This window comes from Micromys minutus (assembly GCF_963924665.1).
Source record: "Micromys minutus genome assembly, chromosome: 23".
In the NCBI taxonomy this organism is placed as follows: Eukaryota; Metazoa; Chordata; class Mammalia; order Rodentia; family Muridae; genus Micromys; species Micromys minutus.
In genome coordinates this window covers 3,065,898-3,137,986 of record NC_137958.1, presented here as the reverse complement: position 1 = coordinate 3,137,986, position 72,089 = coordinate 3,065,898, and positions in this window count along the sequence as shown.

Here is a 72,089-nt window from a genome sequence, read left to right as displayed (position 1 = left end):
AATTTCTTGTTATACAGATCTTTCATTTGTTTAGTTAGGGTCACCCCAAGATATCTTATATTCTTTGTGACTATTGTGAAGGGTGTCAATTCTCTAATTTTTTTCTCAGCCTTTATATCCTTTGAGTAGAGGAAGGCTACTGATTTGTTTGAGTTAATTTTATATCCAGCCACTTTCCTAAAGTTGTTTATCAGCTGTAAGAGTACTCTGGTAGAATTTTTGGATTGCTTAAGAATATCATATTATCTGCAAATAGTAATATTTTGACTTCTTACTTTCAAATTTGTATCCCTTTGACCTCCTTTTGTTGTCTAATCACACTGGCAAGAACTTCCAGTACTATATGGGGAAAGTGGGCAGCCTTGTCTAGTCCCTGATTTAGTGGGATTGCTTCAAGTTTCTCACCATCTAGTTTGATGTTGGCTACTAGTTTGCTATATATTGCTTTTACTATGTTTAGTTATATGTATCAAATTTCTTACCCTTCCAAGACTTTTCTCATGAAGGGGTGTTGAATTTTGTCAAATGCTTTCTCAGCATCAGAAGAGATAATTACATGGTTGTTTTTTTTTTTGTTTGTTTGTTTTTTTGTTTTTTTTTTTTTTGTTTGTTTATATGGTGGATAATGTTGATGGATTTCTGTATATTGAACTATCCCTGCATTTTTAGGATGAAACCTACTTAATCATGATGAATGATTGTTTTGATGTGGTCTTGGATTTTGTTGGCAAAAATTTTATTGAATATTTTTGCATTGATATTCATGTGGTAAAATTTTCTGTAGAACTCTTTCTTTGTCGGGTCGTTATGTTTTAGGAATTAGCATAATTGTGGCTTGGAAGAACAAATTGTGTAGTGTTCCTTCTGTTTCTATTTTGTGGAATAGTTTGAAGCATATTGGTATCAGGTCTTTTTCCAGTCTCCATCTGCAACCATGGTTAGGCCTGTTCCACTGTCATAGGGACCCAAAATCTGCAAGCAGAGACATGATCTCCCAGGAGCACTCTCATCCCTAAGCTACAGAATCATAGGCCCACAGAAGGAACAAGCTCCAGTCAGAGACAGCAAGACCAACTACCGTAACAAATAACAAGATGGTAAGAGGTAAGTGTAAGAACCTAAGCAACAAAAACCAAGACAACTGGGCATCATCAAAACCCAGTTCTCCCACCATAGCAAGTAATGGATATCCTAACACAATGGAAAAACAATATTTGTATTTAAAATCATACCTCATGATGATGACAGAGGACTTTTGTATTTCTCTCTAAGAGAAATACAAAAGAACACTGGTAAAGAGGTAGAAGTCCTTAAAGAAGAAACACAAAAACAGATGAAGGAATTGAAAAAAATAATCCCAGATCTAAAATGGCAATAGAAACAATAAAGAAGTCCCAAAGGGAGAAAATCCCAGAGATATAAAATCTAGGAAAGAGATTAGGAGTCATATACACACATATCACCAACAGAATGCAAGAGATAAAAAAGAGAATCTCAAGTGCCAAAGATACCATAAAAAACATTGACACAATATTCAAAGAAAATGAAAAAAGCAAAATGTTCCTAACCCAAAACAGTCAGAATATCCAGTACACAATGAGAAGACCAAACCTCAGGATAATAGGTGTAGAAGAGAGCGAAGATTCCCAACATAAGGGCCCAGTAAATCTTTTTCAACAAAATAATAGAAGAAAACTTTCCTAACCTAAAGAAAGATATGCCCAGGAAAATACAAGAAGTCTAAAGAACTCCAAATAGATTGGACCAGAAAAGAAATTATTCCCAACATGTAATAGACAAAACACAAAATGCACAAAACAAAGAATATTAAAAGCAGTAAGGGAATATGGTCAAGTAACATAGGAAGACCTATTAAAATTATACCATACTTCTCAACAGAGACTATAAAAACTATAAGATCCTGGACAGATGTCATGTAGACCCTAAGAGAACACAAATGTCAGCCCAGGTTAATATATCCAGAAAAACTCTCAGTTAGCATAGATAAAGTAGCCAAGATATTACAGTACAAAAAGAAATTTACACAATATCTTTCTACATATCCAGACCTACAAAGGATAATAGATGGAAAACTCCAATAAAGGAGGGAAACTATACCCTAAGAAAAGCAAGAAAATAATCTTTTTGTAACATTACCAAAAGAAGACAGCAACACAAACATAATTCTACCTCTAATAACAAACATAACAGAAAACAATAATCACTATCCCTTAATATCTCTTAACATCAATGGATTCAATTCCTTAATAAAAAGACATAGACTAACAGACTGGATACATAATCAAAATCCAGTATTTTGCTGCATACAGGAAACTCATCTTAGGGACAATGACAGACACTGCCTCAGAATAGAAGGCTGGAAAATTTTTTTTCAAGTAAATGGTCCCAAGAATCAAGCTGCAGTTGCCATTCTAATATTGAATAACATTGACTTTCAACCAAAAGTTATCAAAAACATAAGAAAGGACACTGTTTACTCATCAGAGGAAAAGTCTATAAAAATGAATTCTCAATCCTGAATATCTATGCTCCAAATGCAAGTGCACCTCCATTCATAAAAGAAACTTTACTAAAGCTCAAAGCATATATTGCACCATACACAATAATAGTGGGAGATTTTATCACCCCATTCTCATTAATGAACAGATATTGGAAACAGCAACTGAATAGAGACACAATAAAACTAACAGAGGTTATGAACTGAATGGACTTAACAGACATCTATAGAAAATTTCATCCTAAAACAAAGGAATACATCTTCTTCTCAGCACCTTATGGTACCTTCTCCAAAATTGACCATATAGCCGGTCACAAAACAGGCCTCAACAGACACAAGAAGATTGAAAAAAATCCCATGCATCCTATTAGATCACCATGGTCTAAGGTTTGTCTTTAATAACAACAAAAACAATAAAAAGTGCACATGCACATGGAAGCTGAACAATGCTGTACACAATAATAATTTTGTCAAAGATAAAATAAAGAAGGAAATTAAAGACTATTTAGAATTTAATGAAAAAGAAGGCACAACATCCCAAATTTATGGGATACAATGAAAGCAGTGCTAAGAGGAAAACTCATAGCTGAGTGCCTCCAAAAAGAAACTGGAGAGAGCATACACTAACAGCTTGACAGCACACTTGAAAGCTCTAGAACAAAAATAAAGAAATATACCCAAGAGGAGTATATGACAGGAAATAATCAAACTTAGAACAGAAATCAACAAAGTAGAAACAACAACACCAAAAACAAAACAAAACAAAACAAAAACAAAAAAAAAAAAAAACAACTATACAAAGAATCAACAAAACCAGGAGCTGGTTCTTTGAGAAAATCAACAAGAGAGATAAACACTTAGCCAGACTAACTAGAGGGCACAGAGAGAGTATCCAAATTGGCAAAATCATAAATGAAAGGGGAGACATAACAAGAGAAACCTAGGAAATTAAAAAAAATCAGATCCTACTACTTTTATGTTTTTATGTCTACTAATAATTTTTTGTCATTGTGTGAAGAATGTGTGTAGCGCTGCATTTTCATACCTACCATGTTGGTTTGTCTGTCTGTTGCTACTTCCTCAGCTTCCTTCCCTATCTCAGTCCCCACCCCCAACCCCACTGCCATCCCCTCCTCTCTCTTTCTCATTCCTGTCTCCTCAAGGACCTCTTTCTATCCCTCTGCCACGTGTATTTTAAGAGGGTTTTTTTTGGAGGCATTTTTTTCCCACTATGAACTTAGTCCCTTAAGATTTCTCCTGCAGGGTCTCTTGTCCAGTTCCCTCTATACACACAGATATGTATCGAATAATATCTGAGTTCTATACTTTAAAAATGGGGCAATTACTTTTAAGTATATCTTACTTCACTTTATATGAATGATTTTCAGCTTCAGTTATTATCTTGGAAAATGTCCTGGTTTCAGTTTTTCACGGTTAAATTAAATCAAAGTGTTTGTATCACTACATAACTTTTGTCCATTTGTCTATTGGTGTGTATCTGCGCTGTCTCTATCTTCTGTATATTAGTAAGCATCTCTATTACACATCGACTGAGGCTCTCTGAAATACCTCTGAGTGATGCGTATGTTCCTCCCAATTTTCTTTTTTGAGAAGCCTCTATACTGACTTCCACGGTGGCCATACCATTTAGTATTCTCAACACAATTGCTGAAAAGTAATTAGAAAAAAATACCTCTCACAATAATTTAAAAACAAATAAAGTCAAAAACTCTGTAAGAATTGACTAAAGAGGTAAAGTTTTAAGAAACTGAATAGATTTTACAAAACAGAATAAGTCTATGTTTATGGATTGGCAGAATGGATATTGTGACTATTAGCAAATATACTGTCCAGACTGAACACAACTCTCATTAAAATTTCAGTGATACTCATTTGAGAACAAGAAACAATTCTACAGATCCCAGAGAGGCACCAAGGTCCTAATACCTAAAGCAGTCCTGAGGAGAAAGACCAAAAGACCTGATCTTAAATCATTCTCTGGATCCACAGTAACAAAACAACATGGTACCAGCCTCCAAATAGACATATCAAACAAGCAACAGAACAGCCAGATATAAACCTTTGAAGATATGACTATCTAGTTTGACAAATATGTCAAAAACACCTTATAGAAAACATAAAGCAAGGTGCAATGAAAACCAGATATTCATATGTAGAAAAGTGGAACTGGGCCAATTTTCCAAACGATCCTTCAAAAGGTCAATTAAAAATTATCAGAGACCTTTATACAATATCTAAATGAGAAAAATTTCTAGCAGGATCTGGTAGAACACTTTAAGATACATGTTTATACAAGCATTTTCTGAAAAGAAGTCAAACTGTACAAGAAATAACAACAAAATTAGGTAAGCATTTACATGAAAATAAGAAAATTACATGTACTTCAGAGATGTCTGTGAATTGAGAACCTCTTCCTGGCTAAACATCAGACAAGGAGGTCGTATCAAGGAGGTCGTATCTAGAATGTATAAAGAACTGTAAAAATTAAAAAAACAAACTTTGCAATTCTGGCAGCTTCACAGATGGTGCTGATGTAATTTGGGTGGTTCACTTGAGCTACAGTACCTGAGTGTGAACCAATCAGTGATCTCAGTGACTTCATAGGTGATACCTCATCTGCACTACTCCAGGATGATGAATTATGACTGTAAATCCACGGCTAAAATTAACCTAAGATACACGGCGTCAACTCAGCATACAGTCCTTAGAAACAATGGTTTCATACAAGATGCAAATGCATGACAAATTATACAGAGCCTGCAAGGAGATAAATCTTTGTTAAGTGGAAGAATAAAGGAAATAAAATAATTTAGCATCAATCCAAAACAAATAAAAATGCAAAATTCAGCAGTACTGGTTGTAAGGTTTGTGATGGTGCCAATAAAAATAAAACTTAACTTCCTTTGACTTTCAAAAATACTCATTTTGGGGGAACTGCCACTATATTACTACACATTGGTCAGCTCATGAATATTTTGGAATATTATTCAGGCAATAGTTTTGCTAAAATAAGGGCTAGCCAAGACACTCTTCTGTGAGTTCTTTAAAATACTTCTTAAAATAAGTGAAATAAATATTTTAACATTTAATATATAATACATATAATATATATAAATGTTATAATATATAATATACTATATTATAAAATTTGTTGGAGTATCTGTATTGTGTAGTAACTAAAGCCAACTCTCCCTTGCAATTATTTATCGGGGCTTCCACTTGCCATCATGTAAAGAAAGGATTCCTTTCTCATAAACACCATAAAATGGCAGATGGGTAATCCCTATATTTTCTTAATCCCTAATGATTTCAGTATTGTATGGATCTGTTTTGTTTTATTTTATTTTATTTCTTTTATTTTTGGTTTGTGGTTGTTGCTTGGAAGAAAATACTCTTCAACAACACTAAAATGTACCCTAATTCTTTGTTTGAAAAGGCCATAGATATTTCTTCAGGGTAGGTTATACAAATATCATCTCTCTGATTCATGATCAAGGTTTACCTTGTTAAATGGACCTAACACCAACCTGCCTGTAAGTTAATCTCTTCAGACCCGTAGATTGGTGCAGCTCCCATAGCTCTTCAGAAAAGTCTCTTCAAGTATTAAATGGCGGTTAACACAGAAACTCACAAGTAGTGAGGAGAGTAGCTGTCAATGGGGTGCTCAGTTACAAATGGGACATCTAGATCACAATCCACTGGGGCTCAGGGAACATCATCAAGAGGGCTCAGAGATACTGGTCTGGGAGGACCAGAGTGAACAGCATCTTCTAGAATTGCAGCACCACTGCACTGCCAACGGCAAAGCAATGTGGTTGCCAGCAACTGACCTGTGAGGGATAAAACAAGTGCATATCTAACAAGAAAGGGAAGGCTCACTTTTCTCACCTCAACTGAGGAGCTAATTACAAGTGATGGCTTCCGGGAGAGGGAGAGTCAGTTTTCTTTCCACGAGTGACTCCTGATCAGAGTCTGGCCTCTGTGCTTTATGAAGAAGGGGGACATGAAGTTTAGAGGCTGTAGAATTGAGAGATGATCAGAGAGGATTCAGGGAAGAACAGAAGGAATTAATTGAGGATGAAATGTATTTTATTGCATGCACACATGAAATTATTGAAGAACTACCCGAAAGGAAATCCAGACAGAATGAAAGGAAGGAAACTCACAAACACCTGGGTTTCATTGGGTTAGGGTAGATTTGATGCTATAAATTCAAAATTAGAAAACCATTTTATCCTTCAAAGAAACAGTCATGTTCTTTCAAGTTTCCTTTGAGAAAATCAAAACTGATCTTTGCCTTATTCTCAGTCAAACGTTATTTTCAGAAACATTAGGATACTAGGCAAGAAGTAAAGGGGAAGGCCAGCAGACATTTGTTCCGGAATAAGGGCTGGAGGTTTCTAACATGTCACAAGAGATACTGGGACTGAAAGACTGGTGTGGTAAGAGAAAGCTAGACTGAAATAGATAATGTTCAACCATTACAACTGCACCATGTCCCCAAGCAGAACTCATGATTTGGCATGGCTTTATGATACACAGCTTAAAGACTTTAGGTTTTAACTTTCCCATCCATAAAATAGATGCTGTTCCTTCTTCACAGAGATAGTCTGTCCATAGTCCTGCGTGGGCATCTAACCATGCCCTGAACAGCAGCATCATGTCATTTTTTGAGGCACGCAGAGGTATTTGAGAGGTAACAGTTACAGGGTACTAGAAGAGCCATGCCATTCTGTTACCAATTGCCAGACCCTTCCATGATCAAAGCTGTTGGGGCATCATGGGAAGACAGTTCATACCAGCAGAGAAGGTATTTTTTATCAGTGATCTTGTTACCTAAAGAGCAAATGAAAGTTCACTTTATGGTGCACTATATGGTTTGAGATTTCACTCTCAAATCTACAATCACACCAATAAATTAATGAAACTGAGTATCCAGTTTTTCCTTGATGGATGGCTATGCATGTGGCTAACAAAAAAAAAAAATGATGTTTAAGTTCAGCAAGAACTGAATATCATTCCTTTGGAATATTTTCTCCTTACATTTATCATTTCAAGTGACTTAGATCTTCAGAACGTCCATAGCAATAAAACAAACACTGACACGCCCATCCTCTGACCTCACCAGCTGCGAAGATTTTGTTCACACTTGCAATCTTATTTCTGCACCATTTGGAGTTGAGTTTTACTGGTAAATGTCAATTTTCCTGTTGGTACAATTTATGCATTCACCTTTAAAAAATATTTATTTATTTATTTAAGTTATATGAGAACACTGTAGCTGTTTCAGACACACCAGAAGAGGGCATCAGATCCCATTACAGATGGTTGTGAACCAAGCGGTTGCTGGGAATTGAACTCAGGCCCTTTGAAAGAGAGGCAGTCAGTGCGCTAACCACGGAACCATCTCCTCAACTCACACACTTCCCTTTGATGAGTGGCACACAGTGGCTGTAACAAACTGTTCAGTACATATTTTAGAGTAAGTGTTGCTCAAGTGCGACAGAAGTCACTATGGCAGTGCCAGGGTGGGAAGGACGGCAACACAGACAATGTGGGTGGTCCCTCAGAGGCCATGCACACAACTGTCATGTTCACATCACTGTCAGTATCACACAGACAATAAAAAGATGGAGGGTGAAATTACCCTCCCTTCCCAGGCAGTAGTGTATAATGAAATCCAAGCCACATGCAACTCAATGAAACCTGCTTTCATCCAGTGTAACATAGTGGGGTCTTGGCAACAGGACCGTGAAGGTGCACTGCATTTTAAGAGAACTGTTCTCATGGTGTAGCGGGTGCCTGGTAATACTTTCTCTCTAGTTCGTAAAATTCACCAAGTAATTTCTTCTGATTCTTGGTATACATGTGGTATGGTTAAATAATATACAGTTATCTTACTGGTTGGAGTGATCTAATATTAGCACTTTTATATGTTCAACCTAGAAACCACCATGCTTACTATAAGGTACCATCATCATCTACTGCTGCTGTCACTCAAAAAACTATCTCTGTATGCAAAGATGTGTAAACCCGTAGAGATAAGAAAGAACATACTCAGAAGACAACACTGAAATCCTGAAGAGAACATTATAACTACTAATCTGTATACTCTCAATATTTCTATACTAATTATCTTTGATGTTCTACTACTTTGTGAATAGACAAACTGTGGATATGTATTTCACAGCATATTAAAATGATATAAAACCCAGGAAAGACATATGTCCTATTGCAGAAGCTTATGTTATAACAAGATTCCCCAGTATCGTTCTTTACCGAAGTAAGAGATTTTACAGGAAAAAGAAGCAAATCTTGCTTCTGCAGCTCTACTGATTTTAATGAAATAAAACAAATGTTTCAACATCTCCACAGCATGAGCAATGCCAATTCTCCTCATAAACAATCGGCCTACATTACAAAATGATCAGCAGTGCCAGGGTAGGGCAGCAAGAGGATCTCCCAGAGTCCAGAGCAATTCACTGACCTCACAGCAGGAAAGCAGGACCTGCTCAGGCAGCATCAGTTTGCCAAGAAGCACTATGCTTCCCTTTGAGTAAGATTTGGTTTGACTCCTGCAAGCAAGGCTTGGAGCACTCCTATCAGTGGAAGGCAAAGATACTCTCTTACTGCGCAACCACACCACCATGCTGCAGTGTTTCCTGAGACCTGAAGGCTCTGGTTCCTGCAGCCTTCTGTGCAGTCCTCTGTCATCATCACAGGGCAGGAAAAAATCTTATGAAATTCAGGTCCTGGAGAGTCAAGTACTTTCCCTGAAAATTTACAACTACTGAGCATCACTATTTGATAAGAAAGAAATTCTCAGCTGATCTTTGTCTTATAACTAAGAAATATAACTGCTATTGCTGAAAGGTAGTGTGTGTGTGTGTCTCGGATTGTCTGACTGTCTGTCTGTCTGTCTGTTCATCCAACCATGTATTGAGGTATCTCAAGAACATCTGTCATATATTGGCTAGTAATAACAGCATAAAAGAATTAGATAATGAGGTTTTTGAAATTCTTGGCATAGATACTAAAATGTATCCTAAATAAGTTTTCAATCTCTGTTGGAGAAAAATCATGGCAGTTGTTATTTTGAGCAAGCCAAACGAATTCTATTTATTATTTTGTGAACTAAGAATATCTGTAACTGTGCATATGATTTGATATGATAACAGAACACATGGTACATGCATTGGTATTCATGTAGATAACTCCAAAACATGTATTCTCAAGTTAAAGTAAATATTTCTACTACTTCAAACCATTGCATTTTGCTATATAAGAACTGGTAGTTAATGTCTATTACCAGTTTTTCATTTTACAGTTTTTCAGTTGTCTTCATCAAAAATTTTGTTTTCTTTGTTTTAAAAGTGAGCCATCCTTCTTGGATACCTAGAGCTTTGGAATATTCTATGGATGAAATGATACTGTATCTGTCTTTCACATCACTGTATGCTCTAATTTCTAGGTGCTAAAAACTCAACAGATAACAGGCCACAAGCTCTCACATCAGGGAGAGGTTCAAGTCTCCTCAGGGACAGAGCAGCTAGGAGAAGCCATTGTGTTCAAGCTCAGACTGAAAGGGTAAAGTGCTTCCAGGGACTCCTCAGGATGCCCACCTCTTTTCTGCTACATATCTTCTTGCTTTGGGGGATTTTAAGCTTCAGGAAAATTACTTGGGGGCAGGAAACAGGATCCTGTCAGCCTACCACAGAATAAAGCAAGTTCAGCAAAAACAAGACTATACTTGCTTATATTAAAATCCAATGAAGCCACAACTGGCTCTGCTTCTTACAAAGTCTGTGTTTAACTCTGCAGTAATAAGCTATGAAGGCACCAAGGTCCCTAGAACCCAAAGGAAATTACCACCTTTACAGTGAGACGGAGGGCAGATGGGAGCAGCGGGAACCACGTTTTCAGTTTCTTTGGAGTATTTGTGTTTTGGAGTCTGGTAAGAATTTTCTTTTGCTCAACAAGGGCTTACTCTATCCTAAAGAAAACTTTCTTGACTTCTCAATTATTTCCCAGCCAATCTGATTTGTAATGGCTCTGCCCTTCAAATTACTGCCTGTTACAACATTTAATTTGTTGAATAATTCAAGAGGAGAATTGAGACATTTAGATACTGTTAACATGAATGAAGGAGAGAAAAATCACAAAGCCAGGCCTCAGTTGGCTTCAGTACTATCTAGTCAACTCCTGACTTGTAATTTACACATTACCTGAATGTCTACTTGATCTTGATTAAATTGGACTGAATTCAGATAAATATTTAAATTAAACTTACTATTATGGTTATAGTTTTGCCACTCAAATACATTAAATATCTTGATTCTAAAAACAACTTACAATATTAGGATTTTAAAATATAACATTTCAATTTTCATGCTCTAACATTTTATTTTCCCAGTACAGTAGGCCTTGACAGTTAATAACTTACAGTGCTTTAGTAAACTATGTTTAGTTAATTATTTGAATTATATATATTCAGAGTTTATATTATATACACAGAACATAAATAATATGTTTTTGAGCAATACATACATCTGAGCATATATTATTGAATAAAAAGTTTTAATTTAGTTTTTTAAGAATCATTTTCAATTTTACAAATGACCTCTGTCTCTCTCTCCTTTTAATCACCTCAATACAGTGAAGCAATCCCTTGAAAGTCAACCAGACTATGCCACTTTGTTCATAAACGTCTCAAGGTGTCTCCTTATTCTGTTTCACAGAGTGTATGATCACACCAGAGTGTAGACACATCAGCATGTGTCTCTGCAGGTGAAGAAGCCCTTTGTTTTAATGCACACCCACGAGTCGTCCTGCCCCAGCACACTGTTCAATCTGTATGTGCCATCTTAGGCAGTGACATGTCCAGATCTAGAGACTGTTGAACATCTAAGACCTAAGTATGTAGGAATGCTCTCCTCAGTGAGGGACAGAACCCTTGTCCCATCTATGGAACTCACAACCTATTCCATTCACCCTCTCCTGCTTTAATTTTTTCTATTCACTTACAAGTATATGGCATAAGATGTATATTTAATAATATACCATTCCTCACTATATATCCTTTATAGAGTATTGAGTGAATGAAGACAGGTTTTAGTTTGTTTCATTGGTTACTTATTTCCAAAACAGAGGACATTGTCGGACATACAGTAGGATCTCAATGTGGAGTTCTTGAATGAGTGGATCATTAGTGAAATTCTGTCTTGTTAAATAAAGAAAAAGTCTTCGATGTGCAAAGACTGAATGTGTACCTAGATATTCAGAGATAATAAAGAGTCTATCAAATTAATGGCTTGACTCAATTGAATGTTCTGGCAAAGAAAAAAGGAAGTGAATAAAGTCTATGCAAATAAGACTTTCCTAGCCAAGCAGTAGGCATTAAATCTATCGTGTTGGTCCAGTAGGATTTCAATAATAAGGGATGGCAGGTCTATTCTCAGTTTCAGCAACTCCACATCAGCATGCAGTAGGGATCACTTCCTCCCCTGCCTTTCTACTCAGTTACCCCCATTACACCTAACAGTATCGGATCCTTTGTACTCCAGCCACGTATTCAGACAGGCCGCTTCACATCCCTGTACCTCTTCAGCGAGCAGAACCGACACTGCACTAAACACCTCACTCCTGGTAAACCTCTATTCTGAGGGCAGACCTGTGTCTGCAGATGCCTGGGGATGTTCTCTCGCCCACTCCTGCACAGTCCTTTCTCCTCACCAACAGCATTTACACAGGAAAAAGCAGACCAAACTTGGGTGTTGATAATTCGTGCTGAGCATACATGTGCTGTGGGTACCACCCCCTGATCACCTGCTCTGGGTGGGTAGCAGAACAAAGCCACTCTCCTGGGCTGCCAGAGCACTGCTGTGCACCTGAGAGGGTCCTGCTCCAGTGCAGTGGGCGTGGCAGCTGCCAATGATTGCTCCAGAGTTTATGTTTCATGTTTCATTAATGTCTAAAGACAATTTTCTTCTGCCTTTGGGACATTTGTTCTCATCAAATCATGCGTGTTGCCCTTGTTCTTAAGCAGGATTTTTACTGAAAAATGATCTCAAATTAAGAGAAAGCCTGTTTTGATATCATTGCTATGTAATTTCCCAGTGGGAAGTAGTGAAAATATGCCCTTTACATCCAACAAATTCTGACAGGTAAAGCTGACTTATAAAACAGGACTTCAAAATGAAATTACACTTCATAAATTACTTAAAAGCAGATTCCCAAGTAGAAAAAATTAAACCCGTGGTTTGGAAAGATTTCACCCATATATCCTGAAGTCAGCATCTATGAGCTATAGATGAATACAAAGTAAGTGCAAACACACACACGCACGCACATACACATACACAAATACACATACATACACACATAAACACATACCATTCACACATAAATGCATACATATACACACACTCACACACATACACTCATACACACATGCAATACATATACACACATACCACACATATACAAATACACATAGATACATGCACAGACATACACACATACAAACATGTACACACATATACACACAGATGCATACATATACACACATACACACAAATACACACATACTTACACACAAATGCACACAGACACATACATACATACATAATACATATATACACATACACACCAACATACACATACATACACACACATTCACAATACCCATGCCAAGACAAGCAGATTTCTCTCCCTCTCCATTTCTAGACAATAGAGATTATAAAACCAAGTGAAGAATCTATCAATGTAAAGTTTAGAAGGGCTCAGGAGACAGTTAAAACAAATGTTAAAACATGTAAGGCTACATAGAAACACAAAAGTGAAAAAGACTGCAAATGTTCACAGCTTTCAGGAGAACACCAGAAAGAGAGACAGACAGTCAGACAGACAGCCAGACACACACACACACACACACACACACACACACACACACACACACACAGGGGTGGGGGGAGACACAGACACACAGAGAGACAGACAATATCTTTCTCTTCTAAAATCTTCTTATATTTGTCTTTTAAATTACTTGTTTTTGTCTTAAGGCTCTTCCAGTGTGGCTTACATAATATTTCAATCTAGAATATCTGTTGTGTTCACTTATTCTATAAACTTGACTTTCAGTTATGCCTGGAGGACAGACAGCAGGCCCTGAAGTAGAGCTTGGCCATAGAAGCCCTAAGCTTTGCTCTGAGGTCCATCTCTAGTTCCCAACATCAGACACAACCGATTTAATACCAACTCCACGTTGGAAAGTTCCACAATTTGCCAAGACCTTGTCATGTCTCTAAGAACTGCGGGTTTCACTTGATAGATCAGTCTTGACACTCATAAAAGCTTAGTGTCCTTGAAATTCAGTGAAAACAGATAACTTCAGGAAGAGTTTTTATTTGGTAAAAGCTCAATGTTATCAGGTGCCGCCAACTCACAGCAGAGCTAAAAGCCCAGCACTTGGTATAAGCAGAAAATGAGATCAAGGTGACCCTCAGTTACAGAACAAAGTCAAGACAGACCATCCAGAGAGCCATGATTTAAACATCATTTACTACAAATGGATGCCCAGGGTATCCATCATTTCTGAGGCCCTCTAAGCCTTCACAGTTAATTTTTGATGGTTGGTGGAGGCATCACTCAGCCTCTGTACCAAAGCTCTCTTGTCCCACATGCCAGGATCTCTGTGGGCTCTTAGGGGCACCTAGAACCAAAAGGTTATATACTGAAACAGGACTCCCTATGTAAGCAAAAAGTAGCCTTTGGGGACTGGGAAAGTTAATTTGTCACCAGGTAAGCATCATGCCTATTGCTTTGAGAGCCCTGGAAGCCTTCCATGGGGAGGAAGGTATCTGTGGAACTCCAAAGTGCTTTCCATTACGTTCTGTGTCACCTTCATCCGAGATGGTGAGTGTGTACACCCAGCACATGGAGCGTCTTCAGTCAGCCTTTGGATGAGCGAGACTGGCATGTGAGTGACTGGTAGGGTCAAAGTGTCATTAAATAAAAGCTGTCAGTACTCATACAGTGTGCTGAGAAAAGTGTGTGAGGCTGAGGCTGACGGGGCTGCCTTGTGCACTTACACAGAAGAAAGCTGGGAAAGAGGAAGACGCCAGCCGACCCTGCACACAGCATTAACCCCCCCCCCCCACTCTGTTTTACACAAAAGACTCCTCAGCCCTCTCTCAGACACTGATGTTTAAAAGATTTGTGATTTCCCTTTAAACAAATACTCAATGAAGGAGAGCAGAATATTTAGAACAAACAAAACATCTAGCTTTCCCTTTCATTCCCAAATAGGTTTTGCAGAATTCAAATGCAGCCATTTAAGGTAAAACATTTACTGATGGCAAGACAAGGAACGCTGCCCAAGCCGAACATCAGAGCTGAATCTACAGATCTCAGGGCTTTGCCATTTAAGCACAAGCCACCTTCCCCACCCCCACTTAAACAAAGCCACATTGTTTTCTTGGTTTCAAGAATATTGGAAACATAATGCTTTCAAGAGACACGGGGACTGATACTTTGATTCAAAGCACCAGGGCCTAATGCTGCTACCTGGTACTTGAAACACCAGGGGGAGAACAAAGGCAGGCTACAGAGGCCATGGAAATCGGATGAAGTACACACACTCACCCACTTGCTCTGCTTCTGAACAAATATCAAAGGAGCGCTCATTTCTCGGGATAACCAGGAACAAGGAAAAACCCAGAAAAGTGTACAAAGCTTTCAGGCAGGAGTCTGTGGTCAATCAACTTCAACAATTCCATTTCCACTGGCCTTTCAGAGAATGGTTATCTATGTACTGAACTGATCTTAGATCAAACACATCTATCAAAGCATTTTGTCTTTAACATATACTGTGTGCTTACACCTATGTTGCTTGTATCCATACTCGACTGCACACACCTTTATGCTATAGTTCCCTAAACAATAGTCTAACAACTATCTCGTAGCATTTCCATTGTGTCGGGTAATGTACAGCGTGAGCATAAGCAGTAGGTATGTGATATGCCAAAGACTAGCTTCAATGAGAAAAGGAAATTGACCATTCTAACACTGCAAGCATGGCAGACCCAGATCTCAGAACTCTCACTGAGGAACACATCCCAACACCCAAGATGATCATTCATCTTGTCCCTAGATACTCATAACTGCTTAACTCTAAATGGTTTTGTCAAAGACAAGACTAAATTCTTTTGGGATTCAAGCAAACTTCAATCTCTACCATTGGCATTTGTGCGCTGTATGTTGCTTCAACTATTTTGGCTCTTGGATGTTGTTGACTGTTGACCACACCCAGAGAGGTCTTCCTCTCTTACGTTTTCTGAGATATTTGTGCTTTAGAAAATATAAAAACCTGAAGCTGATCCTACTGTCCTACACATTACCTGGGCTCCCTTTGCCCCATCAGCTCCAGATACTCTGCGGCACACGATAAGTTTGAACATCAGCACAGTTTCACATTTGTGTCACCTGAGGCAGGGCTGGGGTAGAGAAAGAAAGGAGACACAGCTCATTTGTCACAAACACTTCCTGAGAAGTTGTCTTCTTCTTGTGATGTAAATTGGGAATCTTGATTCTTAGATGTGGCTGTTTGTTCTGCATGCCTGCCACAGATACTTTATATTGAATATAAAGATTCATTTGGGTTCTGGACTCAGTTATCAGTAAATACAAGGAAACTGATGTTCTAGTACTGAGACGGATTAGAATTAGAACAGTTGGTCCAAACTGCCCCAAATATGGAGGCATCTACACCCAGTGAAGTTTCTTAGTCACATAGGTTACAAGCAGAGAACTGACAGCCCAAGATTCTGATTCTGGGACTCTGGGCAGTTGCTCTGTGGGTCCAATCTAGAATCAATATTTTACCCCAGTCAACCAAGATTCACCTATGACATCACTTTTACTACAGAGAATCTAGTTCTGCATTTGGGAAACTGTCCACAAATCTAAAATGATGCTATTAACCACAGTAGTTTATATTATCTTAGAGACCATGCAAAGTAGAAAGGCATAGAAAGTTCTATATTATGTTTTACCCAATGGTCTATGCCCGTCTATAAAAACTGAGAGACAGTTGAGACAAAGAATTTTTCTATTCAACTCTACTTTTATCTTTCATAAAAACACACTGAATTAAAGAATGCTTTACAGTGCCTTCAATTCCTCAACAGCCCCAAAGGAAGAAAAATGGTAAAATAAAAACTTCCTTGTGTAGGAAATGTGGCCACAGCAACCAGGAAGTGCAACCATGGTGCTGACCTGTTCTCTCTGGAGTGCAATTCAGAGAAACAGTTTAGGAAGAAATGTGGAGGAGCCTAAAAATGGTGGGCCACCGAGGACAGCAATTAGATCAAAGTGAGGAAGAGATGCTGGGCACAGTGGAGCATGGCGTGGCCATCATTTCAAGCACGCTAGATCTAAACCTAGTGCCATCATTTAGCTCCAACCCATCTGTGCTTAGGCTGCCCTCATGACTGACGGCAGTGATCTGGGAGGAGAAACTGAAAAGACGGAGCAGACAAATTAACACAGCACTTGTCTCCATTAGTCTCTGGCCCCCGATTTCTGATCTTAATGCATGCTTTTACTCAACAGCAATGACTTCCTGTCATCTTGCAGGGCAAAGTGTGCCTCAACCTTTTCTTTTAACCCCCTCCTGTCCTGTGCACATATGTGTGTACATGCCTGCATATGTGTGTGTGCATGCATGTGCACATTTGTGCATGTTTGCTTAAAACCATGGCAACTAATCCCCACTGTTTATGACTCACAAATGTAATGGATGTTTTTCTACCATTGTTTGGTATCTCCTTAAGCTGAGGCTATTTCTCATTAAATCCCATTTTGTATCTTCAAGGCTAAAACGAAATCCAATAAATTATTACTTAACCCTCCAGTGGGTGATATAAAGTAATACTTCTCCAAATACAGTAACCATAAATTTCCATTTTTATTTTTGCACACACAAAAATAATACAAATACAATCAAGTTAGATGTGGAATACTGGAGACTTAAAGTGAAAAGTTTCAACTTATTCTAAAAAAAGGTCATGGAATTTTCAGGTAAATGAATAGATCTAGAAAAGATTGTATTAGTGAAGTAACAGAGAACCAGAAAGACACAGGCTATATGTTCTCTCTCAAATTATCAGATGAGAGTATACAATATGCAGTAGCAGCAGAAACCAATAAGGTACAAAGAAATCATACATATGCACATGTGTGTGTGGTTAGTTGCTTGCTGTGTGCATGCATTAAAAAACAGAAACAGCAGGATACAAATACATTTCAATTTCTATTATGGTTTAGTTTCTTCAGCAAGGGTTTGATTATGTGCAAGGAAGAGACTAAGGGAAGCTCAAAAAGAGCTCTGACATCTCATGGCCATAAACACACATGGAGATGTTAATTCAAGCTGAATTGCTGACTCTCTGTATTATCATACACAAATCATCTGATGTATAGTTCTCCAGGCCAGCCCTGTGGCAACAACCAATCAAAAGCTATATTAGTAATAAACATCATACTTCTACAGTAATCCTGCTTCACCTGGATTTCTTTTATTTTGTTAAGAGTTCTAAGATTTACTCAGACATGCTCAGGTTAGCCTTTTTAGGAGGAAATATGTTCACATACGATATTTTGCTCAACTCTGACTTTTTAGAGGACAAAACATGTCTGTGGGTGCCATGGGTTGCATACACACATATACTTTCTCTATGCCTTTGAGTTCTACCGCTGTAAACTAAACCAGCTTTAGATAAGAAATACCAGTAAAAGTCCGGGAAGATGGCTCAGTGCTTCAAGTGCTAGCTATGCAAGCATGATGGAGGGAGTTCAGATGCCCAGAACACATGCACATTTTAAGAGGAACAAGGTGACTACCTGTAAGTCCACCTCATGAGACACAGGCAGGGGTCTCCACATCACACTTGCTAGTACAAGTGATTTTATCTCTGAGATCTGAGTCTGATGGAGATGCTTTGCTTCTGTGGGTAATGTAGAAATTCATCCAAAGATGACTTCTAACAATGACCCAGGGCTTTCACATACACATGTAATCATGTGCATTTTATACATTTCCTCTCTTACACACAGCACCCCACATATAAATATGCATACACACATGACACAAATGAAAACGGAGAATGAAAAAATGTGTGAATTATATGTTTTGTACTACATAGTTAGCACAAAGATGCTTATATTATTTATGTCTGAACTCAACATGTACCAATGCTTTTTCTTGTTATAATTTCCTAAATAATACAGAATAAATTGTTTACATAGCATTTGTATTGCATTGGGTGCTATATAAAATCTGTAGATGATTTAAGTTGTATGTTAGTTATGCATGGGCTACATGTAAATATTGAGTACTGTGTGTAAAAGATGTAAGCATCCTGGATTTAGGCACCCAGAGATTCTTGAAAAATATCCATTAATTCTCTCTTTTCCTCTCTTTCTCTTTGTATGTGTATCTCCCCCACCTCTTTTCTTCCTCTTACAAATACAGAGACACATCATCTATGTAATATATGTACGCACGAATGATATATCTCTTTAAAAAGTAGATATGCTATAAAAACAGTTGACTTTTTCATTTGTGATGCTGAGTTATTTGGTAGTAGAGGATATAGGAAAGTGATGTTGTTAAGTAGGGTACAGACAGCTAGGAAGGAGGAATATGGAGTGTTGAGTCCCAGCCTATCACAAAGCACTGTCAGCACCCACAGTGATGGTGGCAAGAATCTCACCCAGTAAGAAACAAATTACACATTACTGAGAGCTCTGGTGTTTATGCTCTCCCAGAGAGGAAGATGTTTTCAGAAACCAGCATCAGGGGAAACTGTGTTCAGATTTTTCAAGACCATTACAGGTCCTTTCAGCAGGCAGGACGCTGAACTGCTAGAGCAGGAAGAAATCTTTTATGAACTATAGTAAGAAAATAAATAATAACTGAATGTCCTATTGCTATGTGGTTGCCCAATGCATCATCCATGTAGTACAATAGAGCACCGACTTAGACTGCCAAGGGCACTTAGGTGAGCTCTGAGGTCAAGTGGTTGTTTGATTTTCAATTTGAGAATGACTATATGCATTACTGTACATAGTACCTTCCACAGTATATGGCTTAATAAAAATAATGTAACTGTTACAATGCTACAATTGTTAAGAATACTCATTTTTAGAACATGCTCATTGAAGTGTATTGCAGGGTATTTTATATCTAGTAGTCAACTCTATCCCCTTAGAAATTCATGAGACTTGCTTATAGAAGGAGGGCTATTCTGACTACTTCATCTTGTGTTTCCTTCTTAGGCCAGAGTCACACATGCATCACAAATACACCTCATGTTCTGTCAGTAAAAACAAGACTTTGGTTTGGACAACTATGTAACTCAGGCAATAGATAACCCTCACCCAGATTGAGGTTAGGGGTGGGCCTCAAGAAATTCCCTATTGGTACTGGTATTCAAACCTGTTTCTATTTAGGATGTGGTTCAGTCCTTAGTCCACACTGTCAGTCTCTCTGGTTGAAAGACAGACATGCCTTTATACACAGCTTTAATTGGAAACAATAAAGATAAAGCTAGAAGAAAGTACCTATGTTTAAAAATGGTGTGACAGACAAAGTGACAACTCAAAGAACAATTTGACAGAAGAGGGTTTGTCCAATTCTCACTAAAAAAGGAGAGGAAGAGGAAAGGGAAGCTACTTAAGGAAGAGAAAGTCCAGGAGGAAGAGAGTCCAGTGCAGGAACACAGTAGAGTTTGTGGAGATCTGTGCAGTAGAGTTGAGAGGGAGAGTAGACAGCACAGAGAGGGAGAAAGAGGCAGCTTTGCTGGGAGAGTTTTATGGAGACAGATATAGTTAGACATAGTTAAAAAGAGAACTAGCAAGGGAATGAGAAGAAACTAGAGCATTGCAAAAGATTGCTAGAGTTAGTTTGCATCCAAACGGATGGATACAGACTCTGAGAGAAAATCCACATTGATTCAGTTATTTTGAAGAGGAGGTTGAGCCAGAACAGCTGAGTTGAAACAGACAGAACTCAGAAGGAATTACAAAGGGTGAGCTTATTCAGCAGCTAGTCTCAGAGTTTGAAAACATTCTAGGTCTAGATTAGATTGTATAGCACATAGAAGATTCCAGGGCTAGGCCAATGTTAGGAGACTGAGGCAGTAAATGTCAGAGACAGTTATTCAGACAAATAAAAGTTACACTTAGACACAATGATGACCAATAACATAGACTCTTTAACATCATAGTGAACAACCTTTCCAAAGTTTCCTTTTCTGAAAGTTAGGATATTCTCTTGGGGGGTCACCAATGTATTTGATATTTGGTTTCTTCTGTAACCCATTTTACTATCATGCACTGCTATTAAACATGTGCATGGGTGAAAATATAAATGTCAGGCAAAAGTATGATAATGTGTGTGTGTATATCCAAATGGTAAAAACATAAACAACTTGGTTAAACCGGGAAACTAAAATACAGTTAATATTAAAATACATGGAAAAGAAATTATGCTGTAATTTGCAAAAGTTAACAAATTTAATTAACTTAATCTCTCAACTCCCAGTTCATTTCAGAAACACATTCCTCATGACAGTGTGAGCTGACATAGCAGTGACCCCCAAGACAGGAGTGTGCAGGTATAAAGGGTGCCCTATGCTCCTGAACATATATTCTCTCCTAGTCTCCAGACATAAATTAAAAGCTCTGTTGCTGATTTCTGTGATCTTTAAAAGGAATGAGCCAGCCAGAAAGTCCTTGCCCCTGTTTACTCAAACTGTTATAAATTCTATAAAACATGGATCACACCTTGGCTTCTCATCTTAGAAGTACTGCTGTGCAGATATGACTGTGCATGCACTTAAAGTCTACGAGCCATGACGCAGCTCTATGTATTCACATACATTATTTGTACTCATGAGGTTAGCATCTCTGAGTGTGGCTCTGAACAGTCCTTGGCATATCAAGTTTCTTTAAAAATATATACCAAGCATCACCTTCCCAAGGTCATAAAGCACACAGATGTGAAATTGGTGCAGTAGGGAGAAACTCATGAGAGCAGAAGAGAAAATGAAGAGAGAAAAGAAACAGGACCCTGCGTGTATAAGGACTGATTGTAGAGAAAATAAGGAGAAATACACCCAGAATATTTTCTTTAAGACATAAATGTGTGTGTGTATGTGTCTGTCTGTGTGTGTCTGTGTTTGTTTGTATGCACATGCATGTAGATACCAAAGATCAATGTCAAGTGTTTTCCCAATTTTTGTCTAATACACTAAAATCAGTAAAATAGGAACTCAACAATTTGCCTAGCTGATTAATTTTCCATGGATCCTCCTCTTTTGTTTTATTTGTTTATTTATTTATTTGTTTGTTTGTTTGTTTAAGTATTTATTTATGTATTTATTTATTTAATCATATGGGTCGAGGAACTCACACTCAGGTCCTTGGGTTTACATATCAAGGTCTATTTACTCTTTAGAAATATCTCTCAAAAGTCAGTTGGAAAAGCAACAAAGTATGCCTTAACGATAAACCCCTGGATATGCTGACATACAGAAGACAGGGGCTGATCAACACTAATCCCATTAGACATCTTTATTTACAGTTTATGCTATGTAGAGGACAGTTCTGAAGTTAATTATCCAGTGGTTGTCGTTGAAAAGAGGAAGGGATGTAAACTTTAGAAACTAACCAATGCCCTAGGCATTTAATAGTCCTGTGATAGTTCCTGGGCTGTCTACTGGCCTATATGTCAGAGGATAGGTAACAGTCTATATTCAGCAGCCAAGGTAGTGAACTGGTACATTGTGTAAACAGAAGCCAACCAGGACACGATAACAACAAAGCTCTGCCAAGGCACCCACGGCACCATCAGAGAGAAGACAATTATACTATTGAGATATGAAATAGAAAGTGAGGTGTTTAACAGAACCATCTTCCTCTCATCTTATTATCTTTTATTATTCTACTCCGTGTATTAAATTTTCCATTTCTTTTCTAGTTCCAGTGCACAATATTAAAGACAAAGATATTCCTTTATGAGGAGTCAGTTTAATATTGTAAAATAAGAATAAAGATCTTAGCTTGGAATTCAGGAAAGTAGTACATATCACTTCAATGCTATGGAAATTTAAACCAAGGAGGTTTCATTTTGTGGCTGATTGCACAAAATAATGTTTCTAGCTTTGCTTACAATAAACAAGTTGACTGTATCTTCTTTAATTTCAAGGGGCTAAGATTGTGTTAAGTGTTAAAAGGTAAACTGAAAGCAAACCAAAACCAAAAGGAATTTATTTCCACAAACACGAATCAGAACTCCACTTAGGAAACACAAAATCAGACCTTTTTTTGATGGATAAGAAAAACAAAACTGCATGTGATTAGTTACAATGAAGTGATTCTCTGACTTAGGTCTCCTGTAGAAACTTCCTTCTGTCTTAAGATATGCTGGCTTATACCTACAATTGCAAGTCTTGTTTAATCTTCCTTAATACAACACGGATTATAAATTGCTCCCATTATCTATCACATGCTTGTAAATCGTGCAGGCTGAAGGCCATGCGTGAGACTAAGGCTGTGTTTGCTCCAGGAGGTGCACCCAGGTCTCAGCTTCAGTATTACACAATCACAGTACAAACACTTTCCACATTCGTATCACTAATATTTCTCTTCTGAAAGCAACTTTACGCTGTTTTACTTCTTTATCTCATGGTTTCTCCCAATCTTTACATTTAAGCCCAAATTCATCTACTTGGGAAAATCTTCTTTAAACCTCTCTCCTCCTTTCTGCCTATCTGTTCCATTCAAAGTTCCTGCTCATGTTTTATAGAATATGGTGACTCCATATTCCATTTCTGTCTTTGTTATAGGCAAATCAATGATTCAAGGTTTCTCCTCACAAGAGTGGTTATTTACTCAGATGAGCATATTTATCTTTCTCGATGTCCAGGTAGATAAAATGTAAATTAAGGATACACAGAATCAGAAGGTAGAATCAGTGAAATCAGTGCCAGGAATGTGAACTACTGTCTGATGATGGAGCTAATGCCAGAAGAATGAGAAACGAGAACAGAAACAGACAAACAAAGGAACCACACTCCAATAACTTTGTTTAAAGATGGAATAGAAACTCTAGCAGAACTGAGGGACAGAATCACTCCTTCTTTTCAATAAATGTGCAAAGATTCAACACAGTCAAGCATCTCTTCATGATAAAACTTAAGACCCTAGAAATGAAAGTCACAAAATTCAACATAGTAGAAACATATGAAACAAACCCTTACCCAACACTTACTTAATGGAGGAAACTGGGACTGTATGTCTAAAATCTAATATGAGATAAAGATGCCCACAGTTTTTCCTTTCTTTCAATGTATTACTTGAAGTCTTACCTATTACAACAAGAGAAGTTTATACAAGAGATACAAATAAGAATGTAAAAAGTAGAATTATACCTATTTTGAAGTAACATGGCCCCATGTTTAAAACACCATAATGTTTTCAGCAGAAAATGCACACTACCGATAAACACTTTTACCTAACAAAAAATATACATATAAAAAATACGTACCTCTTCTACATACTGATAACAAACTAAGTAGAAGAAAGATCAAGAAAGAAAATCCTGTTCTAGTTCTAAGACAAACACCTAGAGATAAACTTACCAAGGACGTGAAGTACCTGTACAACCACAGTTAGAATCACCTCAGGGAGCAACCGAAGAGAGCATGGAGGATGGTGAGAGTTCTGTCGCCAGTGTGGTGATGTGTTAGAAGAACAAATACTGGGGATATGGCTGTCTCACTGAGAGCAATCTACAAACACCATGGAAACCCCATCAAAACCTCAATGACACTTCACAGAACTATAAAATCAATTAACACTCTTCTAGAGGCAAAGACCATCCCATAGGACCATAAACACAGAGAGTAATGCTCGAGGTGGGAAAATACCTAATCACAAACTACACGGAAAAGCCACAGGAAGACCACAACATGGGCCTGCTTTGAAAACACATGCACAAACTAAAAACATGTAGCCAGAAATAAAGCAGAGCTACAGCCACTGAGTTTGAACAAATGGTTCTGGGAAAACTGGCAATTAACCTGCAGCAGAACAGAACCTGATACGTGCCTTTAACTTGTACAAAGTCTGTTCAGAATGGAGAAAGGGCTTTAAAAATGAGACTCGAAAACTCAAACCTCTCTGAGCAGCAAAGGCAAAACACTGATTCAAGGCTCAGGGGCAGGTAAGGCAATCCTGAGAATGGCTTCAAAGGGACAGGCGACAAAATACCAGGTGTTAAAAAGTAGGCTCTGTGGAATTAAAAGGTTTCTGCAGTGCACAGAGAAACAGTACTGGGCATACAATACCCTACAAAATAAGGGAGGACCCTTTGTCAGCTACACATTTGAGAAGGGACTCATATCTAGAACATAAAGATAATTACAACAATTAAACATCAGAAAAATCTTCTGATCAATAAATGGATCTATACAGCAACAGTGTCAAAGAAGAGGTAAAATGGAAAACAAAATATTTAAGAAATGTTTGACATCCCCAGGCATCAGGAAAATACATTTTATAACTGCTCTGAGATCCCATCTCCCTTTAGTCAGAATGAGGGTCCAATCTATCAGATTCTTGTATGCAATCACAAACACTGCATCAACACACCACATAGATACTTGCACATACATAATTATTGCTTCACTATTCACAGTGTCTAAGAATCACCTCCCACCTACAGGAGGAGAGAAGGAGGCTGTGATCAGGCTATGAAGTGAATATGTAAATTAATTAAAGAAAAAAAAACAATGTGCTATAGTTAGTCATGGAACTATTGACTCCTCTTTATAACTATATGGTAACCATAGTTGATTAGACAAATGGGTCATCTGCTGAGTGGGCAAGTAGCATGTATAGTCTTGATGGATTTGTTGACTATAGGGATAAGTCCCATAACTGCTACTCCCAGTTCACACTATTAAGTAGCCTATAGATTATGACTCCACTGACTATAGGGATAAGTTCCAAAATAGTAGATTTTACTCCCAGTTCACACTATTAAGTAGCATCTACAGAATGACTCCACTGACTACAAGGATAAGTCCCAGAACAGCAGATTCTACTCCCAGTTCACACTATTAAGTAGCATATACAGTACGACTCCACTGACTACAGGGATAAGTCCCAGAGCAGCAGATTATACTCCCAGTTCACACTATTAAAAATTCATAGGCTATTTATGCAATTTACACTTAGCAGAAAATGTTAAACGTTAAGTACCTAAAATTTCATAAGGTAAAGCTGTTGATAAAGGTAGATTTCTGTGCATCCAGTATGTGGGCACTATAGCCAAGTGGTTACAAGCTTGTACTCTGCCCAGTCTCCCTGGTTCTGATCAGCTCTAGTCATGCATAGCCATGTCGCTGGGAAACTTAATTTAATCCATCTATAAGATTGTTATACCATTACCTACTTAATCATCTTTTAAAGACCAGGTGGGTTTGGCTCCATACAGCACTAGAAAAGGTGTTAGAATGTGGTGAGAAAACACACATTCTAGCTGTTCTTATTGTACCAGGATACACTGTCCTACCAAATGAGTCCATGGTTACCAATGCTAAGCAAAACTCTATTGCTTACTAGTTACTTGCAATTTGCCGGAAGAGATCTACGGGTTATGGGACGATAATCTTTAAAAAGGCCATAAATTCAATTCTTTCTCATTATTTAATTTGCAGTATCAGGATATAACTTACAGAGTTAAGACAATTCAGCAGCATGACAATGAGAAATACGTAGAATTATCCTCTACACTCCCAACCACCACATTCAATACTGTACATCAATGTAGGTTCATGTTAAGGTGATACATGATTGGACAGTAGAGAGGTGTGTGGGGAAAATATCTAGGAAGGTGGAAGAGGAGGCAGGAGGCAGGGATTCCAGTAGGAACAAAGATGGAGGTAGATGTCTATGTTTCTCTCGGTGCATCTCTTCATAAAGAGGTTGTAATGAATGTTTTATGAGGGATAGAAATGTACAAGGCCATCTGACTTAAAAGGTTAGCAAATTATATTATGCCTATTGGATCAGAGTGGTTTGGTGTGTTCTGTGATGTGACTACTTAATTGAGTGTAAAGGGTGTAGTGGTAGAGCACGTAAACCTCCCACCGAGTTGGGATGTGTGTGTTTAAGGCCCGGCCACAACACGCCAAGGGCAAGTGAGTGAAAACACATCAGGTCCTTGTCTAACGCTGAGCTACTGGGTTACCCCTGATACACAGTGGTCCATACAACTCTACACTGCACTGATCCTCGGGTCTGCATCTCCTGCTGCCTCATCTTGCACCCTGCACACTGTCCCCCTTGGCTGCTCAGAGTCTCTACAACTTGAGAGAACCTGCTCAAGTATTTGCAGCTTCAACTTTCAAGAGCAGGGAATAGATTTACATGGGAGAGTCCTGGCTAATCCACTAGATTTAGTCTAAATGGGCTGGTTGGTGACCTTGAGCTCAATTACAGGAACAAAATCTGAACTTTCAAGGCGTCAAAGATGGTTCTAGAGACTCCTTCCTGTCCATCGGAAGCAAATTGGAAGCTTTTCAAGGATACCAGCTGGTGAGACTTTCTCCAAGTGTACCAAACTTCCGTGGCCTCCGGAGAAGCAAAGTGACGGCAAAATTATGGTGCTTTCTCTGTCTGTCTGTCAGTCTCTCTCTTTCTTTCTCTCTCTTTGTGTGTGTGTGTGTGTGTGTGTGTGTGTGTGTGTATGTGTGTGTCTCTCTCTCCCTCCTTCTATGTGTGTTTCTCTTTTTCCCTGCTTTTCTCTCTCTGCCCCTCTGTCTCTGTCCCTCTGTTTTTCTCAGTCTCTTTTTGTCTCTGTCTATTTGTTTCTCTGTGTCTCTCTGTCTCTGTCTTTCTGTTTCTTTCTTTGTATGTCTTTCTTTGTCTCTCTGTCTCTGTCTGTCTCTGTCTCTGTCTATCTGTCTCTGTCTGTCTTTCTCTGTGCCCCCACCACTTAGGCTTGATGCTGTTAGCTTTCATTGCTTCTGTCACCGCCTTAGGGTAGAAACATATCCCCCAGCCATTTCCAGTAGTTTCCTTTCCCTGGCATATCCATCAAAACCTGCTCAAAGGATGAGGTTTCTGGGAACTCTTTTTTAGCAAACATTTTTATTAATTATTTGAGAATTATATTCAATGTAGTTTGGATGTTCTGGGAACCACCCATCGGCTCAAAACAATCAAAACTAAACATTTCAGTTGAAGAACTCTGCTAATATGCTTTTTAACCCACGTGATGCCACTAAGTCTGAGACTTGTGGATACATTAAAAACATTCTGACACGGGAGATGTTTTTAATTTAGCTTATTTGGCAAAAATATATCAGTACAAATATCTGTAGCATTAGAGGCTGGAGATGTAATCCATGGCACAGCCTTACCCAACAGCATGATGTTCTAGGTTTGGCCTTCCATACTACAAAAATACAAACAAAAGAACAGATGAACAAGGGAAACAGTAAAGATGGCTTCAAGATATAGTAGCATGCTAGAAGATGTCTCTATGTGAACCAATGAAAAAGAATCAAAATAAGAAAACAAAGCAAATTTCCATTTCGCAGAGAAGAAATCCACAATATGTGAACGTCAGGTAGTGAAGCTAAGAATAGAGCTCTGGCCCCATGATTCCCTTGTTGGGGAAGGGGAAGCTTATGACTCTATCAAAAATTAAGCCAGGCAATTATTTATCACGGGAGAAGGAGAATTAGCTTCTCCAGGAGATGAGCCCAAATCCTGGCTGTAGAGAAGTGAGCCCAGAAACCATACAAACAGTAAAAGTAGGTTAACAGAAGAGTCCATTGTCTTCCTGTTGGATTATTTGTGCATGTGCGGGAGATTGACCAGTGCAGGTGTACAGGGTCCTTTACCATCTACTCCCAGAAATGAAATCCCATTGGTCCCATAAGATTAGTCATGTGTGAATGATGATGCTTCAGCCAGTCAGCACTGAACACTCATCCACTACTCGCCCTCCCAGAGTTGTATTCCCCAAGACTATGATTAATGGTACTTAATTAATCATACCATTGCCAGTGATATAGATATCATAGTGCTATGGGTAAGGCATCACTCATGCTTTTATGGCTACCCTGATGCCATGTTGGCAGGAATGGGTGTTCTTGATGTAGGCAATGACCATAATGTTTACTATGAGTTCTGAGAGTACTTCTATAAAAATATACCATGAAACAGCATGCTGTGTCATGCTGGTAGGATCCACATATGCCCCTTGTTTACTGTGTCTCTTCACTGCATCCTGGGCAATGCTATGAATGACCTACCTGGTCTAGGGTTACATAAGTAGTTCCTTATATTCACATTGACAAAATCAATCAACACATCGCTGAGAACATACATTTCTCTGAATCTACAAGTGACTGTACTAAAAGTTGCCACTGGGATATATGCAGAGAAAAATGTCAGTACGGTGGTCAATGGAGGCCTTCTCTGAGCTAGTCTCAGAAGGACAACAGTCCATTCCATCTGTTTACAATTAGTCCACTTATAAGCCAACCTTAGAAGAGTAGAGGGGACACAGCAAAATAAAATTAACTTGATGTTGGTATATATGTAACTGCCAAAATAGGAAAGTTTTAATTCAAATGATAGTTTTACAACTTTTACGAATGAACACCTTAGTGTTTTCAGATATTATTTTTAATAGTATGTGCAGCTAGAAGGCCTACCAGAAGACAGAAAGCTTGAATGAAGAAGAATGGGAGACACACCATTTCATAGAGAGAAACAAATGCTTGCATAATGCTGATGCAGATATCAGAACAACGATTTGTCTCACTTCTCTTAACATACCACTCCTAATTCCACCCCTCTCTTCCTAATTCCACCCCTTTCTTCTCTCCTCACATTTCAGGGCTCATTTTCTGTCTTCAAGTTATAGTAGTAAAAGGTGTGAGAGGGCCACAGTCAATCTGTGGTGACAAATGAATTTACGTAGTTTCCACCAAAACAAGGATTATCATTAGGCTTCTACAAGAATACTTGACACTAAAAATTTAAAACCATCACTTTGAGAAGGAATAACTATTGAAACGTGAAATATTTCAGATATAGCTATTCTTGTAAAAATAAAACATGTTATGTGCTTGTTCTTTGCCACCTAAAACAAGCACCAATAGATTAACTCAAAGTATTCAACATATTTCAAGATCATTGCCAGGTCCATTAGAGAAGTGACACGCAGCAGATATGACACATAATGTGAATAATACTGACATTTACAGTATTCTTGAATTTAGTGCCCTGTTGATATCATAGGATCTCTCCCAAAGGCCCAAATGGTAAAAATTTGGTTACCAGTCTGTAGTGCTATTAGCAGGCAGCAAAACCTTTAGTGGGTGGAGCCAACCCTTAATGGGTGGGGCCAACCCTTAATGGGTGGAGCCAAGTGAAAGAAAACTAGGTCACTGGGAGAATGTTCCTGTTGAGGATCTGAAATCCTAGCATTGTTCATCTCTCTCTCATTTCCCAGCTGAGGGTCAGTGAACAGTTCTCTTGCTTTATCCTAACATGACCCACAGTGCCACCACAAGCCTAAAGTAGCATGGCCAAGTGACAATGGATTAAAGACCTTGAAACTATGCAGCCCATCGACTGCTTTCCAGCAAAAATAAACCCATTCCTCTTTTCAGTTATTCTTGGGTACTTTTGTCACAGTGAGAAAAAGCCAACTAACACAATTTGTTTTATGCTTACAGGCTAGGAACACTTTGAAGATAATTTCCACAAGCTACTTAGTAATGCCAAAACCATATAGGCCAAACTGACAGATTATTAAAATCTGGTAAAGCTGAGTAGTCTGTTTTATAATATTAGGGCATCCTTTCAAAAATAAGAAGATCTGTCCTTATCCGTCGTATTTCTGCCTAGGTGCCGTGGAGTACCATGAGTGGTATATCCATGTATATCCGGCCTTCACCTTTCCACATGTTTACTTTGCATTTGCTTAATGTTGATTGAAAGGATAATTCCTTGAATGTAGAAATAAATTCTCGATGGGAAATAAAAAAACAGTACCACTCTTATTCAAGGTGCCCCTTGCCAGAAAGAAAAGCTATGGGAAAGGTTCACAGCAAGAAAAGCTATGGGAAAGGTTCACAGCATAACTTGTGGATCCTATTGCTTATTTAAAGTTAACAACAGCAAGTGAGTCAAAGTAAGGGGCAGTCTAGACATTTAGAACACGTGGCCATGTACACGTGTCTGCCTAACCTTGTGTCAAGCCTAACCTTGGAGGTTAATCTCACTTCTTATTTTATGCCCCCTCCCTTGGTTTGAGAAATGCCTTCTCTCCCTACCCACCACATTAATCAAATTAATGGCTCATGCAGAGATCTGTGCCCATTGAAGTAGGAGTTTGTGATTTTTATAGTAAAACAAAGTTAATTGTCCTAAAGGCTAGGGCTGGAATTGGGCAGATGGCTCACATGAAAGTCACTTGTTGGGCTTGCCTGGGACACAGCGAGTGTCAGATCCTAGACAAATGTTGAAGGCTTCAGTTCTCCAAGGTTTCCCTCGGACTCACAGGAGCACTCACTGCTGCGTGCTCTGCCTCAGCACGTTCACACCAGCACTGGAGTGGTTCTCTTCCCAGGAAGCACCAACACTCCTTTGCATTCTAGAGAGCACTTCTGGGAAGAGAACACACTTAAACAAGAGAACAAAGCTTAGTTCAAAGCTGAGTTCTAATAATGAACACAGACAGACTCCTGAACTCAGGGCTCCTCCTGGGCCTACCTGCTTCAATATGGTAATTCCATTTGCCCTACTCACAGCTATGGGTCTTTAAAGTAAAGTGTGAAACAAAACCTCTCTCTGTTTTTATTCAAGAGGCATAGCTCTTAGGATAAAACCCAGCTTAGACTGTTCCTCAAATCTCAAGTGGAACCACTTTGGATGCATTGAAAATAACTGGTGCAGAACAAACGTGCTGTCAGTTCAAAGTCCGAAGTAGGAATGTTCAAGATAATAATAATCTGTCGATGAATCCCACTGAAATAGTCCATGTTGACTGAGTTACCACACAAAGCTACCAACTTGAGATTTTGAAAATACTGTTTCTTAAGAGAAGCGTTTATTGAAAATAAATAACATAGTTGGAGATCTCCATTGGGCCCCTCCCCTCAGAGCTCGGGGGAGGGTCATGGAAGAGGGGGAGGAAAGACTGCAGGAGTCAGAGGGATGGAGCACCTCAGTAAACAGGATTAATTAAGTGACTGCATATACTCCCAGAGATGGAGAGGCAGCACAGGGCCTCATGGGTCTGCGCCATCTCCTCTACATATATGTCATGGCTGTTACCTTGGTGTTTCTATGGGACTCCTAACATTGAGAACAGGAGTGACTCTGAATCTTTTGCCTGTTCTTGGGACTTTTGTCCTCCTACTGAGTGCCTTGTCTTACAGCATCTTGTTTTGTGGTGTTTGGGTATCTTCTCTTGCAGGCCTACTACTTTCTGAAAGGAAACAGGAGGAGTGGATCTATGGGGGAGGGGATGTGGAAGAAAGCTAGGAGGAGTGGAGGAAGAGGAAATTATGGTCTGGATGTATTGTATGAGATAACATTCTTTTCAAGTATAAATAAATAAAAGAAATTAAAGAGCAATTAAACCAATATGAGAGAGGGAGGATTAATAATTTTCGTTCCTCATGGAAGAGACATCTTTTAGATTATTTATTAAATTGAAACACGACACCAAACTCTCTGCCTACTCCTTCCCAAATAAAAACTTCCGAAAGCTCTGGCAGAAGTTTCGTGCTTATTTCCATCAGAATAAATTTTAATTCAGCAATCAGAAGCTTTTCATAAGCTTCACTTTCAAAAGTAAAGTCCTCAGAACACTTTTCACTAGAAAGACAGCTATGCATTCTGTGTGGGCACATCTCCGATGCTGTTTGCAGGTGCTGCCATCCGCGGTTCCATGGTCTGCCCGGAGAGTGCTATTTCTGCTCACCAAGGCTTCTTCTTGTTCATCCCTCCACTCCTAAGCTCTGAGCAACAATTCTCCTAAGGGAATTTTCCATTCCCTGTGTATTGCTTTCTAAGGATAAGACATGGGGCTTCACAGGCTACCTTCCTTCTTTGTCACTGATTTAAAATGTGTAGACTGTGGTTCAAAGTCTTTGGGGGAAATTCTACCCTTCCTCCCTCTCTCCCTTCCTTATTTTATTTTTTATTAGCAGAGTTCTCCAAAATTCTTCAACACTAGAATCATTTGGGAAGGTTTACAAACAACTCAAGCTCAGAATCAAGCCCAACCCAATCTCTATAAATCCCAGTTTTATTGATCTGAACAGGGGCCCAGGGACGGCTGTGAAAATTTGATTATAAACCTGTACTTAAGACATTCAGAGAGAACTTTTCATAGAAGTCATACTTCTGATGATGCCATATAATTTCCTCTATATGAATTGACAAGTATGACAGGGCATATGGTCCATACTCTGCATTTGAGAATTACTGTTATGAAGGGGAGAATTCACCAGATAGATCATAAAGACTTCGTCTATAAACGGTCAGCTCTTAATATTTAAGCAAACCCACTACAAATCTTCCTATTAAGCATTACATATGTTCATATCTTGAAAAAATAGTTGCATCTCTTCTGTATCATTGGGGTACTGACTTTATGACTATCATGGGGAGTTTATAAAACCCATGGATAACCAAGTGCTTTTATAAAATGAAAAATAACTTGTACACACTTCCTGGGCACTTTAAATCATCTCTACATCACTGACAGTTTCTAAAACAATGTGAGTGGACTGTAAGCAAATGCTGTGTTGGTTACAGAATATTAATAAGTCTGCACATGTTTATTGGTATGTTAATCTCTGTCTGTGGTTAGTTGTGGATACAAAGGGCATACTAAATAACAAACTTGACTCAGCCATAGCATTTACTTCATGTGACCTGTGTCAGTGTCTCTGTGTTACCTTGTGTTCCCTTCATATGGCTTGTACCAATGTCTCTGACTATATTAGCCTGTTTCTTGTGATGTGAGAACGTCTACTAATTAGTGTGAGAGTTCTCAAGGTGTTGAGGTGTAGTAATACTTGATGTCCTGACTCCATGATCATTTCTTAGTATTTCCAAATGACTCCACCCACTGATTTCCCTTTGCTTTTGCCCTTCCTGCCTCTAATACGATGATGTCAGTTTTGATTATGCTTCAGTGACTTAATAAACCTTGGGAAGAACATGGAGACTGAAGAAACAGATAACCATGCATATTAAGTCGAGGACAATCAATGATGCATATACTTCTGCAGGCTCTCTGTGGAAACAGATGTCTGCCCTATATGACAAGGAACACAGATGTTTCCTAGTGGAGGTCTGCGGGTAATCTCTCTTTCCTTCATGGTTCTATTAAGGACAGTTTAAGCTGGCAGATACTTATGGCTAAATAAGTAGGATATTCATATATTGAAAACCTACATGACTTAGAGAGTCAGTTGGAATAAAAAAATAGGTGAAGTATACACAGAAGATGTTTGTGTGTAACGCTCCAAGAACAGACACTCATCCTCAGGGAGTCTCTGTGCATGACAGAGAGGTCAGGACCTGCAGTACAAAATTCAAACACAGGATCCAAATAGGAGGAGCATCAGAAATGAGCTAGCAGAAACTAGGTGGGCTCCAGCCACGGCACTCCACAAATGGCAAGGCATCATGACATTTCCAACTAGAGGAAACAGAGATAACACATGTAATAACAGCATATGCAGCTGAGGTATCAAGAAGTTGCCTGCCCGAGAACACTGTGGTAATATTTACTGTGTCATAATGTCTCACTGTGAACATATATTAAACAGAAATGTCTAATTTTAGCATAAAACACCTCCAGTAGAACATATTTCCACCTAAAACCCAGGTCTACCCCTAACTCCTAAACGGTGTGGAAATGAACAATCTAGTGTGCGCAGGTTTATCAAAGAATCCAATGTAAAGAAAGTATGATGTGTGGATTTATTGAAGGTTTTCCTTCTTGATTTTCATTTGGGGTTCATGATCTAAGAAGAAATCATTTAAATGTTATGTTATATGATTAATAGATAATACTATCATATCATTAATATAGTGTTAATGATAATACACAGTATTAATAGGATTAAGTATTACACAAAAATATTTGGGTCATTTAAAAATTATATCTTTATTTTATGCATGTCAGGACACTGTAGCTCTCTTCAGACACAGAAGAATATGGCATCAGATCTCATTACAGATGATTGCAGGCTCCCATGTGGTTGCTGGGAATTGAATTCTGGACTGCTAGAAGACCAGTCAGTGCTCTTAGCCGCTGAGCCATCTCTTCAGTCCTATTTGTGTCATTTTAAGGCATAATTATTTGCCTAATTATAGTGAGTGAAACTGTTTCTAAAGCCCTTTCAACTGTAAGCTTCTACATGAGAACCCCATGTGTATTACTAAGAAGAACACACCAGAATCCATAAGGAGGCTAGGGAGATCATGCTCATGCAATAAATTGCTTGCCCTACAGCATGAAGACCTGAGATCATTTGACAGTCGACACTACATACGTAATTGTGGCTTGATTTGCATATACCTGGTAATGATACTTACTGTCTTGTCTTGAATGTATAGGCCATTCCTCACTTGTTTGGGAGAAGTAACTTCTCCAATTTTTAAGTTTTATTACTGAATTTTAACAGTTTCTATGTTTCATATTCTTTATGTAAATACTAACCAGGTACACAATTTTCAAAACTCTCCACTGTTGGGTTATTTGTCTTCTTTCTAACTTAATTGATAGTGTCAGTTGAGGTACACATTCTCTGGTTTTAACTATTGTTTGAGAGCAGTTGCTGTCCTGGCGTTTAATGCTACATACAAAAGAAAAATTCCTTTGCAGAATTCAGTATCATAGCTCTACCAATATTTTTCTTCTAATTGTTTGGTTGCTTTTTATCCTTTTAAAATGACCTCTTTTATTAATGTTTTTTTTACACATTATCTCCTGATTAGTGTTTCTTACCTCTACTCCTCCCATTCTTTCTCCACCTCGTACCAGCTTGTGTGTGCTGCATTGTTAGTACTCAAAGTGCTAGCTAGAGCAATAAGACAACAAAAGGAAATCAAGGGGATACAAATTAGCAAAGAAGACGTCAAGGTATCACTATTTGCAGATGATATGGTAGTGTACAAAAGTGACTTCAAAAATTCTACCAGAGAACATTTATAGCTGATAAACAAGCTCAGCAAAGTGGCAGGATATAAAATTAACTCAAACAAATAAGTAGCCTTCCTTTATACAAATGATAAATGAGCTGATAAAGAATATAGGAAACAACACCCTTCACAATAGTCACAAATAATATAAAATATATTGGGGTAACTATAACCAAATAAGTAAAAGATCTGTTATGACAAGAACTTCAAGTTTCTCAAGAAAGAAATCGAAGAAGACTTCGGAAAATGGAGTGATCTCCCACACTCCTTATTGGTTAGATTATCATAATACAATGGCCATACTACTGATAGCAATCTATAGATTCAATACAATTTCCATTCAAATTCTAACAAAATTTTTTACAGACATGGAATTTCATATGGAAAAACAAAAACAAAACAAAACCCAGTGTAGGGAAAATAATTCTTAAAAATAAAAGAACTTCTTGGGGAATCACCATTCCTGACTTATAAGGGAAGCTGTTCTACAGAATAATAGTGATAAAAACTGCACGGTATTCGTAAAGAGACAGACAAGTTGATCAAAGGAACAGAACTGAAGGCCCAGAAATAAACCCACACACCTATGGACACTTGATCTTTGACAAAGAATCCAAAAACATACGATAAAAAACAGAAAGAATCTTCAATAAACGGTGCTGGTCTACTGGTAGTCTGTAAAATAATGAAAACAGATCCATATTTGTCTCCTTGCACAAAGCTCAAGTCCATGTGGATCAAAGACCTCATTATAAAACCAAACACAGTGAATCTAATAGAGGGGAATGGAGAAAAGAGCCACTATTTAGCCAATTTATGTGAAAAACTAAATCTTCTCTTTTCTTTTAGATTGAGTTGATTTTTCTCAACCATGGCCTTAGCCCAGGTGAGAAAGCTGCTGATTTCACACTTCCCTCTCATTAGATACTAGCCTTCATAGCTATTCATTCTGTATCAGTGATGGTTGTCTGCAGTTTCGGTCTGTGTCCTCTTCATTTTGACCCAACTCACCATATTTTCTGATTTCCCTTTTGATTCATTTATCAACCCATTAATTAGTTAGAGAGTCTGGTATCGCTTTGTGTATTTATGAATTCTTCCACATTTATTTCCACTTTTAGCCCACACACAGGGAGCACTGGACACTCTCTGTATCCTTTCTCCCTTTAAAGTTGCTGATGTTTGCTTTGCAGCAGAGTACACAATTGGTTCTAGAAGGGTTCCATGACTAGTCACCCTGGAAAGCCAACAGGCATGACAGCCATGCCTCAGCCTCCACTGAGCGAACACAGCTCTCATTGGACCCCAGACAAAAATGATGTCTACTTAATCATATCAAGCATCAGATTGACAAAATAACTTCATTAGTAATGCACAACTAGATAATAAGCTCCACAGACAATATGGAAGGTTTTGATCATGGCTGTCCAGGATCGTCCCCCAATCAAGAAACTGGTCCAAGAAACTGGTACGATGGAACTAAAGAATGTCTTAAAGTTTAATTCCAAAAACTCATAAAGATTTTGTCCTCAATATAAAAATATTTAATTTAGAAAATTGGTGATTTAATATACTAATACATCATAATCAATTTCTATATGCTAGACTTTAGAGCAATGATTGTGAATTTACTTAATACTGATTGAGTTGAAACATACTTGTGGATATTAGACTCTTCCTGGTCTGCCTCTAGGGTTCAGTGTGTTTACTCAACTGGAGTCACACTGACCACTTTAAGAATGTTCCTGCTTCTGCTCAGACTTTCCCACAGCCAGGAACACTCTTGCCTCAGACATCCTCATGAAGAATTCTCTCACTTCCTCTGAGCCTTTGCCCAAATGTCTTCTTTACTACTACAACCTGGCTGTGTTTCTCTGTCTTTAATACTTTGGGCCCCTGCCACCAAAATAGGGAGATTTTCCCTTTCAGTGCAGGTATTATTGCTTTCCATGCAGTTGATTCAGAGGTTTGTGAAACATGGATACAACCAGACATGGCCAGAGTGTTGTGCATACTTTTGTGACTCAGCACTTATGCATACTGTAGTGACTCAGTAGTAACTACAGGGAAGACTTGAGATTTTCCTAGTTTTCCTTAAAGAGTTAGTAAACTTTTATTTATAATTAATTTTGGAAAATAGAAAATAATTTTCTGTATGCATGCATTTATGCATGCATGCTCTCGCTCTCTCTCTCTCTCTCTCTCTCTCTCTCTCTCTCTCTCTCTCTCTCCCCCTCTCTCTCTCTTTGTGTGTGTGTGTGTGTGTGTGTGTGTGTGTGTGTGTGTGTGTGTTTGTGTGAGTGTGTGTGTGGTGTGTCTACAAATCAATGATCAATGGTCTATGTTCCTTTCCTGATCATTTCTGGATGTCATGGTAACTTTGAACTCAAAGTGTATTAGCACATTTTCCCAAAGTAAGAATAGTTTGTGTAGGCTTTATGTGTGGGAAGATATATGTCATATGTTCAGTGAAAGATGTCTAATGGATTAGTATATGAGCCATGAAATATTCCTTTTCTACATTAAGGGAACTTTCTAGAAGAGACCTTCTATGAAATGCCTGTTACATTTATCCTCTTCGGGCCATTTAGTGGCACTTATTTTGTGGGCTGTGATCACTATTTTTTCACTCGGGGTTCCCAGCTACATTACCATGACAGAGCAGAAGGACAAACTGCTCTTGCTTCATGCATTTGTTTGTGTGACTTCACTGCTGAGTTATTAGTTGTGAAGTTCTTTCCTTCATAGACTTTCAGTCCTTGGAAATAGACCATTTGCTGATACTCTCTTCTTCTAGGGCTCAGAAACATTTCCCCCTTGAACTGAATGAAGAAGCAGATTCAAGGGTTCTATGACCACCTAATCCTCTTTCCCAACACTTTGCAGTAATTTCCTTCCTCAGCCTCCTGAGTGCTGTGAATTCATCCCTGAGCTATATTGGTTATGTGTCCTATTGCTGGAACAGATTATACTGGAAGATGGAAGGGTTTGTGTAGGAGGGCATGGTAGCATGAAGTTAGGCAGCTGGTCATGTTTTATCTGTAGCCATAGAGCAGAGGGTACTGAATGCTAATAGTCATTCTATGTTCTCCTTTTAATTAAGCCAGTGCTCTGCCTCCCCTAAACATAGCACCCATAAAATGATGCTGTCTACAGTCAAAAGGAGTCTCCTACTTCAATTAACTTAATACAAATAATCCCTAAAGTGTATCTACAGAGGCTTCTGTCCAAAGTGGGCCTAGATCCTGGCCAATTATCAAATCATGGAACATTGTAGCCAGCATTCTTAAGCATTTATGAACATTTATGAATACGTAGATATTGAAAAGGCAGCTATTGTGCAATATAAAAGTTCGAGATATATTAGAGTCTTAATACTGTAAATTAATTTGCTTTCAAATTGCTTAAAGTATGGCCCACCCAAATGAATTGTTCTGGCATTGGTCACAAGCCCACTCTTCTGTTTCCCACAATTCTTTTCTGTTGATTTCCATATTACTAGTCAAAGAGAGGAGAGCCATTTATGAGCAGGGCATGTATCTGACATTTATAAAAGTTACCAAACTAACTTCCAGCCTAAGGCCAGACCCAGCTCAGTTTAAACAGGACAGGCAGCTTGCCCACATGTTGCTAGGCACCCGGAAGAGCCTCTGGAGGGCTTTCACTTCTGAGCCCAGAATAGAATCCATACTCCCTAGCCATTGACTATCCCACCCACACAAAAAAGTTGAAACCCTTAAGAGGAAGCACAAAAAAACATTTAAAGAGCTACAAGAAATACAATCAAAGATGTAAAGATATCAAAAACAGAAATAAAAACAATGAAAAAGACCACAAAAAGAAACAACCATGGAGATAGAAAACAAAAAAGAAATATACCCAACTTCTCAACAGAGACTACAAAAGCTAGAATATCATGGACGGATATCATACAGACTCTAAGAGAACACAAATGCCAGCCCAGAATTTCTGTTTTACTATATCTAGCAAAACTGTCAATCACCATAAATGGAGAAACCAAGATATTCCAGGACAAAACCAAATTTACACACTATTTCTCCACAAATTCAGCCCTGCAACAGATGATAGATGAAAAATAAAACACAATGAAGGAAATTACACACAAGGAAAAGCAAAAAAATAATCATGCAAGAAAACCAAGAGAAGAAAAGCACACAGACATAAGTCTACCTCCAACAACAAAAATAACAGGAAACAAAAATCACTATTCCATAATTTCTCTTAACATCAATGGACTCAATTCCCCAATATACATAGACTATTAACCTGGATAAATAAACAGGATCCAGCATTTTGCTGCATACAGGAAACTCATCTCAGAGACAAAGACAGACACCACCTCAGAGTAAAAGGCTGGGAAAAAAAACTTCCAAGCGAATGGGCCCAGGAAACAAGTTGGAGTAGCTATTCTAATATCAAATAAAACAGATTTTAAACAAAAGTTATCAATAAAGTTAAGGAAGGGCACTTTTTACTCATCACAGGAAACAATATATCAAAATGAACTCTCAATCTTGAACAGCTATGATTCAAGTAAAAAGGCACCCACATTTATAAAAGAAATCCTACTAAAGTTCAAAGCATATATTACACCAAAAACAGTAATAGTGGGAGACTTCAATACCCCACTCTCATGAATGGACAGATCATGGAGACAGAAACAGAACAGAGACACAGATAAATTAGCAGAGGTTATGAACCAACTGGAATTAATAGACATCTACAGGACATTTAATCCAAAAGCAAAAGAATATACATTATTCGTGGTACCTCCTCCAAAACTGACCATATAGTCAGTCACAAAACAGCCCTCAACAGATACAAGAAGATCAAAATACTCCCATGCATCCTATCAGATCACCATGAAAGAAGGGTTGTCTTTAATAACAACAAAAACATCACAAAGCCTACATACATATGGAAACTGAACAATGCTCTGCTCAATGAAAACATAGTCAAGAAAAAAATTAAAAAATAAGGAATTTTTAGAATTTAACAAAAATGACACTACTACGTACCCAAACTTCTGGGATGCAATGAAGGCAGTGCTGAGAGGAAAACTCATAGCTCTGAGTGCCTCCAAAAACAAACTAGAGAGAGGATACACTAGCTGCTTGACAGCACAGCTGAAAGCTCTAGAACAAAAAGAAGCAGATACACCCAAGAGGAGGCATGAAATAATCAAACTCAATCAAATAGAGACAAAATAACTATACAAAGAATAAACAAAACCAAGAGCTTTTTTTTTTTGTTTTGTTTTGTTTTTTTTAAAGAAAATCAACAAGATCCTTAGCCAGATTAACTAGAGGGCAAAAAGAGCAATCCAAATTGACAAAATCAGAAATGAAAGGGGAGACATAACAAACAGAATTGTAGGAAATTCAAGAAATCATCAGAACCTACTACAAAAGCCTATACTCAACAAAACTGTAAAATCTAGAGGAAATGGATAAATTTCTAGACAGATACCAGATACCAAATTTAAATAAGGATCAGATAAACCATCTAAACAGTCCCACAACACCTAAAGAAATAACAGTAGTCATCAAAAGCCTCCCAACCAACAAAAGCTCAGCACCAGATGGCTTTTAGTGCAGAATTCTATCAAACTTTTATAGAAGACCTAATACCTATACTCTCCAAACTATTCCACAAAATAGAAACAGAAGGAACACTACCCAACTCCTTCTTCGAAACCACAATTACACTCATACTTAAAACACACAAAGACCCTACCAAAAAGAGAATTTCAGAGCATTTTCTCTCATGAAAATTAATGCAAAAATACTAAATAAAATTGTTGGCAACTGAATTCAAGAACATATCAAAACCAACATCCACCATGACCAAGTAGACTTTAACCCTGGTATGCAGGAATGGTTCACCATACTGAAATCCATCAACATATCCAAATAAACAAATTCAAAGAACAAACCACATGATCCTCTTACTAGATGCTGAGAAAACATTCAAAAAAAAAATTCATCACCCCTTCTTGATAAAAGTCCTGGAAAGATCAGGAATCCAAGGCCCATACCTAAACATAGTTAAAACAATATATAGCAAACCAGTAGCCAACATCAAACTAAATGCAGAGAAACTTGAAGAAATCTCAATAAAATTAGGAACTAGACAAGGCTGGCCACTCTCTCCCTACCTATTTAATATAGTACTGGAAGTTCGGGCCAGAGCAATTAGACAACAAAAAGAAATCAAAGGGATTCACATTGGAAAGGAAGAAGTCAAAATATTACTATTTGTAGATGATATGATAGTATACTTAAGTGAACCCAAAAATTCCAACAGAGAACTTTTACAACTGATAAACAACTTCAGCAAAGTAGCTGGTTATAGACAAATAAACTGCCTTCTTCTTCTCAATGGATAGACAGGATGAGAAAGAAATTAAGAAATTGACGCCTTTCTTAATAGTCACAAAGAATATAAAATATATTGCAGTGACTATAACCAAGCAAGTGAAGCATCTGTAAGACAAGAATTTCAGGACTATGAAGAAGGAAATTGAAGAAGATCACAGAAGATGGAAAGATCTCCCATGCTCATGGATTGGCAGGATCAACATTGTAAAAATGGCCATCATGTCAAAAGCAATCTACAGATTTAATGCAATCCGCATCAAAATTTCAACTCAATTCTTCATAGAGTTGGAAAGAGCAATTTTCAAATTCATCTGAAATAACAAAAAAACCTAGAATAGCAAAATCTATTTTTAATAACAAAAAAACTTCTGTGGGAATCACCATCCCTGATCTAAAGCTATATTACAAAGCAATTGTAATAAAAACTCCATGGCATTGGTAAAGAGATAGGCAGGTAGATCAATAGAACAGAATTGAACACCCAGAAATGAACCCATACACTTTTGGTTACTTGATTTTTGACAAAGGAGCTAAAAATATTCAATAGAAAAAGAACAGCCTCTTCAAAAAATGGCATTGGTTTAACTGGCAGTCTGCATGCAGAAGAATGCAAATCGATCCTTTCCTATCTCCTTATACAACAATCAAGTCCAGGTGTATCAAAGACATCCACATACAACCAGGAACATTGAAACTATTATAAGAGAAAGTGGGGAAGAGGTTAGAACACATAGGCACAGAGAAAATTTCCTGAACAGAACACCAGTGGCTTATGCTCTAAAATCAAGAATTGACAAATGGGATCTCATGAAATTGCAAAGCTTCAGCAAGGCTAAGGACATGGTTAAAAAGACAAAACAGCAACCAACAAATTGGAAAAGTATCTTTAACAATTCTACATTTGATAGATGACTAGTATCCAATATATACAAAGATCTCAGGAAGCTAGACTATAGAGTATCAAATAATCATATTAAAAATGGAGTACACAGTTAAGCAAGGAATTCTCAGCTGAGGAATATCAAATGACCGAGAAGCACCTAAAGAAATGCTCAACATCCCTAGTCAACAGCAAATCAAAACAACCCTGAGATTCCACCTCACAGAACTTAGAATAACTAAGATAAAAATATCAGGTGACAGCAGATGTGGAGAAAGAGGAACACTCCTTTAACTGGGGTTGTAAGCTGGTACAACCATTCTGGAAATCAGTCTGGTGGTTCCTCAGAAAATTAGACATATTACTACCTGAAAACCCAGCTATTCCACTCCTGAGCATAAGCCCCAAAGATGCTTTAACGTATAACAAGGACACATGCTCCACCATGTTTATAACAGCCTTATTTATAATAGCCAGAACCTGGAAAGAACACAGATGTCCATCAACAGATGAATGGATACAGAAATGTGTTGCATTTTTACAATAGAGTACTACTCAGCTATTAGAAACAATGACTTCATGAAATTTGTAGGCAAATGGATGGAACTAGAGACTATCATCCTGAGTGAGGTAATCCAGTCACAAAAGAACACTCATGGTATGCACTCACTGAGAAGCAGACACTAGCTTCAGAAAGCTCTGAATACTTAATACCCAAGAAACAATTCACAGACATTATGAAGCTCAAAAAGAAGGAAGGCCAAAATGGGGATGCCTCAGTCCTTAGAAAAGAGAACAAAACTCTGATGGGAGGAAATGCAAGATCAAATAAAGGAACAGAGATTGAAAAAAAAAGATCACTCAGAAGACTCCTCACCTTGGGATCCACTGCATATGCAGTCAACAAATCCAAGCACTATAGCTGATCCCAAAAATTACTTACTGGCAGGAACCAGACAGAGATGCTTACTCAGGGACTATGTCAGAGTCATATATATACAGCTGAGCATGCTTGCAGCTAACCACCAGTCTGAACTTGGGCACCCCAATGAGGTTGCTAAAGAAAGGACCTAAGGAGCTGAAAGGGCTTGCAACTTCATAAGAAGAACAACACCATCAACCAATCAAACCCTCCAAAACTCCCATGGAATAAAGCCCCAACCTTTGTGCACACTTTGAGAGACCTATTGATACAGTTGGGTATGAAGCTGAAGATAGCAGTTTCTGGCATCAGTGTGAGAAGAGGCTTTTGTTCCAGGAAGGGCACATTTTCCCAATGGAGGGGAATGACAAGGCAATGGAGTAGAGAGAGTGGTCAGGAGGGAGTGCACCTTTGTGAAGGCAAAGTTAGGGGCAGGGGGATGGAATCGGGGGAAGGGTATAACATCTGAAATATAAATGCAGAGACTATTTAATTTTTTAAAAAGACTGAAAAAAATGTTACTTAACTCAGTTGTTTATTTTCTTGATAGTAACAGAGACATGTACATACATAAAAGACATGTAAATATAATAAGGTTACATGCATGTGATGGGTTCATTGAAATGGCCTCCTGAGGCTCATGGGGAGCACTGCTATTGGGAGGTGTGGCCTTGTTGAAGTGGATGTGACCTTTTTAGGGTAGGTGTTGAATAGTTGAAGTAGATGTAGCCTTTTTGGAGTAGTGTGTCCCTGGGGAAGAGCTTAGAGGTTTCAAGGCTCCAGCCACGCCCACTGTCACTCTCTCTTTCTACCAGTCTATATGTAAAACGTTCATCTACCTCCCCAAAAATGTGTCTGCCTGCATGCTGCCATGCTTCTTACCATGATGACAGACTAAACTTCTAAACTCCAAGTCACCCCCAATTAAATGCTTCTCTTCATAAGAGTAGCTATGGCCACTGCACCTCTTTGTAGCCAGAGAAACCCTAAGACAAGATATTTACATCCACTTGTTATAATTATTTTTTACAACTTTATTTAAAAATGAAACAGAGATACATGTTCATATTTTTAAAGGCATTTTGGCATAAAACTATTTGAATATATTTTTGTCAGTACTTGATGTTTTGAAAGGTTTGATAGTATGCATTGAAATCTTACTAGTTACAATAAGCATAAAGCACAGACCCTGATTGATACATCAATGGGATTTTTAAGAAGGACTAGGGTTTGGATGTGAGAGTATAAAGGAACACACAGAGAGACCAGCTATGGTGTTCAAAGGCACCAGTGAGTGGACGGTTCCAAATAAAGGTTTCATGCAGTCATCTCAGTGGAGAAGCCCTTTAGTAGTACAGGCCACATCCCCTTTCTTCCTAGAGGAATCAGCTGAGTGCAGGCAGGGTGAGAGAAGGGTTAGCATGGGAATGCACACAAGAAACCAAGGGCAACAATAGGAGTTATCAGGATAAGTGGACGTCTTCCTAACATGTACTTCCCAGAGCTTGAATGTTGGCACACAGCTACAGTTGAGTGTCAGTGAACCTGGGATAGGCTGTGGATTTTAATATTTTGGTATAGGTCTCATGGGTTCCACTGTAGCCTTTCCTGCATGGTGGTAACAAGACGTGTGCACATGTTGATGTTTATATTGGTAAGTCTTACATGTGAACTACCAGGACTAGTTCTGATGGACAGGTGGTTGCCTTGATCAGCACTTTCAATAAGGATGTGGATTCACATCACCAGGTTTGCCCAGTGACATACTCTTAGGTGTCAGGTTAACTCTGGTTGTTAATGTCATACTGTCATACGTCCTTATACGGTTACTCTGTGACCTAGACTATTGGAGATTATGTCACTACTGAACACAGTGGGGCGAAAGAAATAGTAGGTGTTCCTGTGTAAGTAAATACAGAGACACTGAGCACAGCTGTCCTGTCAGAAGGCTTTGTGGGAACTAAAGTTCAAGCACCTGATGTCCCTGTGCCTACAACTCAGAGATGTGATCCAAGCAGAACTGGACCAATGGAAAGACGTGTCTGTCAGGGCAGGAGCAAGAAGTGCTGGGGCAAAAGGCACAATGTATCAGAGTTGAAAGACAAGAACAAAATACTCTTAGAGACAAAGGAAGTGCAAGGCAGGTAAGACAGTCTTCTAAGGGAAATCCAAGGAGGGCATGGTTCTCAGAACTCCCAGGGGCCTCAGGGGAAGAGGCTAGAATTGTGAAGGATGCTTAACCTCTCCCACACAGAAGAGATGTATATGCAAAGATCTGTGTATATGCAAAGATTTTTGAAGGATGCTTAACCTGTAACACACAGGGGGAAGATGTATATGCAAAGCTGAATGAATCCTAAGAGAATCTGGAACACAACACTTCTGCATCCTTCACTACAGGGCAACAGTGTAAAAGACAATGTGGAAGAAAAGTATCAAGAACAAGAGGCCAAAAAGGAAGAGCAGGTACCCTGTAAGTGAACCAGGGCAGGTGGTAGCAGAGAGAGGTCCCTATTAAGCAGTAGGTTATGGCATCACACAAGCAAACCTGAAAGTAACCCCAGAGCTGAACATGTCTGAAAGGAACTGGAGAAGCATCCTTCAGGACAAAGGTAAGTGAACACAAATGTCTAAGGTCAGGGTTCACTGGGACACACGCTTCAAATAGTATGTTAATGGTTAGGTGGCTATCTGAAAAGGACTATAATGCTTAGAGGCGTTCCAAAAAGTCACGGCAAAAATAGCCCTTTGTTACAGGACAGTGTAATGAGTCCTACAGAAGGAAATACTGGAGGGCACTTGCTTCTGTCAGCTATTTAACAGGTAAGCAGAGAGGCCAGCCAGGATGCTGAGGATACCTAAAGAAACAGGGACTCCAGCCTTCACAGAACTGGCATCTCAGGAAAGACAGCAGAAAATGAGCAAAACAGACCATACATCATACCTATAGAGGAATAATATCAAGTGTTGGGGAAGAACAGTGGCTTAGCTGTTATTTTATATTGAAGAGGGTAGAGGTGAAGTGTATGGACATTCAGAAATCTCTCCACTGTAGTTTTTACACAGGCACTCAGGTGCAAAACATAAAATCTGGCTGGCTAAGGGGGCAGAATACCCTGTGAATGAAGGCAGTGGGACGAAAATGCTGACCTCATCTCTTAATGACAAAGGATCCCTATGCTATTCCATAATTGGTAGCTGATACATGGCTTATGCATATGTATATTAAACTTAATCATATACACATTTCCAGTTAACTGCTCTAGGTCATGTGGATGTATCTGTGGTTTCCAATGCTTATAGGAAGGAGTTCTGGGGTTGTATGATTTCATATAATCCACACCACTTGAAGAAAGAAAAAAAAAAGAAAGACACAAAAATACACACACACACACACACACACACACACACACACACACACACACACACACACACACGCACACACACAGAGTAAAGTGATTCAAATACAGAATGCTCCAGACCACATCAAACATCTATTAACTTGCTGTCCATGGACAGTTGTTAGGAGAGAAGAGAGGCCTTGCCCACTATCGGCGGCCCTATTGCTAGGAAGGATGGCCTGGGCTGAATAAAAAGCTAGTAGAGCATGATCTGCATTTGTTATTAAGCCATTTCTTTGTGGTTTCTGCCTCAGATCCTCCCTGTGTTCCTGCCCTGATTTGCCTCATTTGCAGATTATGATCTGGAAGTTTAAGCCAACATACCCTTTCCTCCCCTTGCTGACTAAGGTCATGCTGTTTTTCACAGCAGAAAAGATAATAGAACCAGTACTAAGCAAACACTTTCTAAAAATTAATGGATAAGTAAAGTATAAGGAAAGGTACTTGTCATTAAAAATTACCTCAGGTGAAATGTATTTATTTGGTACAGCTTAAAGACTATGAGTATCAGAACTGAACATTTTTAAAGTGATTTTAACTGAACTAGTCTATAAAATTCAATTACCAGCCCTCCTTCTGAGGCTAGTAAGAGACAATGGCTGAGTGGGAAGTGTTCAGTTGAAAAGGACACCCTGACAAAAGGTAGGCAGCTTCTGCTAAGTGCTTCCTGGTCACCACAGCCTGAAGTTCAGTCTGTCATGACATTTATTGTGACTCACTAAAGACTGCTAGAGTTGGAATGCTGCTGAGCACCCCAACGGTGACAGTCTCCATTACAAATTGAAATCCAAGAGAACAGAAACTGAGTGGTCACATGCTTGAGCTGCCCATCAGCCGTCAGAGGTGTACAGGGTTCCGGGTGACCAGTGATGCCTTGTTTCAATGAGTGTTGTAAGCAGAGAGAGTCTGTGTGCTCCTATAACAACATAAACAGAGAAAACAAAGCATGCACATCTTCTACTTTACAAACTCCTTCCAATCTTTAATAAACTTTGTAGAGGCAGAATGCAAATTGCCCTTCAGGGAGTGATCAGGGATGTTTCACGCTTCTATTAAAAGGCAAGTGAACACTTGACAGTAAGAGCCGAGGGTTACATTGTTAAAATTTAAAGTCAAATGCTCAGGAAAGAGAGGAACAGACACAGGAATCAGATATCATATCAGAGCAACTATGGCCTGTTAAGCTAAGATGCTGGACATTGAAATTAAAAGGGCTTTAAGCAGAGAATCAGTGGCATACTAGATGGCAGTGGGGCCAGAGAACACATGCGCTAGTCCTCAAAGTCCTCTGGAAGATACCGTAAGTGAACACAAACATCTCATGCATTAGCTGTTGAGACTCATTGCACATTAGGTGGGGTGGGAAAGGTTTCTGTACCAATCAGCACAGAGGACAGGCACTGACTCAGCTTGGTGAGGGGAGAGTAGCCTTGCAAAATGATGATTAATTTTTTGTCTTGGTATCACGCATATAGGTATGGTTTTCTTTAGTTATGAAAGACTAATGCTTTCTTGATTAGCTATTCACCCAAGAATGCTATTGGATTTGTCAGAACAGAAGAGCTGAATGGCCTAAAAATCAGTATTCTAAATTCTAGTTCTTACCAGGTATGGTATGTGTGTGTACACATGACACTTATGTGGTTGTTTCACATTTACTGCTAAATGGGACTCGGTTTTTAGACAAGTGTAGTGATGCTTGAAGCTACCAAGAGCAGTTGACATAACATAAACAATTGTCCTATTAGGCCTGAATGAGTCAGCTCCGCCACCCACTCTAAGGCCCAGGAACGCTGCGGTAGAGGAAATTGGAAGTATGTAAAAGCTGGCCAATAGGCTGGATAGTTATAAAAAGCTGTTCCCTAACTTGCTAGGACTTAATTCCCATCAACCTTATGCTGCCACAGGCCCACTCACTGCCAGCCCCACCAATAATCAGTCAAAGATGATCTATCAGCAGATTCTCAGAGGGTACAAGGACCTTCTATTCTTTCTCCTCTTCTTCCTCCTCTTCTTTCTCTTGCTCCTCCTATTCTTCCTCTTCCTCCTCCTCTTCTACCTTTTCCTTCTCTTCTTCTTTTTAAATTATTTTTTTATTTACATTCCAAATACTACCCCAGTTCCTGGTCCACCCTCTAGTAGTTCTTCACCCCATCCCTGTCTCTTTTTGCTTCTGAGAGGGTGCAACCCCACCCACAAACCCTTCTTTCCCAGCTTGCATGCCACTTCCCTGGGACATCAAGTTTCTATAGGACTAAGTGCATCCTCTTCCACTAAGGCCAGACAAGGCAGTCCTACACTACACATGTTGGGCAGTCTCTGGATGGTCTTTCCTTCACTCTCTGCTCCATTTTTCTCTCCACATTTTCTTTAGACAGGAAGAATTCTGGGTCAAGACTTTTGAAGATAGGTGGGTGGCCCTATTCCTCAAATGGGGACCATGTCTGTCTCGTGGAGGTGGTCTCTTCAGGTTCCATCTCCCCACTGTTGGGCATTCTGGCTAAGGCTATCCTCCATTGGGTCGGGGACCTGTTCTTTAGTTGTGTATCATCTGCTGAGACCACCAGGCTCCCATGGATAAGTTCAATCAGGTGGACACACAGACAGCTGTGGTTCATCTTGGTAGGACACATTACAAAATAACCATTGTATGAGAGGTGTTTAGGGCGAAGGAGGGGATACACAGGGTGACCAGGATGTAGGACATGACAGTGTCATCACACAAAGCAGATGTGCCTCTGTCAGATGGAGGGAAGGAGAAGCACTGCTAGTTTGCGTTTGGGAAATCAACACTGTAAGTGCCTGTTGCCTGCCATTGGTGAATTGAGACTCAAATGTAAATAATGCACGTGATTTAGCACAATGGCCAGTGATCAAAATAGTTTAGAGTGGTTAGAAATGGATACTCAGTGAAAACCATTCTCCTTGTCACTGTTTGATTATATTTTCAACAGATACTGTGTTTTGGAAAAGAGAGACAGTAGTGAAAATACAAAACATTCGTCCACTATGCAGATCCTCATTGCTTGCTACTGTTCCCATGTTGCTTTGCATTTCCAGGTGAGTCTATACATATGTGCATATTTGTGTGCATATACATGTGTGTGCATGTGTGTGTATACATGTGTGTATAGTGTGTATATATGTGTGTATACATGTGTGCATACATGTGTGTATACATGTGCATGTGTGTGAATACACATGTGAATACATGTGTACATGTGTGTGCATGTGTGTATGCATGTGTGTATAGTGTATATTTATGTGTTTATACATGTGTGCATACATGAGTGTACACATGTGCATGTCTGTGTGAATACACATGTGTATACATGTGTACATGTGTGTGTATCAATGAGATCAGTAGGCTGTACTTTATCAAGCATCTTAAGGTAGTAATATTATAAACATTTTCTTTTGCATTAGTTTCCTAATACACTGCGTTACACAGTTCATATTTGCCAATACTATAATGCCCATTTCTAATTTCTTCTTAATTAAAATTTGAGGGAAAAGATACATTATAAACATTACTTTTTGATGACATCTTTAGGGTAAAATTTTCCTTGCAATTTAAGAAATAATACATTTCGAGGAGTGTGGCTTAGAATCTAAAAGCACACACCCACACACTTCTTAGGAAAATTAGGTTAAGTAAAATTTAATTTCAAGGACTGTACTTCCTCTTTGTTTAAAAATAGAAACCAGAGAAGTAAGTAATGGGTTAGAGCACTGGGGAGGAGGGCGTGAGACAGCAACAAACTCAGCCTGTTGGAGGGCCATGATCATAATGAATCCAAGTCTGAAAGTCACTGGATAACTTCCTGTATTCTCTGCACACAGCAAACTGGCAAAAAGCAATGAGCTGAGATAGGGTCACCTTCCAAGAAAGAAGGATGTGTTAAGTCCACATACACCATTCATTGATACTGGTTTGTCTGGTTGCCACATTTGAGTTATGGTCAACCATATGAATTAATAGTCAGTTTAATATATGAAATAAAGTCCCCCATTTCTTGGGGGGAGGGGTGGGGTACAGATAAATTCATCTGATATGATATATTCAATTAATATTCAATTCAACACACTTAAAATAACAACAGTAAGAACTGCTTCTTGTTAAAAAGAATCATTTAAACTATTTCCAAACAACACTACACTAACTTTGCAGAATGTTTGCTTCCACCAAACAAAAATCCAAGAATGACCGAACAATATCTGTACGATTTCCCCATCTTTCTGCAACCTACCTCCCTGACACTCCTAGGGCTTCAAGTATCTTGAAAACGCCTTGTTTTGTGAGTTTCCTTTGTTCTGTGATGATAAAAGTTCATGTATCCACTTCCTCTTTGGACATATTTAGGGTGACTCAAGTCTGTAGTCCTAGGCCAATCGCCTTTTATATATGGCTCAGAAAAAAAATAAATGCTTTTGCTCAGGCCTCCAGGGGTAAGAGATGCTTTTGAATTGACAAAGGTCGCGTTTATATTGGCAAAGGTTGTACTGTTTCTCCGAATACAGAATCAATGTCTTTAAGATAAAAGGCTCTAGCTTAGGAAGTCTTAATGGCCAGAATGAATAAGGTGGTATTCAGGGGTTTGTGCACACAAATCTGTAACCTGCCCTTTCCTAACCCCATGCTTCGCCCTTAACCCACCATTCCTCAGCAAAGAGAGAATCAAATCATTTAAGAACAAGAAAAATCATTTGAAAATAACAAATCTTTACTTTATGTACTTAATTTAGTTTGAGGTGAGGAGACTCCTAAGAAGGAGCAACTGAAAAGTTCACGGGGAAAACATTTGGACAGATACAGTGCAGGCTTAGCACAAGCACGTGTTCTTAAGTGTGATGTTAATAGAATTATTTGTTCCCATCCCATGTCCCTTATCTCAAGCTGTAAGAAAATCTGCAGCACGTAAATCTCATGGGTTTCAAGCAGCACAACACTGTTGGCTTTAGTTCTCCCTTGGGTTTCCATCTGGGACATGAACCATCTCCCTGATTAATCTATGGATCAAGGAATGCCGCTGACACAACATGCAAAGCTTTCGATCAACCCATTCTCAACAGCTTTCCATAGCTCCCTTCACTTTCGCTCTTCTGAAAGTATCCATTATCCGAGACACACTATATGCCTTCCTCCCACGTCTGACCACATCTGCAATGTCACATGTCCAGGTAAAATGCCTCCCCAGTACCTACATAGCGGCTGTGAGAATGTCTCAGGCTTTACAACAGCATTGGCTGGGCACAGAGAGTGGGAACACACAGTGTCTCATTGCGGCATTCCCTGGTGAGGGAACAAACACCCGGAATTCTTTATACTTCTTGTCCCTATGGTTCTTAAATGTCCACACTGAATCCTAGCAGCCCCTACACTACAGTTGCTCTCTTGGTAATATGTGCGGTACCCGGTGGAGTGACAATGTCCTGTGCCTTATTTTTACACCAGTCTCAAGAAACATTGGCAATGTGGAATTGAAATTTGGTTCCAGGGTTGCAATCATGCCTTGGTTCTCCATGAGGGTAATGAATGATTAGAACAGGAGGTGAGACAGTGAAAGAGCTGACGGTGTGTGAGTACAGAGACAGAGTAGTAACCAACAAGTGAATGGACAAAAAATGAAGGGCACTCGGCCTCTATGCTCCTGTGTAGAATATGTGCAGCTTGATCTTCCTTCATGTGGGTCCCAGAAAACTGGAATGGGGATATCTAGAAGTTTTTGCTGAATGTGGGATGTGTTCTACTGCCTGGGCTGCCTTGTCTGGCCTCAGTGGGAGAGGAAGCACCATCCTTGCAGAGACTTGAAGTACCAGGGTTGGGGGATACCTGCAGGGGCCCCAACCTCCCAGAGCAGAAGGGTAGGGGAGAGAGGGGAATGTTTAAGAAAGGGGCGAGGCATTTGGTAGGATGTAAAGTGAATAATAAAATAAAGTAAGTAAAGTGTTCAGCAGAGTAGAAACCACAACTGTGTCCTGAATACATATTATCATACAACTTTTTAAGTGACCTCCTGCTGTGCCTGTCAAAAACGGCTACTGCTGGCTGAGTGTAGATACTGCCAAACTCTATGGCTCAAATCATGAGTCAATAGTATTTTCTGAGAACACCCAATAAGCTAGGCACTGCCTTCACTCTACTATAAAATATTAACAACAGGAAATGGACTGATGGGAATATAATAGGCTACAGGTCAAGAAGAAAAAAGTGAAATCCATTATTACCCGTTCACGATCTGCTCTTATAGCAAACCTACAACATTCAAGGAACCATTCATGGTGGTAATCACATGTTCTTACCCACTCTCCCTGTGTTTTGATTTTGTTTAATTATAAATTGATGCCCGACCTGCCCCATTTACCTTCCAATGAACTATAAATTCTCAAAACAGACTGAGTCTATTCAAAGCCCTAAGACTGTAACACACACACAACCTGGGTGATGATCTAGCTCCAATGACAGACATGAGTTAAGGGATCAGAAGAATGCCTGGAGAAGAAGAGTTAAGTGAACCATCTAAACAGACCACATGCTTCCAATAACTGAACTCCAGTACCTTGGTCACAATTTGTTGACTTTTCAAAATCTACAGTTCATCTGAGGTTGTTCTATTACAGCTGTGAGTCATCTTACAGTCAGATCCAAGTTGTGTTGTCTTCTAAACCCTGTCATTAAAGTCACTTTCAGCTCGACTGCCCTGATTAATAGCCCTGTGATGTCTACATTCTCTGTTGGGCAGAACATTTTGTGTTCCAAAGTCATCCTTTACCTTTTTGATCTTGACAACTTCAGTCAGCATCAACAGAATAAATAACCACTTGGAAGCGAATTTCCAAGGCCAGGCACTCTCCATAGGAAACCACATTTTGGTTTCTTTGCCTCTCATCTGTGAACGGAAGCGGCAGAACAGGTGGCCTCTGACCAAGCAGCTCCACTGTGCCTGGCAAAGCAGTTACCTGCAGCACAGAACTGGGTTGTTTTCAAACCTCAGCATCTTTAATCACCCACTGCATTTCCTCATAGGGGCACATCATCTGAAGTATGTTCATAAGATTGACAACTACTGTGGTTGAGCCTGACATGTAGTTCATCCAATCTGCGTGTTTAATGACTTTCTATGTTACTCTAGATTTATAGATGATACCACATCAGTTCTGCACTAAATAGACTATATCATCGTTCTTGAACACCCCATATATACCAGGAAAAGTTCTTCTTAAATAACCACGCTTGGAAAACACTGAAATTTACCAATTAGGAAATGGGGGTTCAGATAAATTAAATAAGGGTTATCTGCAAAATAAGATGCTAACACGTGGCAGAGAATGGATCCTCATTAGTTGACCTTGAAAATCCTTCCTTTTTCCCCCACCTATATCATGACCTAAAGAAAGTATACTAGTGCCCAAATCTAATGTATTAGTATCTGCATGTTTGCAAAACAGTGTTGAACTAGAAGTTACACAGGGGCAAGTAATAAAAATCATTACTTATTAAAACTCAACAAGTGAAAATGGTATTTAATCAAAACATAAAATAAATAGTATCTTAAAGTTTCTACATCCATTGTTTGGGAAAAATGAGTTATCCCTGGTGATTTTCTAATTCCTGAGTGTTCCTGAGAGTCTAAGCAAGTCAGGGGTAAAATGTCCATCAAGGTGAAGAACGGGAGAGAGCTGTGGCCTCTCATCTCTGTTCTCTGGGGAAAATGCTGCCCTCTGTCTTTTCTTATCTCCCTTTCTCTCCTGCTCCTTCTGGGTCTCTCCATGTCTCTGTCTCTCTCTGTGTGTCTCTCTGTCTCTGTCTCTCTCTTACCATGTTGTTTTGACCTGGTAAGCCAGACCTGATTGACATTTAAAAATTGTGCTTATTTATTATATAATTATGAGGCCCTTGTAAATGTAATGAAAATAATCAGAACTATCTAACATCTGTTCTATGTTTGTCCCTGTAACATTGTTACAGAAAAGCAAGTGAAGAAAAAAACAAAGTGTTTTCCTGTGCAGTGGTGTGGATCACTAACTTGTTGATGATGGAACATGCCATTGGTACTTATTCCCAGTCCCTGAAATCTTGACCTGTTTTCTGTGACTCCTACTTTGTCGTGATAGAATTGTGAATCTTGGTCATATTTTCTGTTGCCTGTGGTCTTCACTTCCAATGTTATGGAGTTGTGTTATGGAGTTGGCCATACATTCCTGCACACCATATTCATTCTGCTCTTTTGTGAGAAGGGTTCCCTCTCCTACTTCCAAAGCTCCAAAGTTAGGAATCATTTGTAAATCAGTTTTTTCATCTAAGATTACCTTCTTGTTGTTGTTGTTGTTGTTGTTGTTGTTGTTCTTCTTCTTCTTCTTCTTCTTCTTCTTCTTCTTCTTCTTCTTCTTCTTCTTCTTCTTCTTCTTCTTCTTCTTCTTCTTCTTCCTCTTCCTCTTTCTCCTCCTCCTCCTCCTCCTCCTTCTTCTCTTTTCCTCTTCCTCCTCCCCGTCTTCCTTTTGATAAATCTATCCAGAGATACTTAATTGGATCCTTTATATTACTCAACTTTTTCCTTTAGAATTGTATGAGTGCCTAAGTGTGAGTTGGTCATGAATGACACCAATGGTATGCCAACATAGTATGAGAAAAACCCACAAAGCCTTAGCACTATGCAAAGAATTATAGGCAACAAAGGCAGCTGAGAGGAGAAGCAGTCTTCCCAAGAGAACCTCACAAAGCTGTACCGTCTGATAGCAAAAGAAAATTCCTTCCTCTTTTCTCCCTCCAAGTCCTCTCATATATTTCTACCCACCCTCCTTAAAATTTATTTCAATAATTGTTATTGCATGCATGTATGTGTTTGTATTTTTGTCGGGACAACATTTTATAGTGGTTTTGAAATATGAAACACACTATTATTAAGTATACCCACTATGTTGTGCAATAGATTTCAAAGCACATCCCGTCTTTGTGCCCTACTGCTCTTTTGTACTGTTCAGTATTTTGTCTTTCTTCATCCATGCACCACATTCATGTGATTACCATTCTATGATTTAATGTTATATTAGTTGTTTCAATTGCACCCTTACATAAGAACTACATGTGCATCTTTCACTTAGCACAATGCTTTTCAATTATCTTCATGTAGTTACAAATAACAAATTAGTCTTTATTTTTAGGTTTAGACGTATTATATTAAATATATATGACTTTTTTTTATTTAGTCATCAACTGAAAGGCAGCTCTACCTGGCTGAGACCCACTGTCCAGTCACCATCTAGGTCTACGTGGGCACCAGACTGGGTCATTATATCGTTTCCTGCCAGAGAGCCGCTAAACTTCAGCTATAAAAGAATAATGTGCTTTGGCTTTGTGAACGTAAGAAAAATGTTTCTTAATTTATTGCAGTCCATTGTGAAATATATTAGAGTAGAAAAATCCCAATGAGCTTGGGTACCATGTCCACCCCCAAAAGGCCTAGTTTGTTATTTAATTCCTGGCAAGCTTTGGGCATTTGGTTTTGAAAGGTGTTTAAAAGATGATGTCTTAAGATGAAAAGAAACCACATGCAAACCAAATTTGCAAGTATTTTAACTTGTTTTCAACTTTCAACTATTCAAAAATAGAGAATTCATATTTTGCTCTATTCAATATATTTAGTAAATAGTTATTGGTTTTAATATTCCCCTTTCTGCCAAGATAAATATAAATACATTGAGTTGGAAAGGGAATTATCAGGGCACAGTAAGAAGTAGCTTTGTGGGTATTGTCAATAGTTATTGATCAAAATACTCTTTGTTTTGTTGAATTAAAATAGCTTCAGAGTTGAGAAGCCAATTGGAAGGGCACAGAAAAGAATGGTGTTGTGAGTGTTAAGTCTCAGTGGAGGCTCTGGAGGTGGGTGCCTCTCCAGCAATATGAGTCCAGTAATCACTCCAGGCAGATGCCAGATGGGAAACTCAGTTTGAAAGATGTGAAAGCTGCTAATTTCTCCTCACTATTACATTCACCCCGTAATATTGCTTTAGCTGGTTTGAGGAACTCTTCAAGGTTACTGTCATTGTCCTTTTCAAGTAGGTTCCTAATAGAAGTGAAGTCTCTGTAAATGATTCCAGCATAATTCACTTCAATTTCTTCCTAGCACCACTGATGCTTGCTTTACTCATTGCTCTTTTTTTGACATTATTAAACACATATGTTGTTTGTTGCATTAATAAATATATTATGTAATAAATATATTCTGATTTATGTATATAATATAGTATAGAAATACAGTGGTCAATATATATAAATTAAAGAGTTTTTGTTTTTTTAAATGACCCTGAGTTTCAAAATACCATTCTTTGAGTATTCATGTGTGACTGGGAATGCATTAGTGGTGAAAGTGGAAAGAGAGGCAGGCTGAGTATATTAATGAACAATGACAGTAACAGGAAAACCATTGGCCACACTGAGTCTCAAAAGATACATACTTTATGTGTATATATCCAATGTGATCCTCTCAGTGATTTAATGAATCAAGTAAATCTGCTGTTCTACCATTTAAATGATCAAATCTTAGAGATGGCCACTAACATTCTCTGCCCCAGGAAAATGGATTATCAAGGATACTTTTTACTTATCTTTTTTTATTTAAAAAGCTATGGTTTGAACATACCACTCATCACTTGCAATAGTCAAATACAGTCAACAAAATGAAACCCTTAAAGCAAAATATCACAAATTGCATATGAAAATGGAGAGAAGGCTATAAGAGAATTTAACATAATAATCTTTCATTGTTGTTGCTGCTGCTGTTTCTGTTGTTGTTCCAGGAATTTTACTTTGTACTTGAGGCTATTAAGTAGAACTACATCACTGCCATTAAGGAAATCACTCCTGAAATGTTAGTCCCTCCCCAGAGAAGAATCACAGAAAAACAAATGGTCTTATGGTGAAAAAGTTTATTCTTAGTAAACTGGTAGATGTTTAGACTGTCAAATCAGATAACTGCATAAGATTTAAGTGAGGAAATCTTGCTAGCATGTTCTTTGTACGCTAGCTATTCCACAGCCCTGGAAGGAAGGTAAAGTCAATGTAAAGGAAGCCTGAGTGAACAGCTCAGACTCGACAAGGTGCTAGTTAAGTAGATACAACCACAGAAAGCAAGCTGGTGTGAAGAGGACCGATTCACAAGCTTCCGTTACTTTTTTAAATAATCAGGCTATGTTCCACTGAACATAAGGTGTCTGACATTAGAAGGAAAAGAAAATAATAAGGGAGAGGAAAAGTGAGGGGGGAACAAAGGGAAGATAGTGGAGTAAAGATACAGATGCCTTGTAAATCTATATAATTTAAATTATTTCCATAAATTGTAGATTCAAAAACAAATGTTGAATTCATAATTTCCCTGATTTAAAGCAACTTCAAGTGTGTGATTGAAATTCTGATTGTTACCCCAAAACAGAATGTGAATTATCTACCTCCAGGGCAATTTAAGCAATTTTCCTGAGAAGGTTTGTCAACTTTATTTCTCATGAGGTGATTGCTTATATTCTTCAGTTGTAAGCAAATGATATAAGAACTGTTTATTGAATCAAAAGACCTTTGTTTTTTTCTCAATCATACAGTAATCTGATTTTTAAAAACCACATAATCTAATATCAGAGTGGACTCTCAAGAAATGAAAATACTGACGCTCAAAGTCTAATGCTATTAAAATAAGTCAATCCTACCTTGTGTATTTAAATTTATGTGGTGGATCCATTGAGCATCACATTCTTCAGAAGGTGGTAAGTGTTCAGAAGAGATGCTGTGCCCAGGTTTTCTGGATAGCTTCCTTGCAAACATCATCCAATAAAGTTGAGAAATACTAACACAGTCTAGAAGGCTTTACTGTCCCTTTGCCTACGTTTAGATCATTAGGGAGCAATCTGTTTCTCCTCATTACATGACCCCAATGGAACATTTCTCTGGGAGAGCCTCTCAAGTCTGACTTCTGACTTATATCTTTAATATACTTCAGTCTGTTCACTTTACAAAAATAAAATTCACATATACACACATGAGACCACTATATTTATGTGTTACTAAATCTAGTAAGGCTTAAGCTTAGTCTAGGACTCCATATGAAATCCTAAACACATATTACTTAATTTACTAGAAAACCGTACCCCTCTGGTACAGATGAATTTTTTATTGTTTGTTTGTTTTCAATAAGGCTCAGGGAAATGATATTTCAAAGAGAATGAACTGGAAAATAGGAAGGCTAAGATCTAGACTCTGATGTCTTCACTGTAGAACTAGTTGTCTGTCTAATGCCTTCCACCTTGTGGCTAGCAGAAATGTCATTTTTTCCTATTTGAGTCACCTCTGAATATTATTAACCCAAGTTGACTAGCAAGCTGGTTATTCTCACATGTGACTGAGGAACCTAGACACATAGAAAAATAACTGGAAGACAACCACTCATCTGATAAGTGGTCAGACGGTCATGTGATCAGGGACTCTTCTAGCCAAGAGTCTAAAGAACCCTGAACACTGTGCTCTGAACATATGTAATGCACTGCATGACACCAAACATCTACAGCCACCTACATATGTTCTCCTATGCCAATTCCATCTAAGGACTTGATCATCGTGTGTGTGTGGAGCTGCACAAAACATAGTGATATCTCAGATATATGAAAAGGTCCTGCTCTTTAAAGTCATCCATGTATTTTAAGCAATACTCTTTATAATCAGTGGCATTTAAACTGAATGGAAGATAATCTGAGAAAGAAAGTTGTGTGGCATCAAATCAGTAACCTATTTTTGCACCATCTTTTACCTATATGTTTTATTTTATCAGAGCATAGAAAAACCCTAAAATCTCTCATCAGACCATCAATAAAAACAAAATAATACAAAACAACAAAAAGCCAAACTTTGTTGTATCTGACAATTGACCCTCAGAGTAAGGTCAATTTGTGTTTACAAATTAAATTGTTTGCATTTGTACAAATATTAATTGATCAGGATTAAATCTTAAACACACAAAAAGAAAGGTGGTGGTGTGGGGTGTCGGGGGGTCTCAGTAAGAAATGGCACCAACTTCTGTGTGGAAGTCCATGCACTAATTTGCTTCAGGCAAAGAGACTTGATTGCACCTGCTTTGCCAAGCAAAATGAACCCCGCCTTCTAATAAATGCCAACCAGCTGAAAAGAGTCCTTGATCAGTGAAACTCCAGTTTCAAGATGACACAAAAGCACAAAGGAGAAGAACAATCTCCTTCATAACAAGATATTTGAAAGGTGAATGCCAACCGCTCACCATAGCACCTAAGTCAGATAAGCACATTCCATGCAATACAGAATAAAGTAATATATCCAGAAGGGTCCAAGGCTGTGAAGCCCTCCTGTACAATCCAAGTATTCAGTATATAATGACAAGATGCATTTCCTTGTTTCCAGTTCAGAAGTTAGTTCTCAATGTGTATTTGAGTAACAGCGTTGGTTGTAGATGTTCACACTGTTGTACCATTTAGGGTGTTGGGTCTACAGATAAAGTTTCACCCCAGCTCGTGTATACTGCTGGCCTGGAAACTGTGGGAAGTAGTGTACTACTGAACGGCGGGAAAGATGGCTTACTCAGTCCAGGCCTTGCTGCACAAGCATGAAGACCTGAGGACTTTATTCTAAGCTCGAGGTTTTATCCTATCGATAAAATGAACTTAGCACAAATCTACTACTAGAAGTTTTGAAAATAAAGCCCATGAAATGATCTTCACCCCTTTGTTTTCACAGAGTTTCTTCTTAGTTAAGAAAGAGGGCATCTGATATACCTAAGGAAAGAAATCAAGTCTGAAAGTATCACTGCTTTCCCTCTAATACACATTTGAGAATGGAATGTTTTGTGGTTTCCTCATAATTTTGGAATCTAATTAAATAGTATTAGAATAGTATTAGAATAAAGACTTCAGTCAAATTGCATACAGAAGTTTAAACAAAAATAATAATTTGTGAACCTTGAAGAAGTCAAAACTAGATGTTTATAGATTCCTTCAGCAGGTGCTATGAGTTCTATTGGGGCAGAAATTCTGTTCATGTACTTATAACGTTGTTTTATTGCTTGATATATAATGAGGCACTGAATGCATTAAGGACACAAGATACCTTTCTGGAAACAGCAGAAATGTCCTTCTGCCCTTGCCTTTAGCATAAACTCTCTCCCATATCTGGAAGAAGCTCATTTACTGATGTTTCCAGTATTCTCTCTCCAGAAACAACACTGTCAGATGTGACAAGCTTCCTGCCTTGGCTCTTCACATCACCTAAACAATTCTCCCCTTTAAAATTCCTTGAAGAAGTTATTAGTAATCAGCTCTTCGCCACAAAATGAACATTCAAGCTTGCATGTGAACAACATCTAGTTCTTCTTCCCTTTAAAGCCAAGATCTAAAAGTAAAAACAACTCCAAAAGTTCTGCCCCACCAAACTAAAGAAAACTAGGTATAAGCAAACACACACACAATCTAGTACTGCAGACACTCAATCCCTGCTTGAGAAAGATGGGGTTTCCCTTTGGGCAAAGTCATCCTTCAGCTGATGCTGCTGGTTACCAAGGGAAGATTAACTATGCAGCATTTCACTGCATATAGCTCAACTTTGACAAAGGCAAAATCTTTTTTAGCTTCTAAGTCATAAAACCTCCTCATTTATACACCAACTTCACTACTTTAAAGGGCCCATGGAAATAACCACAGTAGCGGTCTCTAACATGTCTGCTTTATTTAGATAATAAGCCTAAAAGGCCAGGGGTGCCTTTGCAGTTTCTATCTATAGCACTGACTTCAAGACACTGAGCATTTGTGAAACACCAATAGTAGGTTTGCATCTTCCTGTAGCATCCTTGGAGCAGCCCAAGGGCTACATTAGAGTCAGGCTCTGTTTACACTTGCTTGGATTTCACTATTTATTCCAGCTCTAGAAATGATAGGCATTAGTGCATCATTTAAAATGTTCTCTTCTTGAACAATTTAGTGATGCCTTTCTGCTATTTAATTCAATATCTGAATCTACAAAGGAGGTTCTTTACATCTAAAGCCAATCACTGAAATAAAATTCTCTCAAATGGATTACTGGGTGGAAAAATTTGCCAGGTTATATTAATGATTTTTATTAAAAAGCAGAGAAGTACTTTAGAAATGTATTACTGTTTCATAGCTGAGAAGATACAGCACCTAAAGCTGGTGCACAGGTCGAGAATTTAAACAGGAAGACTGTGCAGTAAAGAAGAAAACACTTCTTTTTGGAACAGAACACCAGGTGAACATTAAACATTACTAAGCATAATTATAATATGTATCTAATAGATTTGGTGTGTTTATCATAGACTCACTGCATATGTTGTGTTATAATCACATTTGCACCAAAGTGCATAGTTTTCTACTTGTTTCTCTTATGTGCTATAATCTAAATTGTTTTGTCTTATGATAAGGTACTTGGGAAATTAATTTAGGACAAGAAAAAATCCCTCATTCAGTGCATTTGTGTAGTGATACGTTCATGTTAGTTACACAAACATGTATGCTCTATGGACACAAACTCACTCCAGCTGTGGGTTCTGTACCATGGCATCATGACACCCCACTTAGTGGGCCTTCCAAAGGCTTGCAAAACATACTCACATTTTCCTTTACTGAACCAACTGTGCTTGCAATGTTCTCTGTGAGCCATGCTCCATCATCCAACATGGCTCTTAGGCCATCCATGGTACTGGTTACAAATTAGCAAATGTAGAGGGAAGAAGCAACCTTTATTGCAGGTAGAAAACATGTTCTTAAGGAAGAAACTACATACACGCCTGGGAGGTGAACACTGGTACTTGGCGAGTGGGGGTTGCGAATGGTGATCTTAGATAATGTTGTCCTGGTTGATCAGAGTGCTGTGTGAAGAGGAAGTGGGAGCTAAGAGTTGCACAAAGCATTCTAGTCGGCTGAGAATGTCCTTAGCCCTTAAAGATCAACCAACACACGTGCTCTTATGAATAGAAACCTGGATGTGATATGAAGAAAGTGGGCTGTTATTACAGGGTGATACATTTCACTGGAAAACATGGAAAAGAGAGGATGTGGAGAGCAAGGTGGTGATTTCTGACCTACAAAGAGACTTTGGCTTGTCAGTGTTCCTGAGTTAAGAAAAGCTCAGCAGGTCGTTTTCTAAACAAAGACTGATATGGGAACACATGAACTTGAGGACCAGAGACACTATTAAAATGATGGCATTAGCAACTGAAGAACTAGAGAAGACAAGACAAGTGAGCTCCCACCAGAGTCTCCCTCCCGTATTGCCCTGGAGGAGGAGGACACATGGAACACAGACACACCCAGGACAGCAATACTGGTCTGAATCTCAGCTCAGGCCTGAGGACAGACAAAGCCGCATCCCTGCAAAAAGAAATAAGGCAGGGTAGGAGTATCAGGGTGTCAGAAGAAGAGCATTCTCCCTTAGCATGGTCCAGGGATAAGCTAGCAGCTGCAAAAGTCAGAGTCAGGGATTGCTGAGTGGAGATTCCCAAGTGCTGTGAATGGAGGAAAGAGAGAGGTATTGTGAGCTAATCAGACCCATGCTATCCCTGCAGATACAAGAGCCAGGGATTCACAAAGAGAAGGAAAATGTGGAACTTAGTCTTTCAAGTTCCTTCACTTTCCAAACAGCTTTGTATTAAATTAACCCACAGTAAAGTAAGACCTTGCAGCCTGCAAACTATGAGTGAAAAGGAAAATATACAGCTCACTATTGTACCGAGATCTGAGAAAGAATGTCTAGAGTCTAGCAAAGATGCCTTGGCCAACTTACAGTAATTTCATGAACCTCTGTGATCTCCATAATTGGAAATGTTAGTTTTGTTCTCATTTATTCCTTGACTTTAATATTTCTTTTGTCAAAGATACTTTTTTTAGTATAAATCTGCTTGGACTGAGAGCTTCCGTCAATGCTGGTAAGAAATTGGGCATCAGTGACTTGTAACTTCTTTTCTTCAAAAATACATCTTTATAAAAGCTAAGAATGAAATTTCTTGTTCTTATTGTTCTTACCCCCAGACCAAAGCCCAGGGCCTGGACAGATGAAGTGTATAATGCACATTCCCAAATGAATCATAGGGACATCTAGAAGACAGTTTCAGAATGATTATGGCACCAAATGTGGCCTCTTATTCAGTGCTGTGCTGCACGTGAACATTGTGAAGGTGGAGAAAGAAGCAGGAAGGAATCAGGCAGGCAGCTTATGGAGAGACAGCTCAGATACAGCACACCCTACCCTGTCTGCTGGAGGTAGTTCTCGACCCATGTGCTATGTATACTTAGTGTTACACACATGCAACTATTTACTGGTCACATTAAGAAGTTAGCAAGTGATAGAAACAGAAATTATAACAATATCCCGCCCGTCACCCGTACAGTGTGCCGTGTCTGTTTCTCTCTACAAATACTGTACTTTCTCCTTTTTTGCCTTCAGGAATCAGACTCTTCCCAGTGTGATTATTGACCAGCATCACACATTTTGTGCTTCAAGACCACTTAACTCAGCCACAAGTACTAGAACACCAGGCCAGACACTCTTGTAAAATCCATGCTATTATGTAAACAATAGGAGGGTAAGGCATATGTTGTAGATTCATTTATAGCCTCGCAAGGACACAATACATGGCTATACATTGCAACACACTACTTACAATAACATGTATGTTAGACTTTAGACTATTTACTTCCAGAATGTTTTAAGATAGAAAACTACTTAATTGGGCTTTTAGACACACTCAACAGGAGGACTATCTTGTGTGGTACTAGAAAACTAACTAATCAGTGATAGTGAAGTCATGAACGTTATTTGAGGAAAAATCTACGATCACTAATTACTAAACAATCATAATCCCTAACAATGCTCTGTAAACATTTATTCTTATACCCATGGATAAGTATAGTCTTCACCCCTCACCAAAGAAACATCTCTTTGCCTCAAAATATACAAAATAAATAAATAAAATAAAATAAAACCCACAATCAATCAGAAAAGAGAGTTCTGGAGCCAAAACTTAATAGATGTATTTACAAAAAAATTACTGCACATAAGTCTTAGGGAACATTGAAGAAGAGAGAAGGAAGGTAAGGCCCAAGGATCAATGAATTTATGTACAATTGTGTCTCCTAGGAACATGAAAATTTACACCCATAAAGTCTCATTAGCATGACCATCCAAATATGAGCCAAACAAGGATAGCATACCAATGAGCATACAAAATGGAGAAAAGCCTATGAGACCTCAACCATACACGATGAACTACAGGCAACCAAGGGAAGCTGGGAGGAGAGGTGGTCCTCCCCAGGGAAGAGTGCCAAACGGCCAGCCCTGAAAACATTCACGCAAGTAACAGACTTCATAGATTATATATAAGAGTATGCATCTGTGTGTGTGTATGTGTGTGTGCAAATGCAATAGCAATTAATAAAAAGAGAGCCCATCAATTTGAAGGAGAAAGGGGAGTAACAGTAAAATCAACCTTGGTGTTGTGGGAATGTAATTAGATCGCAGAGATAAAGCACTGAGAAATTGGTTCCTGGCAGACAGTAATAGGTTGTCCATCTTGTTCTTAGTGTCTACATAAGTTTAATTAACAGCTGATACCAGGCAGACATCCACGGCACAAACCTAGACATTTCTAAGTGAACCGAAGTTTTAGCTGTCATAAAAATATTCCTTGGGGCCCGTCAATTATTTCTGCCTGTTACTTAGTTTCTGATATATAAATGATCACACTAACTATTTTGATTACATCAGTTTTAAAACTGTAAATCACATCAAAGGCTTTATAGAGATAGGCAAGTAAGTTATAGGCTTTTAGTTATTATGTACAGAATGATAATTATCATGTTCATAACCACCAAGTTCACTCCAATTATACATTTCATATTTATCTTGAGGTCAAATATTACTGAAATGAAATGATTTTTAGACTTAAACTCCTGAAAGTTAATCCAGGTGCTGCATGTTTGAAAAAAAAAGGCTGACAAAGTTATGTAAACCTTTGAAATGAACTTGATGTATATTCAGCTTTTATCTCTAACCTTTTTATGCTAAGCCCAAGTAAGTTTTGAATCTAAGGAACCAGGAAGGGTATAAGATTTAGGTACCATTAGTGCTCAATAAATATTGATTAGTTGAATGAACAGCTGAGCTGATTGATTTCTCAGTTGATGTGGTGGCCTAAGGAGATTTTGGAATGATTCATTGTTATTAAACATAATAACCATGACAATGATTTTCTATACCTTATATAAACAGACAGAAACCAAGCAGGCATATAATGAACTCATACAGTAGCTTTAAAATATTCTTCGGTTAATGTGTCCTTTCCTGCCTGTGGAAAACAAGGCAGGTTAAAGGAAGATAACAGTATTGTGTTATCGGTGTTCCTGCATTCACCTGGACCTGCCATATTAGTCCCATCTGGGCAGTTTCCATTAGCACCGGACCACTAATTTTTATCTCTCCTCTTTATTATAAAGTATGTACTATCTGAGGGGGGAGGAACCACACATGGACACCATGTGAGTGACTACGTGCCATTCAAAGTTTATGTTGGATATGAAATGCATCTCATTTCAATTACTACGCCCAGCTATACAATACAGAAAGCAAGGGTTCTTATCTCTGCTCCCTGAGGTGCGGTAATGTGCTGGTGCAGGTTTGATGGCGAGGATGAAAGTTTGTCAGGGACAGAGCAGCACAGAGATTAGGAGCAACTGTCCCTAACCTGACACTTGACAGTCTGTCATACTCAGCCCTAGCCTGGAAAACCTCAACAGACAGTCCCAGCTATAACTCCACTGAAGTTCCTTGTTGTGTCTAAGGACCACTGGGGACCGAAGATGGTGATGGCAGTAACAAAGCCACCACAATATCTGAAGACAGAGGCTGCCAAATCCGAATTGCCAATTAAAGATTCTTGCTTGAAATGTAGGCCTGGCCTCTTACTATTGTTCCCCCCCCCCGCATGTCTTAATGGTTAAAAGGCTGCAGGGGTGTGTGAACTCCTCAATCTCCCCACCCCATGTCAACATCCTTGCTGAGGGCCTCACTTGGTTATGACAGCAGCATCAATGTATGATTACTGACATTTCCCAGACAACTTCCTATCAGAAATCCATCTCCCATCTCTTCCATCCCGACCTTATGACCTGCACCAACATTTACCAGCACACAATGGAGACAACCTAGAATATGAGACACCAGATAATAACTTGTGACAGACCATATATCGTATTCTCTATAAGATGTGAGCTTTGGTATTTCTCCCATGTGTTCCTTCTCATACCTGGGACACTGGATGTCTTGCGCCACCCTCACACCTGTCCGGAGACTGTTCATCTCTTGCCATCAGAGCTGCTACAGAGATCCTCAACTGCTTATGTAATCCCTCATCTGTTACCATCTCCTCAGATGCTCACTGAGCCGGACTTGGTAATGTGTGCTCTTATCTAATAACATCTGACAGGCTCAAACTAATTGTCACCAGGACAAAAATGGGGCATTCTTCAAGAGATTTTAAAGCATCGTACCATGAGTTACTACTGGGGGTTTCCTCAGTGTAGCTTACTGGCCACGGTTACAATAAAGGAAAGACATCTATCCCTTGTTCCATGTTCTGCTGCAAATGTCTGGAGTAAAAGTGTCAGGAGAAACTATGGGACCAAGTGTTTCATGGTGACCCATTCATGGGCTGAAAAGCTTGGAAAGCTGAGAGGCTTCAAAGCCTAACACAGTTGTTTCTAACTTGTATCACGCTTGTTCTGCAGGGTCTTACCTACACTCTAGGCTAGGAAGATAGACAGAGAACAGAGAAAACGTCAAAACTCCCTACCTCAAGTACTCAGCATAACTTTCATCAATGCTGTTCAGAAACAGGTACAGAGGAGGAAGTAAGTAAAAGATAAAGAACAAACTGGAAGTTTTCCCTTTAAAAGTCCTATTTTTCTACCATGGGAAAGAAATGCTAACAAAGAGTGATTCCATAATGCCCAGATCTGGTCCTTGGTTCAAACACTTTCAAGGATTCCTTTAATTTTGGGGGAAAAAAACCCTGAATTGTTCCACTGAAACTTTGCCAAGTTTAACTTGAAAGAGAAGTCAGGGATTTTCTACTGCTTGATACGGCAGCGTTAATAAGTTTTATACAGAATGAGAATCATTGACCCACAAATATGCATGACATGAAAGACTGGAGGGAGGCTGGAAGATGTAACATGTTAGTAAATGGAAGCCCAGGTGAAGTGCATGCAGAATAGAGCAGAGTTCTGGGCCAATGTTCATAGTCTCTGTAAGTGAGCACAGCATGGAGCTGCTTCCTGCCCTGAGAGAGCACTTCCTGTCCTGAGAGAGCACTTCCTGTCCTGAGAGAGCACTTCCTGTCCTGAGTGAGCACTTACTGTCCTGAGAGAGCACTTCCTGTCCTGAGAGAGCACTTCCTGTCCTGAGAGAACAGTCTGAGGAAACAGCAGCAGGGAACACAAAGCTTCTCTGGAGAAGACATGGGAGTTACATGTTAGGGCAAAGGAAACAAGGAGGGACTTTTGAAAATGTCATCTTGGGTTGGGTGAGATGCCTGCTCAAGGCATGGGCAACCTTCCTCCCGTGGCCTGAGTTTGATGCTCTATACCCTTATGGTGGAAAGGAAGAACGAACTTTCCCAAATTGTCCCCTACTTTCACATGTGTACTCCCAGATGAGAACAACTGCACAGCTTGCTCACACATGAACACACACAAACACATACCCATATGCAAACTAAAACAAATTAAATAATAGATAATTAAAAGTAAAGGCCACTTCAATTTGTACCTTTATTAAAAATAGAAGTCTTTTTTTTTTAAGTGTGGATATCTCAAGCCACTATATTTTAATGTTTACAAACTTTAGTGGTCTTACATCCTTAAAGTCTCATATGCTTTTAGTTACTCATATTAAAAACCGTTTTATGGGGTTCCTGCTTGAGATATTAGGCATGGTATAAATTTCAGGGAACTGAAATTTCTAGAGGTCCATCACATTTCACAGAGAGCATGTATAGCCAGTAGTGGCACATATATATTATGAACAAATAAAGAGTATAATCACACTTAAATTTTAATGAGTGCCTAATCCTGCATAAACTGAAGAGGCAAAAAGGGCAAATCAGTCCATATAGTGCACTGGTGGATCAAACAGATAAAATAAACAGATCACTAATAGAGATGTGTTATAATCAATAGTAGGTTCCTTGCAAGAGAAATCAAATTTAACACTTGCAGGTGATTACCATAAACACTGGGAAAGTTGGAAGGAGTTCAATTGGTCCTGATGATTGTAACAAAAACCAACCAAGCCCAGGTAGAGAATAAAATTTCCAAAAAGGCTCAGCCATTTGAATTCTGTGGACTCAGTGTTCGACAGGGCAGGGGTAATGTGTGAATGGGGAACACAGCTGAGACTGGACTAATTGGCCCTCAGTTACTAAATCCTCATCAGGCTTAAAGTGAGCAAGCCAAACCATAAACTAACACTATGCTTTTGGAATCCTTCAGCACTCAGAGACCAATCCCCTCTTCCCCAGGTGCCTGATGGCTTTTGGTTACTTTAATCTGGGGAAGAGTCCACTCTGCATTGCTCAGTTCTCAATTCCGACTCCTAGAGAGAATTCATCAGCTCCTCTTCTCTGAAACCTCCTTCATCTTTGCCTTTTCTACTGACGTAATTTTTTCCTGAATTAGTGAAGTTATCATTAATCATTTCCAAAACATTTTCATTCATTTCAAAACATTGTATAAACACGATAGAAGACTCCAGGTGCCTGCTTTGAAATGGGGGCAGTCATTAGAAAGACAGAATTCCAGACTGCACAATGACTAGTGTGCCGCCCTGCCTTCCTCGGACTAGCTGAACAGCTGCTGAGTCATTTCAGCTACTGGATCAAGGAGAGTTACTAGGACAAAACCAGATGCAGAAGATGTCTGTGAGCCTGTACTCTCTTTTCCCTGTCGATGCTTCAAACCGAATAAGGCAAATGTAACTACTTTAAAAAATGTTTTTTTAATCAAATTAATTTATTCTTATTACAGCTCAATAAATGACATGCCTTCAACACTGTCTCATAGTTTATAACTTTCTTGTTTTTTTTTTTAACACACCCCCACATTACTTAATGGATGTCTTTTCAGCTGTCAATAGCAAAACCGAGTAGGAGGTAAATCTAGAAAACCAATGGGAGCCATGTCAAATATGGAACCATCAAATCAGCATGTCTAAGCCCCTCCCCCATCTCCTTTCATTCAAAATATAATCAAAGTCTCTCCTTTTTATTCACTCTGCCCTTATATATACTGGATTAAGGTTCCCTTTTCAAGCTTTACAAATATCTGTGGTAGAAACACTAGTTAGAGTGTCATCCACATACACAATAATACAGCTGCAGAAAGGAAGCTCAACAGTGAGGAATGAATTACTCATGATTTTTTAATGTCTAAAGGAAGTGAAAATTCAACACAGTTACCTTTAAAACTTCAGGTACTAGGAAACTCAATGAATTATTGTTAAATGCTAACCTTTGGGCAACCTTCAGAACACTTTGAATTCCAGAGCTACAGGACAAAAAAAAAAAAAAAAGTAGACACTTTTCTGTACTGGGCACTCAATAAAACTGAAAAGAATATTCATTAAATTTGCCATCACTCATAAAAGGAGAATATTCCCCAGGAATGTCACCAGTCACCTGTCTCATTGCTTCAACGGGGTATGATGCACTCAAGTATGGATAATACAAACATCATTTTCAATTTGCAGGATCAAGATGAAAAAATTCTTTCATGTTGTCAACACTTAATATTCAGTACAAATTCATAAATACAGGAGTGTAATATTAACAGAAAGTAAAGTGGTGGGGATAACTTACAGAGTCTCAATCTGTGTTAGTCATAAGAAATAGTACATAATTAATAGCATTATGGTACACTGTCATTATCACCTTACCGAGTTTATGGGCCTCATGCTCACGGTTGACAGCACTCCATTACTGAAGAGGTGTAAATACAGAAAATCATTGAGTCACTTCATGTCTGAGGATGGGGCACTCTGTCATTGATTCTCTGCTGTGCAACCTGGCTGAGGTGCATCTTACAGACCTGGAGAGCTCACCAGTAGCAACTGCAATTTAAAAGTACCCTGACCCTTGCTGGATTAATCAGGGAAAAACACAGAAAGAACCCAAAAATGTTGTAAAAGCTTTTTCCATTTTATCACTTAGTCAGTGGCCTGAGACTGTGCAATGATTACTACAAGAAAGAGGTGACAGGAAAGCCCAGTGCACAGAGCCCAGTGATCACGGTATAATGCTGGGGATAGAATATGACTAATTTCCAACTTCAGCGCAATAATCTAGTCTTCCAAATAGATTGACACTGGTATTAGGACTGACGTGTTGTCTAATGGAGACAGAAACACAGAGCCCAGAATGGAACAACATATTTCTGGCTAACTGCTATTCAACACGGTCACTAAGAACACACCCTGAAGGAGCTAAAGGTGTTTGCAACCCCATAGGGGGAAAAAAAACTCTATCAACCACCCAGACTCCCCAGAGCTCCCAGAGAC